Below are 72,089 nucleotides of genomic sequence, written 5' to 3'. Positions count from 1 at the left end.
GATTTATTTTGAGTCATTGATGTCATGTGCACCACTCTGTACCTAAGGCTATAATTCCTTCATGGGTTTTTGGTGCCGTATACATGTCAATGTCACCTTCAAACCAAGACAGCATTACAGCCTTAAATGTAAAAGTATGTATTGAGTAAGATACAGCACATAACTGGCTTAAATATGTCATGTTTCCCCTGTGTACAAGATCCAAACGGAAAAGCATGGCCTGCCCAGTTTTACTCAGAACCAGCAGCTCCCTGCGCAATTAGAGAGGAGAGGCAAGCACTGCACTTGAGGTACAAGGAGCAGTTCTTCTATCACAACAGGGAGAAACTCAATTGTCTAAACAACCAAAAATTCTGAATGTCAGCGATCCGTATCGTCAGTCATCGCTGTAAATACAAAAATAGACTTACCGCTTTGTACCTCAAGTGTAGTGCTTGTCTGTCCTCTCCTCTCTAATTGCACAGGGAGCTGCTGGTCCCCAGTAAAACTTCCATTGCCTTGTCCTTATTAAATCCCGGCCCTTTGGTTTGACAAGGATTTCAGAAAGCAAGTGTAAATGCATCTTTAAAGTTTGTGTTGAGCAGCAAGACGGGTTCAGGTACCTATTCATTCTAGTTGCGATTAGGACTACAGTGTAACTTATTACTTTTTAAATTCTAGTTGTGTTCTCTTTAACTGGTTTTAATTCTGTGTGCTACTAGGCGTATTGTGCCATTAAGGCTGGTCTGTTGATTGTACCGTTGTTTGCTTAGAAGCCCTTGAGGTTAATATGCTGTTAAAATAACATTCCTAAGCTAATTACTGCTAACTACTTTGATTAACTACTTTGATTCACAAAAGTGAAAGCAACTGCTCTTACATGGCTGTATGATCAAAAACCAACCCAGGCTCTTTCCCACCTATACTCTCTGCCTTTTCTGCCTTGACTTGAATCAAACAGTTAACTGGCCTAATTATCCTGCCCAACCTGGATCTTGTTAAACCCTTGGAATCTGGTGATTTATGTGCAAGATGTGGTGAGGGTGCTATAGGCATGCTATTGTGTGTGACTGTCCACAATCCGTGAATCTATGAGCTGGTACTTCGAGTATCGTGATGGTTGGTCCAATGTTCTCTACTTCCTTCTGGGTCTCTGGGAGACCAGCCACCCACAACACAGTTCGGTTATCCCATGAATCCACTTCACTGTGGCTGCCTGCAGAATCTTGAGTTTCGCTTCCAGATGACACAGATCCAGCAGCACCATTGACTTCCTCCCTAGAAGGCAGTGGCAAGAAGTTTACTGACATGATGGGGTTGTGGTGCACGGTTTTCAACACTCCTTACCTGGTGTTCCTGATTGTGAAAGTCTGAAGGTCATTGTTCTTCTCCATAGTTTTCTCTTCCCACGCTCTCCCTTGTTTGCAACACTACTCTGTCCCCAGTGTCAGTAGACCCACCCTTCTCCTTCCTATTGTGTGGCTACATAGGTGCAGCTACATAGGTGTTGAGATCCACAACAGTCTCATTAGTCAACACACTGTCAAACATATTGTCCACTGGCAAGCGTGGTACTCTACCAAACATTAACAGGAATGGTGGAAAACCTGTTGTCTCATGGACAGTATAGTTGTAGGCAAAAGTAAGTATTTTCAACATTCAGGGCCATTTTGTTTTAGCCCTTGGAGGTAAGGCTCGAATCATGTTCCCCAAGGTGCGATTAAAACATTCCGCTGCGCCATTGCCCATAGGATGGTATGGTGTGGTATGGGAGTGCATTAGTCAGCTTAGTAAAGTGATCCATGACGAACAACACATCAGTGGATTTGTCACCAATCTCTCAGACCAGAAATCGATACACACCATCTCTGATGACACTGACGTCACTATGTTGACCAAGGGTGCTCTTGCTTTTGGCTCTGATTTGCTCACTACACATCTCTTGCAATTGTGGACGTAGGTCTATTCCATTCAATGTTCCATTGAAGACCAGAAAAAGCGCTGCCTGGCCAGTCATATTGTTATGTTGTTGGCCCTGATGTCCTGCTTCATCAAGCAGTCCTCTTAGAACAGTGAGCTGTAGTTCTGATGGTACCATATACTGGAACACTTTCTTTTTCGTAGTCAGAGTCTTTGATACAGAATTTCAGCTTGCAGAACAAATTCCAGTCTCGCAATAGCCGCAGCACTTTCTTGAGGCGCTCTCGACGCGATTGTCTCCTTCTCCATTCAGTGTAGAAAAGGATTCGTCCCAGCACAGCATCCAGACATTGCTTCTCGCATAGCTCTTGGGTTGAAAACATATACTGCCACTGAGATGTCCAGAATTGTAGCTGTTGAACACAGGCTGTGGCTCTCACTTCACTGCATACATGCCAGTTCTGTTGGTGCCAGTTCTAGGTTTGAAACCCTGCAAAAACTTGTGACGCTAGCGTGGCGGCCCTCCAGTTGTTGGGTGGACCAATACAGAATCTGTTGAACAGTGTCATCCATCATGCATCTCGTTTCCTCCAGTAGGGCTCCATAGAGTCTTCTAGTGATGCAATGCAAGACACTTACGGTGACAAATGGCTCCCTGGAGAGTGCGTCAGCTACTACGTTCTTGCTCCCGGGAATATACTCAATGTCAAAATTAAATGGTGCTAATTTTGACACCCATTGTTGCTCACATGCATCAAGTTTGGGCTTCGTCAAAATGTACTTGAGTGGGTTATTGTCTGTTGAAACGGTGAATTGATGCCCTTTCAACCAGTGACTGAACTTGTCACATATGACCCATTTATTTGGCAAAAATTCCAAACGATGCACTGGGTACCTCGACTGAGCATATTTGATTGACTTGCTGGTAAAAGCAATTGGCTGTGCCATGTCACCATCTGTGGGCACCTGCGACAGCACAGCACCAAGACCATTCATGGAGCATTGTCACAAAGACGGCTGCAGTGGGAGATGACAGACCAGAAACAGGAACTGACTCAGAACACAGGTTTTGGAATGGTGAAGGCGCTGATGCGCAGTTTAATAATTAAACAGGCAGAAAATAAAAGGTTTGCAACAAAACAGCACATGGCACGTGAGGCCAAAATAAATAGACAAACAAAACTAATAGACGCTGACAAAACAGGGTGGACGAACGCTACACAAAACAATTGGTATTTATAATTACACTTTTCTCTCTCTCTCCCCCCGTTCTCCACTACCGAACACACAAAAACCCAGAGTGGGTGAAAACATGTAGCTTTTATGCAGCTGTACCGTTACTTGATTGCTAATCAATCGTTCAATTGGAGTCACGGTACAACTGCACGTGAATTAATAAAGTGCAATTCCCCGTGCTCAAATATTATTACGTGAAGTGCTGTGAAATCCTTGTGCCTAAATACAAATATACATTTTAAACACTCGTGTTACACAGACCCGTTTATATCCCGTGTACCAATGACTATACACCAACATTAACACACAACACAAAATACACACAGGGGCGGGCACCTTGCCACAAGCATTTATGGACAAGAATGGCCTGGAGAAATCAGGGTGAGCTAGTAAAGCACTGTCTAGCAGCCTCCTGGTGTCCCGTCATCCAGTCTTGAGGTGAAAGCTTCCTATGCTTTACTGGCCTTTTCACACCGTTGCCCGTCTTTGCTCTTGCCGTGAACTCAACTGCTGAAAATAAACCACCAACCCCAGGAAAGTGCACATTTTTCTTGGGGATGGAGTCAAACCATCAGACTCCATCATGTCAACTTCTGAGATGTCCACAATGGCCATCATCTTGTATGGATTGCTGGACATCCCCTCCGGAGAAGTGATATGGTCTAAAAACTTACCACTGCATGAAGTAGTACTTCTTCTGTGCTAGTTTCAAACACCACCTCAAAGCTCTCTAACCCTTCAGCTTCATCTTTAGCAATAACAAGTAGCAAAGAAGAGTGAGAAAGTGCTGGTCTCCAAAAACAGGCGTCATCATCCACATGAAGGTAGCTGGGCTGTTACAAAGACCTTGAGTGAGACGGTTGTATTCATGGAGGCCAACTGGAGTTATATGGCTGAATACTTCTTATCTTCTTCATGCAGTTCAACATTGTAATAACCCGAGGTGAGGTCCATTGTGCTGAAGAAAACATTTCCTTTGCAGCTAATGCATCAGCTTGGTGAGGCAAAGGATGAGCCTTTTTCACTGTGCGATCATTCAACCAGCTAAACTCAGTACAGATGCGCAAGTCCCCATTTTTCTTCCACACTAGCACTAGAGGAGACGCATACTTACTGCATGACTTCCATATGATTTCCCTCTCCTCCATCTCACTCAGGACTTCCTTTAGCCATTGATAATGGGCCAGAGGTAGTCTGCGATAGGGCAAGCGGAATGGTTTGTTGTCCGTCAGTCTGATGCAATGTTTAAATTTCTGCACTTAATCACATGATGTTGCCTGGAAAAGATGCTCTCAAACTGCACAATCAAATCTGTTAGCTTGGATTTCCAGAGAAGTGAGATCTCACATTCATCTAAGGGCAGTTCTTCTAACCCTATGTCCTTTAATCAGCTATACTCAGAATGTGTTGATGGTACCGAGTTAAAGGTGCTTTTGCAACTCTTAACATGTCTTACATTCTGATCGTATCTAGTGTGAGGTTTGGCTGAAAAGTTAGCATTGTCAGTCTCCAAGTCTTCCAATGCCACATGGAAACACATCAGCCAACTTTGCATTTCTTTCTATCCTGACTGGCTTTGTGGTTGGGTTAACTACTTTCACTGGGAGCCATCCATCACCCCACAGAAGATTCACTACTCGCCCCACAAGAACATTCCGTGGTACTGTATTGCATGATGAAGCTTTGATAACTACAGTGCTACCTATTGAAACTTCAAAATCCTGAAGCAACCTTATCTAGATGAGATGTTCCCTCATGGGCTGTAACGTCACAGCTTTCTTCAGTCTCACTGTGCCAATCTTGTCTGGAACAGTCTCTCCACGCTACCTGTCTAAACCAGAAAGTAAATGCAAAAGCTTTGTGTTGTGTCAATATCTGTCATGTCAGGCTTACTCACAATGTTCCAGAACTCTGCATTGCTACTAAGTGCCTTCATGAGAGGTTTGATGATGTTCGTTCAGAGAATTATGTCATCAGGCTGACCCTCCACGATTAACACTGGGACTGTATTCACAGCCATACACTTGGATAGACAGTTCACACACACCCTGTGGCTGTATACGTTTTCCTCCACATCCAACAAGAATAACTTCAGATGTTGGTAAAACATCACTGGAGATAATGCCTGCATCTCTAAACTTGGAAATTACAGCAGAACTCAATGTAGTTGCCATAGAACCGCTGTCCGTCATTGCTCTTAGCTTTACCAAGCCACCAATGAACACTTTGGTGTAAAAGAGACTGGCACTCACTGATGTTCTTTGCACATTCTGCAAAATTACTTCACTAGTTTGAGGTAGTGTGTCACGGTAATGTGTATACATTGATTCCAAATCATCAGAATACCTGAGCATCAGGGGAAACTAGAGGGATGCCATCCTCCTCCACTAAATGGCAGCCCTCTAGTTTCCCCCGATGCTCCGGTATTCTGGAACCAGCTGATCTCACAGCATTTACATTCTTCGGGGCATATTGATCGAGTGTGCCCAGGTAGGTGACACTTAAAACACAGCTTTTCTTTGTAACAATGTGCATGTGTGCTGTGATGTGTATCATGGCAAACTTTACACACTAATTTGTTAGCCACTGTGGCAAAGTGGTTGATAGTGTGCAGGTGCAGGTGATTAATGAACAGACAGACAATTGTAATCCAGGTGAAAAGGCGTGTTTTATTTATTTTTAAGTCCAGTGCTTCATGGCAAAACAAACAGTAAATAATAATGGAGGTAAGTAATACAGCGGTGTGTATTACTTAATTTATAATCCCTGTGTTGCCCCACAAATAATAATCCTGTTATTATTACACACCCACACAAAACACATACACAGTTAGTGTGTGAATTAGTGCTAGTGGTGCAAATACATTTTTATTCGTGCCAAAGGTGCAGTGTTGTCCGGTTTCATGCTGGCCCCTGACAGCTCCAGAACTGTGTTAACTGTTTGGTAACGTACAAGACAAAACGAGACAATTACAAACAAACAAAAACATAACACTCTCGATTTCTGGCAACAATACACTTTTACTGTCTTTCTGGTTTTTACTCACTACAAACCAAATGTGAAGGAAGAGATTACAATTCTCCATCCTCCTGATATGCTGTCACACATGACCCCTTGGTAAATGAATGCAGCTGCCGTTATAATCTGCGGCTGCTACATTGTTTCCCTTCCAGGTCAATACGTTCTTGCAACAGAGTCTCGCCTTTTTTTGAAACTGACCGACTTCCCGACCCGGGGAAAGAACTATCAAGCCAGCTAGTCCAAAGAACTCTGTCCTCGCTTAGTGCCCTCACAGGTCGGGAGGGAGATTTACAACCATGGTTCACTGTATTTAACAAATACATAATCTTTTTTGAAAGGAAATGGTAATTCTAGCTAATCTTAATAAGGCTACTGGTCTCCTTGAATATTTTGAAACTGATTTATTATGGAATAGAATATTTTTATTGAACAGGACACCCCTTATAATACAAGACTGTTGGGGTTTTACGCCTTACAATGCAGTACTACACTATCTCCCACATGCCACATTGACTAGATACCAGACTATACCTACAGCAGGAAGATGAGGTGCAAATACTTTTAAAATATATTTAACTTATATTCATCAAGAGATACGTTTTTCTGAGTACTCCTAATTCTCATTTATCAGATAAAGTGTGGGACCTTCTTATGCATATGATCAGTCATCCTTAACTGCCTTTATGTTTTGGTGGAGGACCAGCACTGCTGTTCACAACTTATTAGTCATTTGATATTAAATTATTTTGAATTAATATTTATAATGTTAGAGTACAGATGACTTCACTTCAGAGCACAGACCTTGTAGACAAAGAAATAGTTGAGGTGCCATCAACAAGTGTGCCTCACATAGAGCAAAGCCTTCATAATATACAACAGCCTTAGCTTCAGGTAATCAAAGAAACAGTTGACTAATATGTGTTTGTTGTTGCCCAGGATGGTTTGTGAATTTACATTATTTTAATGGCTTTGTGTATGTGTTGAGTAAAATCATACAATCTTTCTATTTATCAACTTGTATAATTATTTAGCAGGTGACCTTTTCAGGAGGGATTTGATAACACAGCAAGAAAATAAAAAGCCTCTGTATATCATAATAGATTCGAGAGAGGGTGTGGCGAGCCGCGAGAGAGCTATTTTGTCTTTCTACAAGATGTCTAAAGTTCGATAGGCTAGCCCTTTAACTTGCACACTGCAAGGTATTTCAAATGTGATAGTAAAATTCATATTTGTAAGTTTTCAAGGCACCTTTGTTCTGATAAGGGTGTCATATGTTAGTGTTGTGCATTTTATATGCATAGGCGATGCAGCTGTGATGGACGGTGTAAATAGTATGGATTTAATGCAAAAGGGAAGTCTTGGTTATGGGATTGTAATACCGCTGTTTGGTAAGGACAAACAATATCAATTGGAGAGTTCAAGTTGGCTAATAAATTGTGGGCAAAATAATTGGGGACATTACATTTAAAATAAGTATGTATGTTTAGTTGTCTTCAGAGTTTTAATTGTATCTCAATTTGCCAAGTCTCAAATATGATTTATTTTTTTATTCATTTGTTCATGATTCACTGGGAAAACTTTGAAGGAGAAACCAATCACCTAATTCTATCAACATCAAATTCCCTCTGGAGAGCGACTTGTTACAAGTTGTTTGGCCATTCTTTCATTCGTGGTGGTCCATGCACAGCTGGACTGAGTCCTGCAATCATACATGTTTTGCTTGGAGGTGCACCTGACACAGCCCCATCAAAATTAAAGATTAGTAAGTAAAGATTAGTAAGTAACAGTATTTTCATTTCAAGTATGTGTCCACATGTTTATACTAAAATTCCTACTGTTTCACTTCGTGTTGAAATGTCTTCATTATGGTGCTTTGTGATTCATTTTCAGCTACAATACCCACTGATGGTGTATTTGTGTTTATACATCTGTTTTCTCTGTGTTCAAACTTAGGGGAAACAAAGATCTCACGGAAGAAGATAACAATATCATTCTGCAACGTGCCGTTAGCTGGGATCTTCCGGGGGTGACCAAGGTAAATAGGCGCTGGCTGATGGAGAAACTTCTCCTTCACGCTGTAATAGCTTTTATTTTTATTTTGTACATTTCTATTCTAGGTTCACAATTTATTTTTGTAGAACTTAAAATTGGATTTTCTATAAACTTTTTTTTAATTGTGTCAATTCCTATGTGCACATGTTGAGTAATCCATTATTTACTTTTTGTTACTCATTTAAAAATGACATTGGTTTAATCGCTGAATTATTGTGGTAGGTTATTGACAGAAGCACAAGGCAGATGAAATAGTTGCGGAAGAGTCTTAAAGAGACAATTTGGCCTCTCCTAAAGGAAAGGGAAGACGTGGTTCTTTTACTACTTCCAAGGGCCTATCTATTTATAGCTCTGTTATGTTACATTTTTTCACTAATGAATTGGAATCTTAGATACGTTTTGAACATCTGGATGTGTTTTCTTAGTTTTATAAAGTTTTTATTTTAAAAAAGTAGGGTAACTCTGTAAAGCTTGTGTATTAGCAAGTATTTAAACCAATCATCTTGTACAGGACTATGAGATGAAGCGGAATTAAAGATAAGAACATAAGAAAGTTTACAAACGAGAGAAGGTCATTCAACCCATCTTGCTTGTTTGGTTGTTAGTTGCTTATTGATCCCAGAATCTCATCAAGCAGCTTCTTGAATGATCCCAGGGTGTCAGCTTCATCAACATTACTGGGGAGTTGGTTCCCTTCCAGGATGACAATGCCCCCATCCACAGAGCACGTGTGGTCGCCCAGTGGTTTGATGAGCATGACACTGATGTTATCCATACGGCATGGCCTTCTCAGTCTCCAGAGCTGAACCCAATCGAGCATTACTGGGATATTCTGTAATGACGTCTGAGACAGCATTTTCCACTTCCATCAACCAAGTGTGAGTTGATTGACTTTCTCGTGGAAGAATGGTGCCGCATCCCTCCTGCAGAATTCCAGAGGCTGGTAGACTCTATGCCATGGGGCATACAGGCCGTACTGGCAGCACGTGGTGGCCCAATGCCCTATTAAGTGACTTTACTTTGGCATTTCCATATTTTTGTCCACTACCTGTACCTGGACACTACTTGGAGTACCCTGCTTTTGAGAAAGATCTTCTTTGCTGTATAAATACTGTGGATACCGGATCTGAAAAAAAAAAAAAAAAAAAAAAAAAAAAAACCTGGTTGTACCAGAATACACAACTCTGGTACATTGACACCTACTATGTAATCTTACGGAAGCATATTGGTGCCACATAGAATAAAAAAAAAAATTGCCAGTGTTTCGACATAGTTAAAAAACAGAAGTAAAAGCTTCAGTTTTTATGAGATAATTATGTCATTATTTGAGACCCAGCAAGTATATCAAAATAACAACTTTATCTCATAAAAACTGAAGTCTTTAGAGTTTTGGGTCATTCTGTTTTTTTATTCAAATTCCATTTCCAATCCCAATTCCCTTTTAATTAATTTCAATGTCCTGCCAGTTTCAGTTGTAACACCGTCACATAATATAAGGTTTATTGGTGTAGCATAAAGAAACAACCCCAAACTAACTGGAAAAAAAAAAAAAAGTTTGGTCAAGAGAAAAAATGTCCTTCCTTTGAGAAACGGTAGTTTTCTCCTTACAGGCCTTTGCTGGTTCCAAGAGATTGACAGGAACTGTGATTGAGAGCAACTCTTTACTTGGAATGTCCCTGGAATGTTTTAAGTTTCCTACAAAGTTTTCTTGTTTGTAATAGATTTGAATGTGTTTTGTACTCGATTGCAATACAAACCATATTAAGCTTGAAGCATCTGCGACCGCGTCTCACGCCTTTTAATGTTGGGTATGCATTCATTCACATTACATAGCTAATAGAGATTTATGCCCAATAAATCATAACTTATTTGAACAAAGGATTTCTTTTACTCTGATGTTAATCGGTACAAGCCTAGACAAGTTTATAATCCTATATTTAAATTCTCTTTTGTTTCAAAAAAGCATTACAATTACAGTACAAAGCAAACAGGACCCTTTACTGCTTTTAAAAAATAATAATAATAATAATATAATAATAATAATAATAATAATAATAATAATAATAATAGCATTGTCCCAACCCAGACCCTTATACAGTAAAAGTTTACCACAGTATTTTTGTACTTTTCTCACGCTTCTCATGCCATGGTGATACTGTACTGTACATTTATTATAGTTTGCCATGTTTATCCCTTTTACAGTATGCTTCACCATACCTCTCTGGGCTTCACAATGCTTATCTGTACTTTACCATACCTCATTGTGCTTTACAATGCTTTTCTGTGCTTTACTATACCGCTCTGTGCTTTACAATGCTTACCTACGCTTTACCATGCTTTCACTTTGTGTGTGTGTGTGTGTGTGTGTGTGTGTGTTTTTGTTTTTATTTAAGCTCTGGAGGGGCAGTTGTATAAAACCTCTCCCCTGACTTTGTGAGAAGTGTAGTGTCATGCTCAAAATAACTTCCTTATTCTTAACCACAATGAAACAGAAGCTCAACATGCCTCTGAACTCTGGAATCCTAGGGTCCAGCCGATAGGTCTTTAACAATAAGCATTGCATAGTACAGGAGAAGACTTCTGCAATGTGCCAGGGTAGTTTTGCACCCCATTTCTGCCCGTCATGTGAGAATATAAATCTCTGAGGCAGTGCTTGTACAAAAGGATTGTTTGGGTATAAGTGGGGCTTCCCCATGCAATAAACCCATTTTAAAATGACACAAACGTTGCACTGGTTGAAAATGTATCAATACATCTTTTGCATGTAATAGAAAATCAGATAGCTGTGAGCTGAGCTGTGTAAAAATGGAACCTCCGTTTTTTGAAAAGACTAAATAACTGTGCTGTCAATCACAGCGACAAGGTTACAGCGTCTGTGTCAGTAACAATTCAGCTGCCTGCGGTTATTTCATTTCATATTGACCTAAAGACAGAGCAAAAGCACTTCATGAATTGTAACCAAACACTGTCTACAAAAAATCCATACTTAGAAACAGATGACATGAATGAAGCAATATTAAAAGAATATAGATTGCCTACCCTTAAGCTATATTATGAAAGTTTTCTGTGCCCCGCAATACTAATCAATTTTACATTGTTTACTGCATTCTTCCACAGCATTCAGTGCACTCTGCTTTTGAAACAGACAGTGTTTTCTTACAGCTTATAGCTTTTTGACCACAGTAAATAGCCATTCACCTACAACTACTTGCAGCAGCAGGGTGTATGCATGCCATATGTAAACTCTGGAGATCTTAAAGCAAAATAATTAAATATGTGCAAAATAAATGGGTCATCTTTCACCTCCTGTAAGAATTGAGCTTATTGTATAAGCCAGACTGCAACGTTTAATCAGATTTCTACACAGCGAGGTGGGAATGACCACAGAAGCTCAGCTGTATATTAGCCAGGAAGCAGGTTAAAAAATGTCACTGTGACTGTTAAACAACAAGCTTCCAACCAAGGAAAGTCCCTCACCAGACACCTCCACGCCCTGCCCTGACCAGACCAGACACCTCCACGCCCTGCCCTGATCGGACTCCTCCACGCCCTGCCCAGACCAGACACCTCCACACCCTGCCCAGACCAGACTCCTCCATGCCCTGCCCTGATCGGACTCCTCCACGCCCTGTCCAGACCAGACACCTCCACGGGCTGCCCAGACCAGACTCCTCCACGCCCTGCCCTGATCAGACTCCTCTACGTCCTGCCCTGATCAAACACCTCCACGCCCTGCCCAGACCAGACTCCTCTACGTCCTGCCCAGACCAGACACCTCCACGCCCTGCCCTCACCAGACTCCTCCACGTCCTGCCCAGACCAGACTCCTCCACGCCCTGCCCAGACCAGACTCCTCTACGTCCTGCCCAGACCAGACTCCTCCACGCCCTGCCCAGACCAGACTCCTCTACGTCCTGCCCAGACCAGACTCCTCCACGCCCTGCCCAGACCAGACTCCTCCACGCCCTGCCCAGACCAGACTCCTCTACGTCCTGCCCAGACCAGACTCCTCCACGCCCTGCCCAGACCAGACTCCTCTACGTCCTGCCCAGACCAGACACCTCCACACCCTGCCCTCACCAGACTCCTCTACGTCCTGCCCAGACCAGACTCCTCCACGCCCTGCCCAGACCAGACTCCTCTACGTCCTGCCCAGACCAGACTCCTCCACGCCCTGCCCAGACCAGACTCCTCTACGTCCTGCCCAGACCAGACTCCTCCACGACCTGCCCAGACCAGACTCCTCTACGTCCTGCCCAGACCAGACACCTCCACGCCCTGCCCTCACCAGACTCCTCTACGTCCTGCCCTGATCAGACTCCTCCATGTCCTGTCCTGACAAGACACCTCTACATCCTGCCCTGACCAGACTCCTCCACGCCCTGCCCTGACCAGACTCCTCCACGCCCTGCCCTGACCAGACTCCTCCACGCCCTGCCCTGACCAGACTCCTCTACGTCCTGCCCTGATCAGACTCCTCCATGTCCTGCCCTGACCAGACTCCTCCACGCCCTGCCCTGACCAGACTCCTCCACGCCCTGCCCTGACCAGACTCCTCCACGCCCTGCCCTGACCAGACTCCTCCACGCCCTGCCCTGATCAGACTCCTCTACGTCCTGCCCTGATCAGACTCCTCCACGTCCTGCCCAGACCAGACACCTCCACGCCCTGCCCTGATCAGACTCCTCCATGTCCTGCCCTGATCGGACTCCTCCACATCCTGCCCTGATCAGACTCCTCCATGTCCTGCCCTGATCAGACTCCTCCACGTTCTGCCCAGACCAGACTCCTCCATGTCCTGCCCTGACAAGACAACTCCACATCCTGCCCTGATCGGACTCCTCCACATCCTGCCCTGATCAGACTCCTCCACGTCCTGCCCTGACCAGACTCCTCCACGTCCTACCCTCACAAGACTTCTCCATGTCCTGCCCTGATCAGACTCCTATACATCCTGCCCTAATCAGACTCCTTTATATCCTGCCCTGACCAGACTCCTCCTTATCCTGCCCTGACCAGACTCCGCCACATCCTGCCCTGATCAAAACTCCTCTACATCCTGCCCAGACCAGACTCCTCTACGTCCTGCCCTGACCAGACTCCTCCACGCCCTGCCCTGACCAGACTCCTCCACGCCCTGCCCTGACCAGACTCCTCCATGTCCTGCCCTGATCAGACTCCTCCATGCCTTGCCTTGATCAGCAGCCAGGAGATACAGTGGCACCTGCAATTATTCACCTACTTTTTTTTTAATTAGGTTAAATTGTGTAAAATACCTTTAGGCAACTAACTTAAATTCCTATTTAGAAATACTAAAAGAAACTTAAAACATGACAATGACAACGACATTGAAAAAGAGTTTGTCAAAATGTTTGTCATTGAATTTATTAAGCTTATTTTAATATTTCTAAATTTAGAACTAGCATTGATTGTTTTGCTATTGTGAATATAACTTTAATTCCTTAGAAAAAATATAATAAAACGGTTCAACTAAAGTGATTGCATCTAGTGGTGTTGTTAAATATTCTGTGTTAAGCAAACTGAGTTGTAGCCAAGAAAGAAAACACACTGTAAAATATCTATATCTATATCTATATCTACAGTGCCTATAGAAAGTCTACACCCCCTTTCAACATTTTCACCGTTTGTTGCCTTACAGCCTGGAATTAAAATGCATTAAAATAGTTTTGTTTTTTCATTTATCTATACATCCTACCCCACAACTTCCAAGTGAAATATATTCTAGAAATTTGTAGAAAATGATTTAAAAATAAAAACTGAAATAGCTTGGTTGGAAGTGTCTACCCCCCTTGTAATAGCAATCCTAAATTAGCTCAGGTGTAACCAATCACCTTCAAAATCACACACCAAGTTAAGTGGCCTCCACCTGTGTTAAATTGTAGTAAATCACAGTGATTCAGGATAAATTCAGCAGTTCCTGTAGGTTCTCTCTGCTGGGTAGTGCATTTCAAAGCAAAGACACAACCATGAGCACCAAGGCGTTTTCAAAAGAACTCCGGGACAAAGTTGTTGAAAGGCACAGATCAGGGGATGGGTATAAAAAAATATCAAAGGCCTTGAATATCCCTTGGAGCATGGTCAAGACAATTATTAAGAAGTGGAAGGTGTATGGCACCACCAAGACCCTGCCTAGATCAGGCCGTCCCTCCAAACTGGATGACCAAGCAAGAAGGAGACTGATCAGAGAGGCCAATGGCAATTTTGCAAGAGATACAAGCTTTCATGGATAAGACTGGTCAAAATGTGCATGTGACAATAATATCCCAAGCACTCCACAAATCTGGCCTGTATGGTAGGATGGCAAGAAGGAAGCCATTACTCAAGAAAGCCCACCTTGAATCCCGTTTGAAGTATGCAAAACAACACTCAGGAGATTCTGTAGACATGTGGCAAAAAGTTTTGTGGTCTGACGAAACTAAAATGGAACTTTTTGGCCTAAATGCAAAGCATTGTTTAGTGCAAACCCAACACAACTCATCACCCAAAGAACACCATCCCTACTGTGAAGCATGGCGGTCTCAGCATCATGTTTTGGGGATGTTTCTCATTGGCAGGGACTAGGGCACTTGTTAGGATAGAAGGGAAAATTAATGGAGCAAGTCCTGATGTCACACCCCAGGTGCACAGCTCAGAAGATGAACCGCCCCTTTGTTGCATGATATTAAAAGGCTACTTTCTAATCATCCAGGCTACATTGTCCAACCGTGTCATGTGTTCCCATTTCAATACCTGTTATGTGTTTTCTGTATGATTATACATATTATTCTGCTTCCATCATTGTTTGCCATGCTTAATGATTGCATCGGCAAGGATATTGTTCTGAATTGATGTCCAGGCTTCAGTGAAAAAATATTCCCAAATGGCCTTTAGCGCACAGTGCAACACAGCCTTGAGGAGTCTTTTCAGAAGCAGTATGCGTGGGATTAGTTAATGTGTGTAATGGGATAGAGGCTGGGCATGAACTGGTGACCACGCACACTGCAAGTGAGCTTCTTAACCACTCTGCAAAAGAGCTGGAATCCGTGACGGAGTGCATCACACAAGACTGCCATTAATATAAACATGCTCAATAATGATCCAATCAGAGACAACAACAGAGAATCGCATGCAATAGGATATTATACAAGGGAGAAGCATTATGAGAGGATAGATGATGCAGCACCTCAACAGCATTAATGTGTTCAGTAGGTGTGTGCCGATGCTCGTATTTTCCAAGTAGTTCCCTTTTAGACATTTTAATTGTTAGGTATTAATTAAATGGAATAAAACGTGTTCATTACTCAACACAAAACAATGCAGCACCACAGTTTCCCTGGATTGCACAATTATTGAGTATCAACCAATAACAATCTGACAGGGTTGTTTAATATAGATCCTGTTGTAATCAAACTAACTAAAACTGTATTAATTGTGGGACTCAAGTCCCGGGCAAGGTGTTAAATCTCTGATTAAACTCCACAAAGAAATCCATTTCCCAGCATGCAGAGCGGTAGCTCGAGTTTAGGGAATGGGAAGGTGACATGTATGCATCGAATCAGTTGCATTTGCTAGTTTTGCAACATATTTCATCAGTTTACAGCCTCTGTAAAAATGTCAGTGCCCTGGATGAGAGGACATTTTCTTTCCAATTAGTTTTTAAAACACTCAATGAGGAAGGTAATTGCCATTGATTGGTAGTCAGTTGTAAAGGTGAGGGAAGGACAGCTTTTCTTGTTTTGAAATCTAAATGTTAATAAATAGGTATGTTATGATTTATTTAATACCTGCACTGTCCTAGTTTTTGGGATATACAGGATTCAATATTTCAAGCAATAGTGGTCAGAGGAGATGTCTTGCTCTGTTGTACTTGGAAATGAAAAGTTCAACTCCGCAATCATAATGGTACAACAAAAACCGCAATGAAGGAACTAAAAGGGTAGGACATTTTTGTAACCCTTTAGTTGCTACCCCTTTAAGGCTAGGACATAATATCAGCTGGACAAAGCTGCCTGAAGCAATCTTGAACAAGCTTATCTGGTTCCTTCACATTGAATGACCACATCAAAAGAAAAAAACTTGGCAAGTACTTCAGAGGTCCGAGACTCAGAAGACGTGCAATTAATCTGCTCTCTTCACAGCTGTGACTACAATAGTGCAATAGACATGTGCTTTAGTTAAGGAATTCGGAGTCTTGTGACTAACATAAAGAGCTCTATAGATTTCACTTGTAGAAGTGAAACCACCTTTTTTCTGCATGCTCTTCTTCTCTGACTACCTATATAATGTTATCAGTAGAAACAATCAATCTGGAAGCGACTGGAAGAGTTTGAACCTGTTGTCAGTGTAAACAAGCATGGGATTAAAATAATAGAGGTTGTTGAGGCTGATGTTGAAGCAGAAATACTGTACGAACGAGAGAGCAACTCAACTTAGAAATAAGCAGATCTTAATTTGTATGCAGCTATGGCCAAAGATTTTGCATCACCCTATAGAATTAACTAATTGTGCTTCATAAAGTTGAATGAAACGTGCTCAATAATGTTACGGTAACATATTGAATAACACACCACTTTGTAGTTTTCCATATTCTTACCAAAAAAACTAACAAAGTGAAAAACAAAGTGTAAAATACTATTATGGATTCCGGTAGACTTTTGCGATATCATTGTGTAGTTCCTTTGATCGTGTAATGTTAAATACAATATCTCAATTGTGGACAGGCAGGTGTGATGGCATCTGGCTTGTGATGGCATTACGCTTTTGGCTGGCCACAGGATCTTGCTTGGCTGGAGGTCCCCCTAACCCCCCCCCCCTCCTTAGTTCTTGTTGGATTGGAGACATATTGCTCTTTTTAAAACTTGAAAAAATGTAATTCACCCTGAGAGGATCAGTTGACCAATTTCACTCTAGATGTCAACCCTTTCTTTTGCACTTACTAGTACTGCCCTCTGATTAGGAGGTGTGGGCTGTCCCTGGGAGGACTGGGTGACACACGTTTTTTATTCACTTTTTCTCTGGCTCATGCTTTCCTGGTTTTGTTTCTATTAAATAATAAGACTGGGTATATAGAAGGTGACATGGGGAAGATTAGAGGAGGGGAGGAGAAAATTGAAAAAATGGAAAACCAAATAGTGATCATTTAGATTTTTGTATTACAGGTATGCCTACTTGAACATTTCTAGAATGTTTGTATTACAAGGTTATTATTGTTTAACCTATTTTTCACTTAAATGTTCATGTAGTTTTTTTATTTTAAATTATGTCTCAATCCTAAAATTCTAGGTGATGCAAAGCTTTTGGCCATAGCTGTAGAGTTTTAATCCGATTTCCTGATTAAGGCATTAAAACGGTAAACAATAACAGATTTGGTTTGAGGAAGGCACAGGGTTTACTAGCACAGCTAGTGACTAACATCACATGGCAGTACTTAAGAATTTCACAATATTGCACAATTTCCTGGTATATGGCATTAAGAAAATGCCCTTAGCTGAAATGTTTGAGAAACCGCATTTGCAGACTGCATGCAGCAGTAAATGTACGTCATCATATTAACTTCATTACAAACCACAATGAGGAATCTAAGTGATTAGATTCAACTATAAAACCAGAGCCACTTTGGCAGGAGTCTGAAAGGGCTAATCAAGTGGATCAAGGTGATTTATTCAGGAACTAAACAAACCAGCATTGCCTGAAGACATATTTGTTTGAACTTCTATTATTATTATTATTATTATTATTATTATTATTATTATTATGTATTTTTTTATTATTTTTTATTTTTATTATTATTATTATTATTATGATACTGTAAATACTTTGTGATCATTTGTATGAAAGACGCTATATAAATTGACATTCTATTTTATTGTATTGGCAATTTGATTTTACACAAACTTTTCTACCATTGTCCTTCAAATTTTCCATAATATGGCCTCTTCTATGCTCAGCTGCCCTTTATTAAGAGCATGGTTCTGCTTGCAGCAGTCAGTTTCTACAGGTAACAGACACAATATAAACTCAAAAAATGCTGTAATCACTAAAAAACAAGTTCAGGGGAAGGAAAACCCCTCATTATAGTGATTGACACATTATACAGCTGAGAAGAGTGAATAGAGAATACATGTAGGGAAGTGAGCTGGTGAGAACAGCATTGTCCTGCCATCTGCTGGTGGTAGTGGGGTACTACACCCTGCAGACAACTTTAGGTAACAACAGACATGTTGCTTTGTGTGTGTGTGCGAGCTTTCAAATTCCTGGGGGGGGGGGGGTTGGGCTAAGTTACTTCACCCTAACCCCCGCTAAGCACAGCTAAGCAGTTTTACTGCATCCTCAAATACTGACAGGTGAATGCCATGTTCTTTTGCAAAGTCAATAAGCATATCACAACGTAGTTGCAGTTGATCAGCGTCAAAGTCAGTCTTATAGAACTCTGCAATGTGATTGCTGTCGCATGCCCCAGTGACGAACTTTTCAATGCTTGTCATGTGTTCCCACACAGCAGACTTGAACCTGTTGCACAGTGCAGTTGTAACACAGTATATAACACTGTTGTAACTTTGTTGGTAGAGTTCTTCAGGAGACTGAAATGATTGCGAGACAGATCCATCATCAAACCAGCAAGGTACGTTTCTAAGTTTTGGAAGGGTGGGGCTATCCAAATCCAATAATTCTACCCCCGAATGGCTTTCTCCCAGAACTATTTCAATCCGTTGCAGAGCTGGCTTATACTACTTTTAAGCGAATTAACAGTTAGTTCTGCTTGATGGAACTTCATGTGACTACTCTGCAAGGCAATATCGACAGTTTCAACATGTGCAAAAATGTGCAAAAGCAACTAGAGAGTGAAGTATGTGCCAAACTTTCGGAGATGTGCAGAGAATCCACTTGCTTTCCCTCCAGCGTCACTTTTATTGTTAATTGATCTTCAAGAAACTCATTTCATTCACTATAGTTGGAGAGCACTGACTGCAGTGAAGATGCTCGGAGTGTCCATCTTGTTGGACAAAATGGGCGCAGACTCACTTTGTCTTGCTCCCCTGTCTGAAACCTTTCAAAGCAAGCAAGTCGTTTTGGAGAATTCTTCACAAAGATAATCAAGTCATTAATTACGGTCATCATATTTCAACAAATGTCAACATTTTGTAGTACGTCTTGCACCACCAAGTTCAGACTGTGTGTTAAACAGTGCACATATAAAACATGAGGCTCCTCTTGCTGTACTAGTGCCTGTAACCCACGATGCTTTCTGGCAACATTAGTGGCTCCATCATAACACTGTCCCCAACATTTTTCGATTGGACAATTTTATTGGAGAAGTACGTCTCTAAGCATGGCAGAAAGATTATCACCCCTAGTTGAAGATGTTGTGTACAGGCCAAAGAAAAGCTCATCCACTTCAAGATTCTCCTTAACTATTCGAAAGCAAAAAGACACCTGCTCTCTGACAGAGATGTCTGCTGTCTCGTCCACAATAACAGCATAAAATCCAGCTTCGTGTACCTCCTGTGTTAATGCATGAAGCATATTGTGTGCCATTACTTAAATCATTTTACTTGTAACGTCATGAGAAAGCCATTTAATCCAAAGCGATTCAACCAGGATTTTATTGCTGGGACGTCTTCTGTGAGTAGATTTAAAAGTTGCGTCAAATTTGACTGTTCATCCACTTTTCCTTATTGCAAGACCCTGACAAGTCAGATACCTCAATGATGACAGAATCAATGCAAACTTGATTTCTTGTGACTATTAAACCTTTCGAAAGCCTTTTTCCAATTTCTGAACCCCCCCACCCCCCCTGAAAGAAAGGCGTGTATGAATCTTTTTCTCGATATGTGGCTGGGATTGGGAGTTTCATTTTAGCCGCAGAACAGCAAAAGTCGCAAAAAACTGTCAATTTTCTGGTCGTCCGTAAGACAGCGAAAAGTACTCTTTCACCTTGACCGATATGATCTTCCTGTTTTTTGTGAGACGAGTCAGCACTAACCTGAGTCAGATTCTGTGGCATTTTTCCCCGCCCTGTTCCGTTTCCCCCTCGCTCTGGCTAGATATTTCTGGTTCAGTTGTGCTGGGCCCAGCAGCAACTGACAAAGCTGATTCAGTCCTGAGCCCAGTTCTTCCTTCAGAAACTGCAGAACCTCTGTTTGTCTTCTTAATTAGAAATTTATCACAATTTCAATAAATAGAATGAACAAACTGCTATTTTAACATTATATTCGACCCTTTCACTGCTTCACTTTATTTCTGTCACGCAACGTTACCATTATGTTTTACATCACCCTAACGGCTTTTGTCACATGACGGTGTTATGAAGCAGGAAACAGGTGGACTTTACTCAGACCAATGGTTAAGGGAGGGGGGTGGGGGTGGGGTTAGGGGGAGAAATTTGATAACTATTGATAACGTCAGTATTTTTGTTGGATTACCTTAATCCGAATCACAGGTTTTTTTTTTTGTTTGTTTGTTTGTTTTTTTTTTACTTCCTTGAATGATTAAGTAACTTATCAAAGTTCCAGGGTGGGACTGAGCCCCCCTTTTTACTATTCAGCAGGGGGGGGGGGCTGAAGCCCTGGAGGCCCCCCGTAGTCGGCGCCTTTGTAGTGTGTGTGTGTGTGTGTGTGTGTGTGTGTGTGTGTGTGACATTACATTACAGTAAAATCTATTTACTGTATTAATATATATTTTTATTTAGACAGTTTGTACTTTAAATTGCAAATAACATTCTACAATCCTATTTGATTTAAAAAAAAATAAAAAAAATCCTTGTCAGTTTCTTCCATTCTCACCTGAGTTAGCCCCACAGCCAGCGCTCCAAATAAGGTTTTGGATGGTTATGTAATTTGCTCTTCAATTTAGACACTATCAGCCTGATTTTCAAAAGGGGGCAGAGGGAAGAACAGGTCGCAAAACACCTTTTCGATTCCAGAGAAATTGCAAAATTTATTTCCAAAAGTCGTGTTAGTCAGTGGCGCAATGGAATTTTAGGCTTTGTGCTTTTTTGAAAATACACTCACGTTACAGCTTGTTAAGCAATTAGAAATTCATTATTGGTTCTATTTTGCAAATAATGCCTTATTTTCAAAAGGTGCAAAACACCAAAATACACTCGTTAATTAAGACATGCCCCCCTCTCGTGTCATAAACTGCAATCGATGACAGCCGACAGGGCTACTGAGCTGTAATCTACAAAGGAGAATATCGATGCGCTTTCAATTCTTCGACTGCAGCATGAGAGGGAAGGGATGAGGAAAAAACGACCCTACCCTAAACCCAGAATATTTCGTCCCCATCAGACATTTCTAGATCTAACTATAAAACAAGTTCTGCATAGATACAGATTGGATACAGATTTTATGCAACCACCTGGGGACAGATCCGACATCTGCCAATCTTCTATGTCAAAGATACTGGCTAATGTCACAGATGCACTTTTCCGTAGGGCAAGGGTATATACTATCTCCAATTGGGGATGTGGAACAAAATAGAACCAGCACAATATTATCAGTTGTCTGTCTTCCCAAATGTGCTAGGTATAATAGATTGCACACATTGCAATATCCCCAGTTAAAAGAATGAAAACATCATAATTCTTTAACTGTGCAAGTGTTATGTGATGCTCAGTGTATTATCACTGATGTAGTTGTATCACTAATGTAGTTGCTGAATACCTTGACTCACTTATCGTGCCTTGTTCCGAAAATTCGAACAGGGGCTTATAAGTGGAGGCTGGCTAATTTTAGAATATATCAAATACATAATTAACATATGACTATTCGAAAACATATGCAACAAACGCATATTCATGTTTAACATTTTTATTATGATTTTTCACAAACATACATAAACATTCAGATATTGCATGTAAAGAATATGAATATTGATATTGCATCAGAGAATAAACTGTGATATTGAAATCAATTAGTGATTGTTTTTTTTTTTTTCTATAGGCACGCTGTATTATTATTATTATTATTATTATTATTATTATTATTATTATTATTATTATTAAGTCATTTAGCAGATGCTTTTATCCAAAGCAACAGACAGAGACTAGGGACGCATCACAACTTTAGATCCCAGAATCTTTTTGGACTTCTTTATTTGACCTTTTTATGGAAGAGGTAGCATTCATTTTTTTTGGTCATATCCTTCCACATTTTAAATTTAGCAGCGATTCCGGACCTTTTGCTGAAAATAGTAATTTGATTTGCTAAAATCTCATCGAGAAAAGGCTCAACTTGGGTGGCTAAGAATTTATTTTTATTTTATTTTTTCCTTTATCCTTTTTTTTCTTTGTTACAACTACATGTGCGCTGCCTCGCTGTTTTAAAGTTAAATGGGAGTCCAGACTACTGAAATGTGACTAACCGGCTTGTTAATGAACCTGAAAATCAATTGTCATTTCAATTGAATCACTCATAAGCAGGTGTAGGAAGGGTGTTGCGAGTAGTAGAAATTAACCTGCCCCTGTTGAAAATCGTACAATAATTAGGTGGCAATGCAATAATTTCGACCAGTAGCTGCTCTGCCCAGTATTCTAACTTGCCAGGACAAACTACTCTGACTCTCAAAAGCAATAGTGTGTGTGCAAGCCTGGTCTGTGATTTCTTTGGAATACAGAGGACTCAAAAGGGGCCTCCAACTAGGATTATACAGGCACAGATAATGACTGGAACAGAAACAGAACTCAAAACTACTATAATGTTAAGTGAAAGTTGAAAAAAAGGCATTTAAAGCTACTTCAAAAGCTCAATAAACTGATTATTCCATTACTTGGACTGAGCTCTCCATAGAAATCAGGTCCTGACAATATGGCGAGGGTTGATTGGGATGATTTACCATTCAGAGTGAAACAACTGAAGACACAGCTGCTTCGATGTGTGATGCTTGCTGCTTTTCTTAGACTCTGTGGAGAAGAGCGATCCATACAAACCCAAGCAGCTGTTTATTCACTTGTTTTACTTGGAACGATAAATTGACCCAATCAACACTAATGACCCTACCTTGCAGACAGCTTGTTCCGGATAATCAAATAATCAGTTTCTGCAGCTCTACTAAACAGAACCCCTAACAGTAATTTAATTTGCCGTTTTTTAGCTAATACACAGGAGGACGTTGTTGAAGTTTGTGATGGTAAGTGGTGCGTTGCCTACAGGATGGTGCACTGCGACTCCTGCGATTTCGAGGCAGGTGGGGGCAGGGGTGGCTGTGGTTTAGGTGCAGGGGTAATGAATGCCCGCTGGTTCTGTGCACTCTGATTGCTTCCTAGCCTGTACTGTATGAGATACTCGGGGTACAGCTGGTGCTTCTCAAACACCACGAAGATGGAGGGGTCGTGGGGGGAGTCGACACAACTATCGTAGAAGCTGGAAGTGGTGCCGTCTCTGGAGGGAGGGCGCAGGTATTCGGGGTGTCCTTGTACAAAGTCACCCACAAGAACCCGGGTCACAAACATGGTTCTGGAAGAGGAGGAGCCGGTGTAGTTGTGAGAATACTTGGCGTCCCGTGCGAAGTAGCTGCCTGTGAGAAACAAAGACGTGTTTTAAAACTTCTGTTGAGTTCTGTTTCTCTAATAATTTCGATTTTTGTATTATTGTTCCTTCTTTGCTCAATCCCATTGTTGCCATCTGGCTCGCAAGCCTGTGAGGTTTTATTTAATGTTTTAGTGTCATGGAAGTCCTGTGATATCGTACATTCTGTACCAGCAGGAAGGCTCAGCAGAGCTGAAAGGTCACAATATCACATGATTTCTTTAGATGGGAAAACCACATAGGACTGGAAGGGAGATGTAATATACAGTAGATCTATTATATAGAGTAGTGTGCAAATGTATTGGATCACCCCATTGCTTCTGTTGTTTTGATTTGTTGTGCAGATGAAATCCTACCACTGGAACTGAGTCTTGGAAAATTGTCAAAACAGGCAATTAGTGATTGTCTAATGTAATTGATGACTTTAATAGGCCACACATGCAATTCATTTAAAAAAGGAAGGGACAAGGAACACAGAGCGAGTCATGATAAAATGCATGACGCTTTGTTTAGGTTGTTTAAGTGCCTAATTAAAGCACAAAGTGGTTTAGCACTTTCACATATTAGTCCCTTTTGTTTCTATATCCCTGATTACTGATTGAAAATTGAAATTCATGCAGGTAGGTATATAATATAAATGACAATCGTGGGGTGTTCTAATACATGTGCACGTTACTATCCAAACTGTCATTAAAACTGTCCTTTACTGTTTAGTTTCCCTTACCATTCCCATACAAAGTACCATGTACCCCGCAGATTCTCCAGTCAAAGTTCTCGTCGCAGATGGTGTCCACAATGGCCTTGTCTGTGCCGTGGAACAGGAAGCGCTCGTCCACGCTGCTCCCACCACTCCTCATCTTCATCTGCTCCTTCTGCCTGGAGCAAGAGAGATGCTTTTCAAGCAGCTAGCATGTTAGTGCACTGAACCAACCCACACCTCCATCACAACTGGAAACCCAAATCTACTATACATCCTGCATTATCCAGCACATTATATTATCTACTCTGGCTGTTTCTAATGTAAATCACTTTCTGCAACCACAAGAAGAATACTATAGTGCATATCCCATTAGAAGACATGCTTTAATGAAAATGTGTGGATGCTTAATACAGGTGTGGATGTATACATGAAAAGGAGACTCAGTTGTGTGGGTGTATTGGTTAGAAAGTGCCAGAACTGTCTAGTCATTCTTCATTTAGAGACTGCGTTGTCTATATCTGTTGTGTTGCAGCTGTGACGTACCACTGGAACACCTCCCACAGAGACGGGTTTTGAATCCTTTCGATTTTCTCAATGGTGACGCTAGGCAGGGTCCGCTGGAAGCTGCCTTGCACCTGCCTGAATTCTTCCTTATCAGGGGAAAGTGGAACCCTCTGGAGTGAAAGAGGGAAACAAAAACAGGGTTAGTGAGTCATCTTTCAGGGCATTGAAATGTCACTGGACCTTTTATGGGGGGGGGGGGGGGGGGGGGGGGTTTTTTGCTTTGTTTTTTTTTTGTTGTTTTTTTTATGCAAAATGTGGCCCACATAATCACGTGAAAATACTAATTTATTATTATTAGTTTATTGGGCAGAAACCTTTATCCAAGGCAACATACAGGTGTTACAGGGCAGTACATGGTTACAGTCCAAGAACAATATTCAAGTACAGTGTAGTTTACAGTAAGTGCAAACACTACTAGAATACAATATGAGCTAAGAAGTAACAATTTAGGATTAAGACAATTTGTATCTGCAATGACATCTTAGTAGTGCAACAGTGCATCTGCTCAACACTGTCCTTGATGTACACCAAGAAAATCCATGACTTTACATTCACTAGATACATTTACATAAATTAAAAAAAAAAAGTTTTAGTGTAACATGGGGTTGTCTGTGTAACATGGGGTTGTCTGTTTTCAATTTCAGTAGTGGTACAGGTTAACTACACCAGCTTTACATGGTTTGCACTCACAAACAATAGAAGCAGATGAGCTGCCCTTCCTACCCCAAGTATTACTCTCAATAGTTAACTGAAAAACTCAGCAATTACTAATATTCACTGATTTATTTCACCAGTTTTATTTATATAAAATAAAAACTGAAAATAAAGTGCTCTAAGCCTTTCCTCCACTCTGCAATTAACTCCTATTTTTTTAAAGGAAAAAGGAAGTCATGTTGGAGTTACAAAATAAAAAGAAAAAAAGAACTTTGAGAGTGCTGAAGACAACTGGAAATATACAACTTGGTTGTTTGGTTCTGGTTTTGTAAAATGGCCATGTGTTTTACCTCTTTCAAAAAAAAGGAGTTCATTAAAGACTGGAGGAAACGCTCTGGACCATGGTGTCAAAAAGACCATGTTTTTTGTTTGGATGTTTCTATGAAACTGTTGACTAAAAACAGCTACAAAAGTGGCTGACTAGCTATTAATAGATCAGAGAGCGGAATCCCTTGCCAGCACACAGCCAGTTTTTGTTTGTTATTGGCTTAGGCCTTTGTGCAAAACACACTGGGTGTAACACAAGCAGAGATTTGTAATACTGCCAAAGGAAATTTGAACACTGAATAATAAGGGATGTATTATCTATATAAAGGCACCTTGTGGTGTCTTTATCACCATTGTGCTGAGCGTGCAGTGCTTTCTATCTTTTGCTTTTACCCTTTGCATTCTAAAAGTTTTCCAAGTAAAGGCCTAGCAAAGTGTAATAAAGCACAGTGAAAGTATGGTAAAGCACAAGTAAGCATTGTAAAGCACAGAGAGGTATGGTAAAGCATATTAAATAACAAACCATGGTAAACTAACCCTTATAAAAGTTTCACACAGTAAAAGTATAGCAACATTTAATAAAGCAAATTGAAAGCATGGTAAAGCACAAGTAAGCATTATAAAGCTCACCGAGGTGTGGGAATGCATATCTAAAAAACACACTGTAAACTTGTGTTGCTAAGGACCCAGAAGTGGTTAATATAACTGAAGTGCTCTGTTGAGTTGGCTGAACATACTGCCTGACAGAACTTTGAACCTCTATTGGGAATGGAAACGGTCCTAATCACGCATTAATAAAGGCTGCTCATTAACTATTATGGATCCAAGTTTAGATCAACTGGCTTTTCTTTGACACACTTGCTGTCTATATCCCCGTCATGCACCTACTGCCTTCTGTGATGATATATCTAGTGAGCAGCTTGTCTCATTGTGATGCAACTTACAAAGGACCTATTATAGTACAAGTTATTACATATATCAAAATACAGGGTGTGTGTGTGTGTGTGTGTGTGTGTATATATATATATATATATATATATATATATATATATATATATATATATATATATATATATATATATCACACACACACACACACACTCACACACACAAGTGCAGACTTCAAAAGGGCATTGTTTAGCACAATTTATTGAGAGAATCAGAATGTGGGGGTATATGGAAGAACCTTTTCATCTACTGTACCTGGATGTGAAGTTTACAAATCTACATATATAGTGGATATAGGTGACAGGGATCTAGTCTAGCGAGATACTGATAGCTCTAATATTGTATTTACAGCCTTTGACTGCAGGGAAGGAAATAAGACTACCATTGCATAGCAGTTTGGCCATTCCGGCTTTTAATATGAGTTTAATAAGACACCACCTGAGTTTACCTATACACAGTGAAATTGTTTCCACCCTTCACTGGTTTCTTTTCTGTCACTAGCCAATCAGCTGCTTCCCCTATTGACTGACCTGCTTTCAGCCAATAACATGCTGTTACCTATAAGACACTTCTGCAGTGAAATGACCCAGGGAGTACAGGTGCAAACAGATAACTGAAGAATAAGGCATAGAAACTGGGCACTTCCTTTAACCTACAGTAGTACCAGATGTCATGTTTTAAATTAAAATACATGTGTGGTATGTGTTTATTTCAAAACGACACATTTGAGACATACATAGCTAATAGAACTGCAAAATGACTAAGATTTGGGGGATTATTTTGTTAGCTCCAATTACTTTAAAAGGGAAGATCCTGCTACAGTGCAGGCTTTGAAGTGAAGAGTTATACCTGGAATCCAATCGCAGGCAGAGCAGACTGGTCCCAGTGTCTCGGAGTCACTTTAGCCCCTGAGGACTCACTTTAATTCAGAAGCACAAAGAAAAGCCCATTAACAACCAGGCAGCTTTTACACATAATGTGTGTGTGTGTGTTTCAGGATTATTAATACAGTTTGTGTTGTTTTAGAATCATGGAAATACAGTGCCAGCTACCTGCATATGCAAGTTACAAAGACGTTGGTCGTGATTCTCAAGTTAAGAGATTTGGCGCAGCACTCTGTATACCGTCTTTGACTTTGATTTCAAAACTTTTTACATTATTAACTTTCTTTAAATTTCCATCTGAATATCAACTTTGATTTATTAGAAATTGACTTTAGAAGTAAACCTCTGAAATGGTACAAATGCATTTCATTTCCACTTGATTTATAAAAACTTTATACACCTTTTATTGTTGTGATTTTACTGTGTCTTACACTGGCATTGCCTGGGAGAACCTCGATGCACTGTACCCAAGTCAATGCTTGTGTGGAAACTGCATCATTAAAGAGGTCTCCAGCAGTCTGCCTGATCTATAACCACTGCAGTGCAGTCAAGCCTGTGAACTACTAACATGAAACACTGAACAGAAGGTTTCTGCAAGTCATACCTCTTTATCTTGCTCTCCATGTCTTGGGCAGAAACAAACCTAGGTCTCCTCCGCACCTCTCTCTGGGTTTGATACTTGCAGTTCTGCTGGCACATGTCTTAAAGACAGAAGCAATAAGGAAACACTGGTACTACGATGCCAATAAAATGTGAACTTACCCCTGAAATGAAGTGTAACGGGCATACTGTGTGATACATTGCTGTTACAGATTCTGTCCCATCGATGAGATGAGGTTAAAAGCTGGAAGTCTGTCTCTTTTGCATAGCGGTTAAAGCGCTCGCTTGCCATGGGGGTGGGTTTGGGAGGCTCCATCCCTGTTACACTTGGTAACAAATAGAAATCTAGTTCATAAAATCATTGCGACATTACATTTTATTTTTTTTTACAGCGACAGATACCTGTTGTAATGTAACTTGTTAAGAAGCAATGTGATGAGGTACCTTTAAAGTTCACGATGTACTGGTGTTGCTCTACGCTGAATGCTAGCACACCGCTGCCATCAGCCAGGAATGCCTTCTCCAGGGCCTCGGAGGAGATGCATGAGGCATTGAGAGTGCTCATCTATATACAACATAACGGCAGAGGAAATGATTCTTTTTATGCATTCTTTCTTTAATCAGGAATAAACCCTTTGAGACCGAGGCCTCATTTACAAGGGTGTCCTGGCAAGATGGCGAGCAACAGACAGCAGTAATTTCACATCATTAAAAACAACATCACTCTAAAAACAACATCATGCATTCAATCTGGGATCAGAAACATTTGCACTTCAATAGTTCTCGAAAATCTACTCATTAAAGTAAGTGTAATCTTAGTGATTGTTCTACGTTTAGCATATCCCAGATACACTAGTCCTGACTATTACATGCCATAGGGGGCGCTATGACTAAGTGCTGATCGGCCAACACAGGACCTTCTCCAAGGAATTTGATAAATAAGTTTAAGAGTAGACTGCAAACTACTTAGGTATATTAACCTCATCCATAACGCTCAAACTGTAAGGTTCTATGAAACTAAGGGAAATGTTTTGACTAGAGCCTTCTTCAACGGAAGTCTTCGGATGACCCTAACGGTGCCCAAGTCATGCTCTTTGGATCTGTTGCTAGATGGCAGGCACGGAAGAATCACCCTGTAAAATAGCTATTTAATAAACTAACACGGGTATGAAATACTATGTAGGATTTTATGATTGAAACAGAAAAATGAACAAAGTGAATCTAAAACAACAATAAGAATACATTTCCCATCATCCTCCTGCTCACTAGTAAATCCATCTCAGTTACATATGTGAGCAGAAGGATGACAGGAAATGTAGTTTTGAGAGCCCCATGTGAAGCCATCTTGAGGCAGGGAATGCGATTTTTAAAGTTTTAAAAAGTGGTCAAAATGTTAAAAAAAAATAGTAATAATAATTAAAACTATACACACACCTTACATAACAGTTGTAGTAACACATGGGAATGTGTAACACTATAAAATAAAAAGGTCCTTATGTACCCTTTAAGTAAGGGTGTCATTACAGGAGTTTAAAGCTAAAATGTTTAAATGTGTGCCAAGTGATGAACATTTAATGACTGACCATTTTCTGAACTGACTGAATGTTTATATACACATTTAAAGATTTGCAGTGAATTGTGGAATTGTATTCCTGGACGAGATGCAATCTATAATTGAACACGATAAAGAAATACATATCCTATTTTTCACAGTTGTAGCTCTTGAGTTACGTTTAAGGAAAGATCACATTTACGTAAAGAACCAGTTGCCTTTAATAGTTTTGCAACAGATTTTAATTGTCAGTTTACAGCTTTAGCACGGCAGTAAAAAACGTCAGTTCCCCAGATGAGAGGAATATTCCCTTCCAGTCGACTTTTAAAACACTCAGTGCCAAGGTTAGTTGCCATTGATCGGCGCTCAATTGTAAAGGTGAGGGAAGGTCAGCTTTTCTTGTTTTTAAATCAAGACATTAATAAATTGTGAAGCTAGAATTTTTCTAAAACAAAAGTACTGTTTTCTTTGCAGCTGGCATCAGTCTGTCCCAACTCACTTGATTGCCGTATTCAACCCATTTGCCGTGCTCATTCCTCCAGTACCAGGCCCACTCCGTGGTCAGGATGAAGTGAGTAGGTTTGGTGACGGAGGAGACAGTGGAAAGCCGGCGCACACTCACCGATCCGCACTGCATTGTCAGGAAATCTACCGCCAGAGATCCAGTGCTGCAACAGCAAGGACAAGTGCTCCATTCGGGTTTGCTTACATCCTATCAACTGAACATGCTTCCTGTTGCAGCCCCCTGTGGACTTGCTTAATGTTGCATTTTATTTTGTAAAAACACAATAGTCATGTCTCAAAACTCATGCTAGCCCTGCATCCACCTGACAACTACCTTCAGTGAAGTATATTGAAATCATCAGAAGCCAGGAGTTTGAAAAACTACAGACGTCTTTTATGGTTCGATGTTTTTACAGACCTTTGTGATGGCTTTGCCATGAAAGGCACTATATAAAAATAATTAGATTGATTTTAAACATATACTATTGCGCCCCAGCTATGTATAAAACACAGTTTCATTTTTTTTTAACCGATTAAAAAAAAAACTGCTGTTTATCCTAGAACCACAGACAAAAGTGAATTCCTGTTTGTGTTCATTTCCCTCTTGTGATTCTCATCTGCGCTGTTAGTTGTTTTTAGCAGTGTTCAGGGTGCCTCAACACACTGAAACTCCAGCGCAGTGCTGCTGGGCAATTCCAGAGAGATGCATCAATTCCAGGGTTCACAATTGAAATTAAATGTCATTATCAATCAATTAAATTGGATTCCAATTATTCAAACAATGACTCTAAAATATCAATTCCAAATCCTACTCCTTCGCAGGAATTGCAATTAGAATTGGGAATTGAATTTAGAAAGGAATTGGAAGTGAAAAACAGGAAACTATGGTAAAGCATAGTATAACCACGGAAAACTGCTAAATTAATAAGATATAGTGGTATAAGTCTGCCCTGAACTGGAGGGATCATCCTTTCTCTTAGAGGGTGAGGGAGCAGTTCAGTCTCCATGCCTCAAGCCTGCCCTGGACTGGAGGGAGCACCCTTTCTCTTGGGGGGGGGGGGGGGGGTGAGTGGTGGTTCAGTCTCCATGCCTCAATCCTGCCCTGGACTGGAGAGAGCACCCTTTCTCTTAGGGTGTGAGTGAGTGGTTCAGTCACTGGACTATACAGACTGCCCTTTCTCTTTAGGTTGGAGGGAGCAGTTCAGTCTCAATGCCTCAGCCCAGTCACGAGTCATGACCTACCTGGTTGTGTTTGCTGGGTTACAGAAAGCCTTTTCAATCTCCTCCATGTCTGGGAGGTCTGTCCAGGTTGTCCCATTCAACACCTCCCACTTGTATGGCAGATGGAAGTGAACTCGGAGACACTTGTCTGGAAGAAGTGCAGAACACACTGCGTAGAATTTGTACGTTTCCAGCAAACTAAAGGCAACATTTCTGGTAACCATGGAGATTGTCTTCTGCTTTACAGAATCCTGGAAGTTGAAAATTTACTATGATCTATAACCTCATATTTGAACACAAACCAATCAGCACAGTACAGTACAAAATGGAGTGACCCTGCTAAAGCACAGTACACATACAGGGTTAGAAACTCACAGTAGTCCTGCACCCACTCCTGGGTTTCAGAACTCCTCATTTTAGCAATCAGGCTCCTGTTAGCAGGGGAGCAATGTATTCAACAGGGGCCTAATCATTTCAATGATATACATTTCATAGTTCTGAAACCCAGGACTCAGAGCGGAACTATAAGTTCCTAACCTTGGCATCCCTTTTACACCAGAACTGATTTCTTGTATTATGGATCACACCCGTTACTCTGGACTGACCTTTAAACCCGCAGTTGTTTCTGAGGTGAAAGAGACAGATTTCCTTGGTGTCCATGTCACCGTTGGCGCTGGTGGAAGATTCTGCAACTCCTTCAGAAAGCAAAACCAAACAAGCTGAATCACTAACATTAATTTAATTCAGGCAACTGTACCAATATATTTACTTAATGTTTCCACTTCCATAAGAAACATAACTGTCAGACATGCAGTTTTTTAAAAAAAAAAAAAAAGTGTTTTAGCACACATGCATCATCAGTTTAAAATATGGTACTACTTTAGTTTAAAGAAAATTCTCAGTTTCTATGTTTTATTTTCATTATGTGTTACACTTGTAAAAGAGAGTAGTTTGTGGTTGGATGTACTTGAATGGAGTAACAGCTGAAAAACTAATTTATATTGATAATTAGTAAGATAACAGAAACAAACTGTAGTCATGTATTATTTGTTTATTTAGCAGAGGCCTTTATCCAAGATGACTAGGGTGTGTGAACTATGCATCAGCTGCAGAGTCACTTACAACAACAACAGAGCACAATGAGGTTTAGTGACTTGCTCAGGGTCACACAATGAGTCAGTGAGTGAGTCAGGATTTGAACCTGGTACCACCTGGTTAGAAGCACTTTTCCTTGTAACCAGGTGGTACCAGGAAAGGTGACACAGACAGAGAAGCCTTCAATACCTCCAGGATCTTCGTGGATAACACTATGTAACACAATTTTTGTTCCTGGGTAGTAAGTGTTATTTCCTAATTGCTTATGCCTCAAAAGTATAGAACATGGCTATTATTCCCCACAAACTTTGCTTTTGTGACCAGGACAGTGATATTTCAAAATATCACTATTTCCAATGGGAAAATGGGCAAATGTGTGTCTTTTCGTTCACATAAAGTCAGAAAAAAACAACATATGAATCCAAATTAACATGTATTTATACTAAAGTAATACAAAGATGACTACAAAAGATTTAGAAGTGAGTAGTTTTTTGAGATTTACAATTATACTGTATTTACTTGTTACACAGTGTAATCAGTGTATCAGTCTAAGAGCTCTGTCCAAGTAATCTAATCAATTCCCTGTCTCTGTAAATACTAGTGGCAAGTATTGTATCAAAACAATAACATTCAGTGTAGAATGTAATGTGGGTATTTGGAACTCGTGAATGGTAAACATTGTTCAAATTTGAAACATGGTCTGGCCTTATCCTTACAGCGTAACAAAGTAGTTAATTCCATATTTACCTTCATTCATAACCCTTACACAGTCTTCTGGGCCAAAGCATCTTACTGGTTGTAAGCATGCCAGTCAACAGGGGAAGTGTAGCACCATCTATCATGTTTTAAAATACAAATACACTACGATAACTAGAACTTTCAAAACTGGACACTTGAGACTTAAATAACGGAAGTGCACAATGGGAAACCTTTCTGGATTTATAAACTCGACACATAAATAACAATCTAATCTGTGATTGTTTGTGACGTTAGGGAGCTGTGTTCCTGTTCCCCATGTGGTTGCAGAATGCATTTAGAAATGTATACCCCACCCTGTGCAGCCTCTTCTCTGCAGCTGGCTCTGCAGTTGTTAATGTTGTTGCTGTTGATGTATATTGATGGCAGCTGGTAGATAAAGTCATCGCTAAGCCCCCGGCGCAGCAGGATCCCCTCGGCATGTGCAGTGATCTTGTGGGACCTCTTGCAGCTGCTCATGAATTTGCAGTCCCCTTGCAGGAAGTGCTGGCACATGTGGAGTTTCTTGCAGCTTGTTTTGAAGGTGCAGCTCCCATACTCTCCACTGCCCTTATTGTAATGGGCACACACCGGGAACTAAAAAGAGAAGTATTCAGTAGGTGTGTGCCGCTACTTGCACTGTCTGAGTAATTACCTTTAAGAAACTAAATGGACTAAAACGTATTCATTACTCAACACAAAACAATGCGGCCCCTCAGTTTCCCTGGCTTGCACAATTATTGAGTACACCGTGTAACAATTTTTATTATTTTTTTTTTGTTCCTGGGTAGTAAGTGTTATTTCCTAACTGCTTATGCCTCAAAAGTATAGAAAATGGCTATTATTCCCCACAAACTTTGCTTTTGTGACCAGGACAGTGATATTTTAAAATATCACTATTTCCAATGAGAAAACAGGCAAATGTGTGTCTTTTCGTTCACATAAAGTCAGAAAAAAACAACATATGAATCCAAATTAACATGTATTTATACTAAAGTAATACTGTATTTACAGTATAATCGTAAATCTCGAAAAATTATTCACTTCTAAATCTTTTGTAGTCATTTTTGTATTACTTTAGTATAAATACATATTAATGGATTCATATGTTGTTTTTTTCTGACTTTATGTGAACGAAAAGACACACATTTGCCCAGGAACAAAAATTGTGTTACATAGTGCCCAATAGCAATCTTACAGGGTTGTTTAAATCAACCAATAACAATCTGACAGGGTTGTTTAATATAGATCCAATCGTGATCAAACTAACTGAAATTCACCTTCCACAGAAATGATCTCTGCAGTGAATTGTGGGATTGTAGTCCTGGACATGGTGTTATCTCTGATTAAACACCACAAAGAAATACATATCCCAGTATCCATAGCTGTAGCTCTTTAGGTTTAAGGAAAGGTCACGTTTACACGACGAATCAGTTGCATTTGATAGTTTTGCAATAGATTTTCATTGTCAGTTTACAGCCTCGGTACAGCAGTAAAAATGTCAGCGCCCCGGATGTAGGAATATTCCCTTCCGATCATTTTTGTTCTCAGTAATAATGTTCCATGTTTAATACACCACCATTTGTTTTTTGCATTTTGCACCACAATGTACAGATTCTCCAGCATTCACCTTTTAATCAAAATAGACATATTGTGGCACTCAGTAAGATAGCTCTAGAGCACTGGTACTCTTCTTGGACCACATCCCCTTTCTCTTGTCTGTAGTACTTGACACTCCCCCTCCACACACATGTACATATACAGTACCAGTAAAAAAAATGCCACTGGCTTCTCTGTACAGCTATGCATAGGTGAAAGTAACTTTAATTTCTTACAGGTACTGTATTATTGTTGAGAGCAAACTTAACGCTGCAAATAACCCATTGTGACCAACGCTTACTAATGTGCACACCATGTAGTGAGCCAATAAACAATGTACATCCTCAGATAGCAGTGGACTTCATCCAATAATATGCAAGCTTAAATAAAAGTGGCACCAGTCAGATGCACAGCGCCATCTAGAAACTTGGACATGCCTGGAGGTGTCAGCAGTAACATTTGATTTAGGTTGATAGGTTAAGATGTGCACTTTAATTAAAAAAAATAAAAAAAACATAAAATTCCTTAACCTTCTTACACCTGTAAGAAATTAAATTTACTTTTATTGTGCACAGTTTCCTAGTAACTGTACTTGTGTAATAGAAAATACAAAATGACTCGTCATGAATATCTCAAGAGTCACAGAGCCCAAATGTTCAAGTCCGAGTCACACGAGGTCGAGTCCGAGTCATGAAAAATGCGACTCGAGTCCTACAAGTCTGAAGCCAGTGAATTTACAAAGGCTGCCAAAAACAAATAATAAATGTGAAAGCTGGATTGATCAGTAGATGGGTTCTCACCTCGGGCAGAAGGGAGGGGTCATTCTGAGTCAGTAACAGGAATAGCTCCGCCTTCTCCAGACCCAGAAGCTGATTGGCTTTCAGCACCTGATTGTTGTGACCTGAGCGAAGGTCATGTGAATATCCGCATCTGCTAGATATAAAATACAGGTAAAATATTGCTTGTTGATTTAAGAGTCTGCAGTAAATGAGTTATTTCATTTACTGAATCAATCAATCAACCTTTTTTTTTAATACAGCGCCTATCACAAAAGCAATGCTTCAAAGCGCTTTACATGGCTAAAACAGAAAATAAGTAAATGAAAATACACGAGCAAGGGAGTAAATTCATAAATAAATAGATAAAACAGAAGTAAATAAAAACAAGATCAATAAAACAATAAGAAAGCAATGCAATTAAATGCATACATAAGTAGATAAAATAAGATAAAACATTATAAAAATCTGTCTTCAGTCTTATTTTAAAAGCTGCAACCTTCTTGAAATTGACAATGAAAAAATAGGCATTTTATTTTCCTTTCAGTATTTCACACTGTGAATTCGTATTTTTATAAGCAGCGTGCATTTGGTTACTATGGCAATGCGGTCAAACAAATACCGACTTTATGATTGGTGTTCGAGTCATACTACTGTACAACGACCTAGAGAGGCAGTGATATGTATGATAAAAAATGTATTAATAATTTTAATGTCTCTGTGGTTTTAAAACATTATAATTATTTCTACGTAGTAAAGCAATACAAAAACATGTGTTTTGTCTTTAAGGTTTGCCGTTAACTTTTCTCCCGTGTATGATTTATGGAAATTGCTTCATTAGCGTGTCAACATAATTTTAAAAGGTTTACAAAACTTGAAAAATGTTGCTGAATTTGTCACTCAGAGGTTGTTTTAAAAAATCAGTTTTGTGTCTGCTTGTTACGTTTTTTGCAGCCAAGGCAATATCTTTGTTTAGCGGTACCTGAGAAAATGCAGTGATAACGAAAGCAGCCGGAAACAAAGGTATTCTCAGTACAGCTAAGATTTTAGTTTTGGTTTGAAGGCAGCAGGAGCATAGCGTGATTTTTAATTTTTGCTTGACAGACGCCCTTATGCAGGGCGAGTTACAGATGTAACAAGTTATTACAATATAGCTAAAAGATCACAATACACCTAAGAAAAAAAAAAACAATAGTTTTTTGTTTGGGGATTTTTTTAGTTTCTGTTTGCATTTTTTTTGTTTTTGTGCACGGTGTGTTTTGTTTCTGTAGATTGTATGCACTGTGCTTTGTAGTTGTAGTGTATACGTGCAACTACTGTTATAAACAGCTCTAAATGTCTGTCTTGCTTCACTCGTCACCGTACATTCTCGGTCTTGGCTACTTTGCTCTGCTCAAACCCTGGGGAGATATTTGATGTATTCAGAGTTTTAATTGATTTAAACCATCTTTGTAATGTAAACTCTGTCTTGTGACGTCAGACCTTAGGTACTTGCCCGTCCACACGAAGTTGGGGCCCATCCAAATTTCCATTCCTAGCTACACCTCTGCTTTAAAGTAGGATTAAACTATTGTAATTATTTATACACAAATAAACTTACGTGACTTGAAAAATGCATTAAGCAAATTCCTACTTGGTTTGCTTTAATGAGTGGTACACAACAAGCTTCAATATGAAAGATGAACATTAATCAACAAGAACGACAAGTTTTTAATAAAAAAATTAAAATATCTAAAGTAAAAACGGGATTCTGTTATTTTGCAATACCACGGCTTCAGGTTATTAGAGTGCTTAATAGCTGTAACATTTTATTTATAATTGTTAAACTTAAACCCGTTCATGGCCCCGCAGCAAGAAACAAACTAACGTCCTTGTTTAATAAATACATAAATAATCGTCTGAATATAACTGAATTAACAGAGAATAAAACAAACTAAACTATTTAATTACACCATGTAACAATTATTATTATTTTTTTTTTTGGTTCCTGGGTAGTGTTATTTCTTAATTGCTTATGTCTCAAAAGTATAGAAAATGGCTATTATTCCCCACAAACTTTGCTTTTGTGGCCAGGACAGTGATATTTTGAAATGTACCTATTTTCCAGAACATTCCAGATAGATTCAGTGCTGAGTAAACTTGGCGTAACTTCTAGAACTTTCTAGAACTTTCAAGTACTATAAATACTAGTATAAATACAAGGGCCTTAAGCCCACCAGTTCAGTTTAGTTCCAGCTGCCTAAGTGAATACATATCTGCATTTTTCTGAGATGGCATCAAGAGGCTGCAATGGTGGCATTCCTGACGGGTCTCCAAGGCGGTTTTACCAAGTTTCCCCGCTATCTTTGCCTTTGGGACAGCAGGGGCACCAAGGCGCACTACCACAGGCGGGACTGGCCACAGCGGACCGAGTTCTCTGTGGGGAGGAACAACGTCAAGTGGGAGCCACTGGTGGAACCCCGGAAGGTGCTGATGCCACCACTGCACATCAAATTGGTTCTTATGAAACAATTTGTCAGAGCTCTAGATAAGGAGTCGGCAGCCTTCGAGTACCTTCAAGACTTCTTCCCTAAGCTGTCTGAGGCAAAGTTCAAAGCCGGTGTCTTCGTCGGACCACAGATAAAGAAGATCCTGGAGTGCAATTAATTCCCCAAGAAGCTCGCTAGTAAGGAGAAAGCGGCTTGGAACAGCTTTGTCGCAGTGGTTCGGGGCTTCCTGGGCAATCACAAGACCGAAAACTATGTGGAGCTGGTTGAGACTCTGGTGAAGAACTACGGCACAATGGGCTGTAGGATGTCCCTCAAAGTCCATATCCTTGATGCTCATCTTGATAAATTCAAGGAGAACATGGGAGCGTACTCGGAGGAGCAAGGTGAGCGCTTCCACCAGGATATACTGGACTTTGAACGTCGCTCCCAAGGGCAGTATAACGAGAACATGATGGGAGACTACATTTGGGGGCTGAATTGTGAAAGTGATTTACAGTATAATCGTAAATCCCAAAAAACTGCTCACTTCTAAATCTTTTGTAGTCATTTTTGTATTACTTTAGTATAAATACATGTTAATTTGGATTCATATGTTGTTTTTTTCTGATTTTATGTGAACGAAAAGACCGTTTTCTCATTGGAAATAGGTAAATTTCAAAATATCACTGTCCTGGTCACAAAAGCAAAGTTTATGGGGAATAGCCATTTTCTATACTTTTGAGGCATAAGCAATTAGGAAATAACACTTACTACCCAGGAACAAAAATTGTGTTACATAGTGTTATTCATGTTTTGTAGTATCCAACTAACCAGCGTCTTCTGTTGCAGTCACACTGCTGCTAAGGTGTTAGCTGTTATAAAAAGTGCAAAGGAGACTGGTGGGTCAAACCAATGTTCGTGCAGGGGTCATTTTATTGTGGGGTTTTATTTACTTATTTTTAATTTTGGGCTTATGGGGTCTTATGACTTTTTATTTATTTTTATTTATTTGTTTTTTTAAACAGTTTATAGGCAAAACCATAACAAAGCATAGAACAATAGTGTGTTTACACAGAACAAAGAAAGTAGCCTGGCAAAATATAGGCTACCGTTTGCCTCCCCTGTGCTCTAGGGCAATTACCGGGGGTACAAGTACCCCTGGGGGTACTTCAAGGGTGGTACGCAGAACGACTCAGAAATGCAAATAAAAATGAGTTTCAAAAATGATATTGAATTGATTTTTTTTAGGTATTGTATATTATCTCTAAACCACTGCGCATAAATATTTCACTTTTGTTTCGCTGCAAGCGCTGATGAAAAAACAAGCAAAAAAAAAAAAAAAAAAAAACAGTCTATCCCGGCCCAACGTTCCACTTACGCATAAGTAATTTCGACTGAGCGGATTTCCACTCTGATATATGGGTCTGATTCTGTCTATGGAGAGCGCTCTGTGCTGCTCATTAACCCGTTTTCTTAAATACGAAATCAGTGAAGCCCGATATTTCAGCCTTTTTTAGAAGTATAAATGCTCCGGTAAACACACATAACAATCACAATACTCCTCATACTTTAACGGTTTTTGTTTTATTAGGTGCCGCTGCATTTTTAGAAACAGCAATAGCGGTTGGTTGAAATTGATACATTTCAAGCGTACAGAAAGTGCAAAGCGACAGAAAGTTAGAATGGATCATTTTTGTTTATGTTGGCTTCAATACAAAAAAAAGTTTATCAATGTTGTTATTCTAGTTGTGTCTTAGTTAATATTTATTCTTATATTTATTCTTATGTAAATATTTTAAATGGCACAATTATGCTGTAAGTAAATGTGATCAACGTTTACAGTGCATATTGTTTGGTATGACTTATAGTAACTTTGCTGAATAAAGTGAGTGTTGCCAAAAAGATTCACAAATACTGTATTTTAATTATGTGCGTCCAAAGACAAATTAAAAGTTAAGAATTAAGCCTACTGTTTGGTATTCTGTTCTAAACAAGCAGTCCCCAACTGTTGTGACATAAATTATATATTAAATAAAACAGGGAAAAAAAAAATGTGTTTAATCAGAATATTCTGCCTTTTTATTGCAACTGTGGGACCATTCAGTCAAGTGAAAATTGTAGGGTACTTGAGCTGCAAACTGCAGACAGTAGGGGTACAGTTTCAAAAAAAGGTTGAAAGCGCCTGCTCTGTGGATTAGGTGCCTATGGTCTCAGTCAAGTTACAACAGGAGAAAAATATACTAAAAGGTCACAAGTCATGAAGTACACGCATAACATTACAGCTTTCCTCCACCCCCAGATTGTTTTGGCATTTCTACATGAATCATAAGAATGGACCTGGGACAGGCCATTTGGACGGAATTCCGTCTACAGATGGAGTACTTTCACCCATGAGTTTATTATGGTACTTTTGCAGTTTTCTTATGCTTTTCCCATGGTTATGCTATGCGTGTATCATAGTATACCATGGTTTGCCACGCTTTTAATTCGCTTAACCATACCTCTCGCTCAATGTTTTTTTTTTTTTTTTTTTTTTTTTTTTTACCATGCTTTCACCATGCGTAATTACACTTTGCTGTGCTTTGTTAAACTTTTTATAAGGGTAATAATATACATATATATATATATATATATATATATATATATATATATATATATATATATATATATATATATATATATATATTACTTTAATGAAACTGGATTTTGATTTACAGGAATGTCACGGAGAAAATTAGACAGATATCGAACAATTATAGAGCCTGCACTGTTCCACACACCAGAATCGATGGAAAACGAAATTAGCCCTTACCTTTTCTTGCAGATGCCCTGAACAAAATCCTTACAGAGATGAAGCCCCTCACAGTCACCACAGTCTTTGGGGTAGACCTTGCAAAGCCGCACGGAGGTTTTAGCTATCACTGTGCTGTCGGGGCTGACCCCACACCCGGGGATCTTATCCTCGCTACCCTGAACTATAACAAACCTGCTGCAGTTCTTCAAGATCTCACAGAAAAACTTGTCTGGAATGTTGAGACGTCTGAAAATGTTTTGAAGTTGTTTGTACTGCAAAGACCCTCCATTGGAGCAAATTTCCCTGGTGGTGAAGAAGGTAATGTTGTCTTCAGACATGGTGTCAGTGCTACTCTTGCGTCGCTCTGTTTGTATGAGTGATTCACCAGCCAGCTGTACTTCGGAGGAAACGAAACTAAAACTGGATAACTTGACAAAAGTCTGGCTTTTTCCGTTCCTCGAAGCAACCTTAAAGTCTAACCGACTAAGTTACCATAGCAACACATCCTTAATCTTAAACCTGCTCCAGCGCAGGCTAATTTAGTTAGCCGGATCTGTGTATAAAAACTCGTACTTCTACCCAAATGAAAACACTCGACACACCCCTCTAAAATGGCAACGCCTATAGATCCCATAGATCAAGGAGCAATTTTGATTAGATTAACTTTTCGTAGGGAAAAAGTATTGAGAGATCGCCAAGATCTTTTGTATCATTCAGATGTTTTTGTATTTGAGCGCTATAGATTCGGTCGCAAGGTATCATTTACCTAATAAATCTACTTGAGCCGTACATACCCATGCCATCCGGCGCAGCCGTGCGTTGACAGTAACACAGACTATATGCATAGGGCTGCGCTTTTTTGCTAGTGGCGCATTTCTATGCTCGGTTGGCGATACTGAAAATATTGGCAAAGCCGCCGCATTCCGTGCAGTCCGCATTGTCTACCTCGCCCTAAAGAGATTTCTTAAGTGTTCATCACATTTTCCGGGACATAAAAGGGAAACGCCATTAAAGAGGGCTTATATGCAGTCGCAGGTAATTTACTAGTTTATATGCTATTTAATGAATAGGGAATCCCATCATTATCGTTTATTAAGTAGGCTACATTATTATGCAGAGTTCCTCAACGTCATTGGGACTGTGGACTGCAGTCAGATCCCCTTCAAGGCACCCTCAGGACCAAATGAGATGGATTTTGTGAACAGGAAATTTCACAGCATTAATGTACAAGTACTTATGACGTTATCACTTACATGAAATTAAAAATGAGCTACAATTCAGTAACTGATGCAAATAATCCAACATTTTAATGACAATTACACAATGCCAGTGCTAGACAGTAGGTGTCAGACTTTGGATAATACTGTACATCATCCATGACTTGACCTCAATTATTCTCAGGTGACCTGTGACAGATCCTGCGACATCATTGTCGCATGTCGGGTGCTCCACAAATTTAAAAAAAAAAAAAAAAAATGTACGCATTTAGCTTATCTGCAATTTTTTCCATGCTTCCTCTCTGGACTTGGCGGCAGTGTTGCATTAAGTTGTGCTAATGCTTTTATATTCCTCAAAACTTTCCATTATAAGCTCATGCTCAGTCAGGCTGAAAAACAGTTGCTCTCTGTTTCAACGTCATCGTTCGTGAGGATCATTGTTTCAGTGCTCTGCGATTCTCCCTTTGAGGTAGCCCGAGCACGCGCAATTACCCAGATTTCTTAAACCGGAATCGAGTTAACTAGACACTTTTAGCCTGTATTTGCCGTCGAGGAACGAAGATAGCCTGACTTCAATTATCGGGTTAATCGAATCTGGCTAACCTTTGATAAGCCTGAATTAGTTAAACCAGGTACGAGGAACAGGGCTATTCGCTTTCCCTTCTTGTTATTGTCTATACAAGTCGTTGTTCACTTTCCTTACCTCACCTGATAAGGTCTACGCGACCCAGCACCATCAAGCTTTAGGTAAACCCTTCTCTATAGAACACCGAAGTGCTGTGATCACGCTGTAGTTAACTGCATTTTTTTCTTAAGAATGTAACTACGTTCTTTTTTCAAATAAAATGCAAGCTGTTATCACATTCAGTTTCAGTTGCAAGTTATTGAAAATGTAATCAGATTACAGTAGTGTGTTACACCCCAATACTGGGGGTAGAAAATCTTAATCAATGCTTAAGGATGCATTATTAACCTGTTAAAGGAACGCTATCCAAGACATCAATGGTAATGAATGTGCTGTGGACCTCCCATGCGTTCATATACAGTAGACGTATTGCAGAGAATTACCATTTTACAACGTTTATAGAATCAGAGCCAACTAGTGGAAGCCAAGTGCAGATCACCCCGTGAGGTGGGAAGGTTGTGCAACGGTGTGGAGATGTTTGGGGTGCACATGGATTTATCAGTGATCACCTGACTCCACACAACCTCCATAGCCTGGCAGCAAAGTAGGGAGTGCTGATCACCTGTTCTCTGCATATCTGAAAAAACATTGACAAAGGGCTGGTTGACCTGTAGAGTGACTGAATAGTAAAGTCCAACATTCAAAAGTTTACTTAACTCCAATAAATGACTCCTGCAACATGATGATTCTGGATAATCTTCACATATCTTTATTACTGAGTATTGTTTTTAAATAGTTTTACAGAAAAGTCAATGAAAGGGCACACAGGTTTAATACAGTAAATATGAGCAGTGTTAGAAAATGCTGCCACCTTGCAACAAACAGCTAGATTGTCAGATGCTTTGCAATTTTATTTAGCACCCTAAAGTAAGGCTCACAGCTTCTGAAAATGATTCATTTGTTCCTGAGGTCACTGGAGTTAAAAGGTACTGGTAAGCTGCAATGTAAATGTAGCCTTTCATGAACACGCCACATGTACTGTGTCAAATATGCGAAGTGCCGCACATGGATAGAGAAATTTATTCAACAATAAATCAAAAGCTAACTTTTAATTGGCTGTTTTTGTTGTATATTTAATAGTATTATTAAAACACAAAGAGCAATACACATAATATCTAATCTCTCTAATATCTGAAAATGAAATATGTTAAGTGTGAACCTGTTTTTGTCATTTGTGATCACGTGTTAATTTGACTTAAATTAATGCCCAACTTCACAGTAGCTGTATAACAAGATATACCATTTTTGCCCTAAATGCGTATAGGCACATGATACAATTCATAAGTGTTTTTTCACAAAATGATATGATGGGCCATCCAGCATTGAACTACCAATGATCTCTCGTCACTGCAATTCTCATCCTATCAGCACGTCACGCAGTCCTAGCCCAATTCATTAATACCCCAGCAAATGTCAATACTTGCAAATCCCTTTTAGAATAGTTAACTGTACAATAATTGTACTGTAAAATAAAATACACAATGGACTGGAACATGAAGAGCAGACGATTACCAAATCAAGTATGCGTTCTTAGTGAAATACACCCCTGGATTACAAAGTATTTTTCTAAATACGTTATCTGGGAATTATTGATTAAAACAATCCTTAAAACATTTTACAGAGAAGTATGATAAAGCTAGACTTTACAAAAACAAGAACAGGTCATGTACTGTTACATGCACACAGGTGATAGGAGGTTTTCATATGGGTAGGTGAATTATAACTAGCGTAATTAAAATGAACACACTTATCTTTTATTATTTTTTTTATATAGCACCTTTCATAGTGGACCATCATCACAAAGCGCTTTACAAGATATGAGACTAGGGTGTGTGAACAATGCATCAGTTGCAGAGTCACTTACAAGAACATCTCACCCAAAAGACGGAGCACAAGGAGGTTAAGTGACTTGCTTTGGGTCACACAATGAGTCAGTGGCTGAGCTGGGATTTGAATCGGGTACCTCCTGTTTACAAGCCCGTTATATACTTGTGCTGTCTGTGTATTGTACAACTGTACTGCAACCCCTATTTCCTTCATATTAGCACATTACGTTGTTGGCAAAAGGCTAAAAAACCTTCAACTGAAAGGTTCATGTAAGCTGAGGCCATGTTGATGCAGGGTTCTCCAAAACCTTTTCCCATCAAGGGTCCAGGACTCTACTGTGGAACCTTCAGTGTTTTTATTGAATTGTGGGGCTGTCCCAGTGAAAATGTTGGGGTGTTCCAATAAAGTACAAAGTCTTAATATAATGGTACACACATTTTTTTTTTCCCCTTTCTTAATTCATTAAAGTTTTGACAATTTTTTTAAATAATAAAGAAACAAAACACTAAAAGCCACAAACTTTTTTTTTTTTTCTAAAAGAACAAAGAACAAACCAGCAATAGAATCCACAAAAGCAAAATTCCAACCTGCTCTTCAATATCGCATGTCCACAAGACACAAAAACTCTAGAAAAGTGGAAAGTGAAGTCCTGCTTTCATTACAGTTCTTAAAACTGCATCAACATAATTAATATCAAACTTAAAATCAAGGGCAACTCTTTTTTTTGTGAACATTTACTTGTATTGATTTTCTTTTTTTTCCCAACCCTTTGGGAACAGCGAATAGGGAGAGTCAGTAGAAAGGGGAGGTTTTTTATGTGTTTTTTTTTTTTTTTTTTTTAGTGATGGTATTGAAAAATAAACTGCCAGTACCCAACATCAACTAACATAATTATGCCAAGAATTTAAATCAACCAGTAGACCCTTAAACTTAGCAGTATTACTACAGCACAGGTGCAATACAGTGGAATTACATCATCCACACTCTTGCAACGTGAGCCTTTTCTCACGCGTCTGCAACCGGAAATCGCATAGAGTCGGATAATGTTGAAAAATGTCAACATTTGCTGCACTTGCTGTCGGAGTGAAGCTACACAGCTTTTATAACGGTCTGCGCCTGACGCATGGCATTCATCTGTGACAGGAGTATGAACCAATCCTTACAAAGCTTGCACCTCACACAACGCAGCTGTATTACCTGCGTGATTTAAAAAATAAATTAAAAAACTACAGACGCAGACAACTGCAAACCTGAGTCCCGACAAATGATGCCTGTGTAAAGGACATGGGTGCTGGTGGCCCGAGAGCCTTGTGTTGATGGATGTGATCAAATCACCAATTAACTACACTGCATACATTGACTCTAATTACTATCCTACTAATTGTGTAATTCTCTTTTTCTTAGCATTTACAAGGCTCACTATTTTTTCAACCTTGAGGGCCTGCTTCTGAAAACACTCCTAAAAGCTGGACTTCTGCCGTAAGGTGGTTTAAATTAGTTACACAGGAGAATAAAAGCACAGCTGTACACCCCACTAGAGATGTTTGCATCAAAGCAGCTCAATTCACAAATCCAGCTTTTAAAAAGGAGACACAGTGGTCAAATAACTTTTTTTTGCTGGATTAGTTAGTCAGCTGGTAAATAATTCTTGATGCAGAAACACGATGAGGAACACAAAATAGGAAACATATCAGGGATACAACGAAGATCCTGATGATACAAAGCTCTCCAAAAAGGTTTGTTTCTTTCTTTAATTCATATAGGGAAAAATGACTAAGAGATGGTGCATGAATCTTTTGGTTTTGGAGGTGGGGGAGGAGGTTGCAAATAGCGGTATGTAGTTGGCTTAGACGTAAATGAAGTCGTGGCCGGAGGAACTGACACTCTTGGGGTGTTCACGTATGTATAGACTGGCTGAGGCTGTGGAGCTGGCGTTGGCTGCATGACATAACTAGGTGTTGCAGCCTGTACCGGACTGACTTCCTGGTACTGTATAACATACTCTGGGTACACCTGCTGTTTCTCAAACACCACGTAAATGGAAGGGTTGAGGGGATCGTCTACGCAGCTATCGTAGAAGTTAGTGTCTCCGCCGTCTTTGGAGGGAGGGCGAAGGTATGCAGAGTTTCCCTTGATTGACTCGCCCACCAGAACCCGGGTCACAAACATGGTTCTGGAAGAAGAAGAGCCGGTGTAGTTGTGAGAATACTTGGCGTCCCGTGCAAAGTAGCTCCCTGTGAAAACAGAATTATTAATATAGACCATACACAGCATAATTTGAAGGTTATGTGACATCACAGCTAATGCTTTATAAAATGTAAAGTAAAATGGAGATGTGCATCGTTGATGACTTTAAAAACAAATCTGGCATTGCAAAGTCGTCTGTTTCTTCTCATCGCGCTGCGGCAGACCATGCTGGGCAAGCGCCTCTTGAGCTCAAGCAGACATCTACAGGGCTGGCCTTTGTCCTCCAGAGGTCGGTAACTCACATCCGCCCGAGTTCCTGGGTGTAAGTGAGGGAGCTGGCCCTGCCCTCAGTATGGCATGGCAGCCTCATTACCTTTTCCATAGGCGGTTCCGTGTGTCCCACAGATCCTCCAGTCAAAGTTCTGCTTGCAGATAGCGTCGACGTAAGCAGAGTCTGTGCCGTGGAACAGCAGTTTCTCATTGACATTCCTCCCTCTATTGTGCTTTTTCATCTGCTCCGCTTGCCTGGAACAAAAAAAAAGTTTTGCAGAACTTCTTATTTAAAACTAGACTTTTTAGGTTTGTTTTTTCTTGTGTGAAGTGAAACATCCCGTATGGCACAACATACTGTACCAAGATCAAGCAACCTCGTCCTTAGAAACCACTGTGTAGGAACTGATGAATGGATGCAGAGTGACTGGGGTAAGCTCTTCACTTGATCAAAACAAAAAGCAGAAAAGGGAAGCTTATTTTCTTGGGGGGCATTATGTTTTAATCTTTCCAAATACAAATGACCATGTAAAAAATGTGACATGATTTTTTTAATATTTATACTAGAACTCCACATTTTCATTACTGATAGTAAGCAAGTTTGTAGATTTCACCTAAACAGTCCAGCACCGTCATTTACAGATTCCTCATGAGGGGCAGTAATTGATTGACCTAGAGGGTGCATAGCCACTCTGTACATCTGCATTGTCTGTCCTCATGACTTATCACTGTGGAAACAGAATGTGCAGAGCCTCAACGTACCATTGAAAGATTTCCCAGAGAGACTTGTTTTGGATTCTTTCAATTTTCTTAATGGTGAATCCGAACATGGTCTTCTTGAAGAGATTCTTCACCTTGTTATGTTCTTCTGTAGACTCCAGCACCTCAATGCTCTGTAAAAACATTACACTGTACATCATACTTTCAATCCAGGGCCTCGGAATGGTGGAGTAAAGCATCACGTCAACAACAGATAAAACAGTCCCAGAAACACTCAGGTTTCAGGTTTCTCCACACCACAAGGGAACCAATAATAACAAGTACAAATAACAAGTATTCACAAGTACGGCAGTGACAGACATCCCCCGTCACATCGCATTGTATCTGCATGTTATTTTAACATAGGCAAAATATCTGCATGGCCTGTGCTTAGCTGTTTTAATCATTTAGGCACCCACATGTGCCAATACCACAAAAAATCAACTGTTACCATTTCATGTACCTATATGACCTTAAACAGTGTTAGGTCTGAATACCGCTTTCGTGCAATTTATAAGCCAGACTGACAAACCTCATTTTAGTGTATTTCTTTTTTATAGTGCTGGGACAAACATGTTTTTTGATGTTTGAATATTCCTTCAAAATTTAAACAGATATTTGAATACTCTTTTGTTTTTAAATAGTTGGAATGCTGAAGTATAATTTGTACTACAAAAAAGTCTGATCGGGAGTAAAATAAAGCCAGTGGCAACCCATCACCTGATAAAGAAAGCAGGGTAAACACTTGTTTGTACAGTATAATGTGTGTTATTTATTTCATTATTTTTGCAGGGTATCTTAGAATTGCTGTTATATAAATGAATGCAGTATGAACAGGGTTTGCCTCAATTCATTTTAAGGAGGGTTTTGTTAGAATACTAGGATATTGTCCCAGCACTATTTATTGTATGTAGTTAATGTTACTTTCTCTATACCCAAATGGTGTAAAAATTAGACAGTGGATCTTTTAATACTGACATCATACAATCTATAAACCTGATTCACTGGATTTTTATTTTATGTAAAGTGTGTCTATACACCAGCCCACAAGAAGGACCACAGCTTGATTCATTTCAGGTTCAGAAAAGGAGACTCCAGCATGTGGAACAGAACCTCATGACCAGTTTATCAGCAGGCAGCAGACACGTGGCTCCCAAGACAAAAGGCTGTTTATTGAAGAGTTCAAATCCTTTACCTTGTATCCTGTCTCAGGCAACTGAGATTTATCCCAGTAGGTCGGAACAGCTTTGAAATTGGGAGTAAACGACCTATTGGGTCCATTTTTGCTAGAAATAATAATAAAAAAAGATAATGTCAGTAAAATATATATATATCCTTCTCCATAGCTGAGTATACTAAACCAGAGGAATTTCAGGAATGACCTACATCCTCCCCATATGCACAGGGTAGTGTACTAATTAATTGTTACACCCCTACTACATATACAATAGTGTTCAAAAGTTTGGAAACTAGTGCCCAGTTTTCCTCACTCAGACCCCTTAGTAAATAGCCTGGTATCTCAGAAGAGATAATCTCCTATTTAAAAATCGCAGAATATTTTAATGATTTATCCGGCTAAGGACTGCCAAGGACAACACTACATTGAATATTGAACCAGTCTTGGAAGTCACCACTCTGGAAAATCATGTTTTGGGTAAACAGAGAACAAATGCTCCACCCAGTCATTCAGCATTGTTACTAAATGAATCATACTGAATTTGAGGAGAAGTGCTCATTAAAATTCTTAGCATATTTTGAAAGAGGAGTCACTGATCTATTCCAGGTTATTTAGCAAGTAAGGGGTCCGAGGCAGGAAAAATTGGCAAAACAATCTTCACCCCTAGTCTTGCTGTAAATCAACTGGTGTTTGTAAAACTCTATAGCGTGACCATATTGACTGGCCCATTAGTGAATGGCCTCAATAGCTACTAGAGGTAGCACAGAATTGTCGACTAGTCAAATAGCAAAGTAACAGTCGACCTCAGACACTGGTAGTTGACTAATCGCTTGGCACGTCACGTCATGTAATTGTAAAATGCAGATCGATGGAGAACAGTTGAGGTTGAAAACCACTAAACAAAGAAGTTACATTTTAGAACATTAATAAACAGGTTTAAAAAGTTCCAAACAGTTTTAAAGTTTATCACACAAACAGTAAAATGTTACGAAACAGTACATTCATAAATAGAGCACCAGGCATTAAAAAAAAAAAAAGTAATAAATCATGTAGTGGATAAAGTGGCCATCACTTGACCTGTTCAACTATTTATACGTTGACTATTCAATGAGCTGGTTGCACAGCACCCATTATCACACCCCTTGGGAAGTCACTGAGATCATTCTGCTTTCCTCTTGTTGTTGCTGAATAGTTGCACACAGTGACCACATGAATTTGTACACATGGCAGATACTCTATCTGCTCTAGGTTTCTTTTGATGCTCGGTATATAATTATTGCTCATAAGACAAATTGACAAACTGCCCACGCAATGAACACATTGGAAATCAATAATATTCTCAATGTACTCTAAATAAGTTTTGCTGTTCCTCGTTACCATTTCTTTCTAGCCTCTGCATCGCTTTTGGAGACAAACACTGGTCGCCTTCGGACATGTTTCACGGTCTTATACCGTTTGTTCACCTGGATCATGTCTGAAAAACAACATAAATGCTGTTAAAAATAAATAAAATAAAAAAAACACTACTGCACCTCTGATAGCCCTCAAACAGACTACAGCCGATATAAAAAACACTGTAGTCTGAATACCGACACATGCCAATGTGACACATCAGGTCATTCCATTGGTAGATCAGCTAACCCAAACCCATGTCTGGGTCACACCATGATCAGGGCTTGTCAACTAAACACAAATCACAGTTTCCTTGATGCGTTATTTTCAGGGCTATTGGCCAAACACCACAGTGTTTTTCAACTGTGTCATGGAGGTAATCATTACAAATCGAGTGGTGTACAGTGGCTGTTCATTCACTTTCAGGCACAATTACATTTCTCCCTTGTACTGCAGGGGTTAGAATGCTTTACAGAGTTGTTAAATTACCTTTAAAATAGATCACATACTCCTGATGGCCTGCTGTGAACTGAAGCACTGAGCTGCTGTCTTCCAGGTATTTCTTCTCCAGGTCTTCACTTGTGACGGATGAAGCATGGTGAACGTCACTCTATCGATTGAAAAGCAAACTTGAATTATGCTCCCAGTCAGATGCATTGCTTTATTTTTAAAGGGAGCGGAATACTTGTATAGAAGTTAATACAAAGTGAAAGCATGGGTAAGATTTGTAAACACCAGCAAAGTGTAGTAAAGTATATTAATAAACATGGCAAACCAATGTAAACTAGGGCAAATGCATAGTATAACCATGGGAAAAAACAAAGAATATCATGCAAAAATGCAGGGGAAAGCTTTTATAAGGATTGTGGGGAAATCATATATGGCTACATGGTACAGCAATGGACAACCAGCATACATCAGTTCAGATTCGTTAAAACATTGCATTAGCATGTGTTACTCGACCGTGATATAGGGGATGCCTCTGTGCTTCCGATGCCACAAAAGTAGGCACCTGTTCCAGAATGTTCATGTTTGGAACTTACTGAGGCTGCGTATTCCATCCACTGTGCAAACTCATCCTGCCAGTACCAGGTCCAGGTTGTGGTCAGGATGAAGTCAGGTCTGGTGACGGAGGAGATAGTGGAGAGGCGCCGCACTTTAGCTGTTCCCTGGGTCATTGTCAGGAAGTCTACAGGCGGTTTGCCGCTGCTGCAGTATCAATAGAGAGTTTACTGTACTGGTCTGATTAGACACCAGGCTTGGAATATTCCCTGCATTACAAAACTTGTCAAGGTCGAATAATCTTATGCAAGGATGAGAAGAAAGACACATAAGAAAAGTTTGGGAATGGGAAAAGGCCATTCTAGGGTGATTTTAATTTAATAAGACAGAATCTAAATGTTCCCAATGTTTTAGATCCTACTATGTCACCTGGAAGGCTATTCCATGCATCTGTGTAAAAAAAAAGTGCTTCCTCCCTTCCGTTCTAAAAGTACTTTTACTCCGCTTCCACTTATGCCCTCTTGTTCTCTCTGTGCTAAACCTGAAGTAGTGTCTTAGGTTAACATTATCTAGACTGTGGCAGGGCAAAAGCCTTAAATGTAAATTGTGTATGTGTATGTGCTGGAAATATAGGGTTGACAGGGAGGGGGTTAAAATCTTCCCTGCCATAAATACATGTGAGAATGTGGCTGGAGCCTTAATTGAATGATTAATGGTTAATTAGGCACCAGCCACAAATCCTTTGTTTGAGATTGGTGTGTAGGAGAGTGGAACCTGTGTTAAACAGTGCTGGGCTGTGGATACTCTAATCGGTCAGTGAAGATGACTGCCCAGCATTTATTTTGGCCTCCATGCCTTTATTTGTTTGTTCCAGTATTTTGCTTGCTTAATAAACTAGCACTTTAAATTGTAGCTTTCTTGGCTCAATCTCATTATTGACACTATCCTGTTACATTGACAGTTTAGGGTTTCATAGACTTTAGTCAAGTCCCCTTGTTTCCTTCCATTTTCAGAGATTTAATTATTTCAACATTTCCTCAGAGTCCTGAGATTACCTTGGATGCCCTTATCTATACCTTCTCAAGTGCAATAACGTCTTTGTTTGCAGTGAGGTGACCAAAACTGGACACAGTATTCCAGGTGTGGGTCTAAATACTGTTACTCTTAGCATATCTTGTGCAAGTAGATTTAAATGATTTCGATCCTGCACAAAGCAAGAGAGAAATACAATACTAGAAATTCAGCCCCCAGCACTGGTGCACTGATGCTGGGGTCTCCCAGAACATACCTGCATGTGTTGGCTGGGTCACAGAACTCCTTTTCAATCTCTTCATTGTTGGGCAGAGCTGACCAGCTCAGCCCCGTCCACACCTCCCACTTGTAGGGCATGTTGAAATGGGCCTTGAAACACCGGCCTACAAAGAGAGGCCAAATGACATGTCAAACGTTATAAACCAATTGCAACAGCTACACTAAACTGTATAAACCAATTGAAACAGCTACACACAATTGTATAAACCAATTGCATCAGCTACACTAAACTGTATAAACCAATTGCAAGGGTTAAACTAAACTGTATAAAACCAACTGTAATGGGTTAAATTAAACTCTATAAAACAACTGTAAGGACTAAACCATTGTAAGAGCTAAACAAAGCAGTTTAAATTCAATACTTATAACAGGAAATTCCAGAAAAAGCGTACACACTTTAACACATGAAGAAATTGAATCTAAAAGCATCTAAGCTAGACATAGAAGGTTGTAATTGTTTTTATTTTACATTATCCATAACCTCTCAGACTCTGAGTCTTAAGGTAAAAGCAGGAAAACTAAGCCAGGTAAACATGTGTTTCGCCAGGTGCCTCCTTCAGTGTAACACTTAATAACTGGGATAGTTAAATCAACACACTGAACAACCTTGACCCCCATAAAGAAGGACAAACATTGAGTGAAATAGCTTGCATCTTTCGATTTTCAAGGTGTGGTATCCGAAGCATAATCAACAAGTACAGAGAAACATCATCTGAAATTGACAAAAAACAGGACTGGAAGACCCACAAAGCTGTCTAACAAGGGTGAGCAATACTTGAAGATAATATCCTTAAGGAATAGAAAGATGACAAGGGTTGAATTGACAACAGAACTGGCAGAAGGCACAGCTGTCGTCTGTCTGTGTCTGTGTCTGTACGAAGCACTTGTTCAGTTGAGATAAAACCTTGTCTGAACATACTTCAGCACAAGCTACAGTATGAAGGCATCTGTTCCAGTCTGTCTGTATTGACAGACAGACAGATGGATGGATGGACAACAACAGCTGTGCCTTCTACCAGTTCTGTTGTCAACTCAACCCTTGTCATCTTTTTATTCCTTAAGGATCTTATCTTCAAGTATTGCTCATCCCTGTTAGACAGCTTTGTGGGTCTTCCCATCCTGGGTTTCTCAATTACAGATGATGTTTCTATGTAGTTGTTGGTTGTGCTTTGGATACCACACCTTGATAATAAAGTGATGCAAGCTATTTCACTCAATGTTTTTCCTTCTTTATACAAGTCAAGGTTGTTATAATAGTAGAAAACACTAGTGGATGCTTTGAGTAAATTGTTGATGCTCATAATGCATCAGAGTAGAAAAATGCAACATGTCTAAGACTTTTGCACAGCACTGTATTGCGTGTGTGTGTATATATATATATATATATATATATATATATATATATATATACCACACACACACACACACACACACACACACACACACACACATACATACAGTATATATATATATATATAAACACTTTTTTACACAATGTCTAAGTGTATGTGCTGAAACCACCTCACTGAAAATAAGAGATCTAGTTTTTATGAACATTTGTCCTGTTAAGCTTGTTATGTAAACATTATTTAAAAGAAGGCATTAAGTTTGTATTAAGTGGTGAACATACTTCTTACCTCCATGTTTGCAGTCTTTCTTGACAAAGTAGATGCATATCTCAGTTTTATCTGTAGAAAAAAAAAGATATACATTCCTTTATTTATAAAGCATCATTCTCCAGGCAGGTATGCTAATACAGCCCTCCTTCATTGCATTGGCAAGTACGTCATGTGAAAGGTGCCCACAGTGGTGCTTTAGCAAGGGTAGCACTATAACTAGGTTCATTAAAGTAATACTACAGAAACTGCACATTAGCTAAGAAAATGACAATTTCTCTGGATGAAAACCAATACAATGACCAATTTTTCAAGGTCTTTGTCCCAAAGGGAAATTAGCAACACTGCATGCTATAAGAACAAAACTAACAGCACAGAGGGTCAATTTAAAAGCATTACCAAATTGTTTTTATTCAATTTTTCTTTATTGGGCCTGTAACAGGGAAAGCGTCCCATCACTGGCTTCCCAGACCTCCCCCCCTATGCTGAGCACAGTACGAAAGGCAGCTTTGTTCCAGAAACATCTTGGCAACTCTTAGATGAGTGAAAACAAGTGACCACCGCATGTGTGACCTGGGCAACCCGCTCATACAGCAGTGTAGTATTTAGCTAGCAGATTTCACACCTCACAAAAGAGGGTGTTTGGTTCCTAAAGCAGGACCTCACTTTACAGTGGGAGCACTTTTATATGGTAGCTCTGTTTTCCCCACTGTGTTTTATTTAGTATTTGTTATTATTTTGTTACTATTGATAGTATCATAATGGCAGCAACCTATTTTTGTAACTGTAAATATTTGTAAATAAATCATGTGTTCCTGAGTGGCATTTCAAAGTTCCTGTGTCTCTCATGTTTGTCAGACGATACCCACAATCCCCCTTGACAGGTCCAAATTCAAGGGGCTTTAACTTATATAAACCATTTTAAAATGTTTTTTCTCACCTTGTTTTAAATAATCAAATGTTTTACTTTTTAAAAAGAAACCAAAGACAGTCCATAACAGCTTGCTAACTTCATATAGTTCATAAAAAAAGTATTTAAATAACTCCCAAGTTAGGTTTGTTTATAGGGCCGAATAGGAATGGACTGGTGCGAATGGCCTTGCTGAATGAACCCTTCAAGCACAGTGCAGATCTGTGTCTCTTCCTTCTCACCCTGGTGATCACTGGCAGCCGAGCTGGTGTTCTTCAAGTTGAGGATGTTCAGATAGACCGACGACAGAGTGCTGATCAGCTCTTCGGTTAGCCCCCGGTCCATCAGGATTCTCAGCATGGCGGGGTCATGGAAGCTGTGGGACCTGCTGCACAAGGCCCCCTGTCTGCAATGCCCCCTGATGAACTGTTCACAGACATGCAGCCGGGTGCAGCTTGCCTGGTCGGGACAGGAGCCATACTGACCACTGCCTCTGTTGAACGAAAAACACACCTGCAGGAGAATGGGAGTCAAAACTGGACCTGGTTCACCCTTGCATAGTAATGTGTAATAGATAAACTAAAACAATAAATAATCTTTATAAAATAAATAATATCTACCAATGGCCTGCTCTAAGCAGATTCTGGGAGGAGTATACCTTCCACTTCTTAATGATCAACTTGACTGTGCTCCAAGGGATATTCAATGCCTTTGAAACCTTTTTATACCCCTCCCCTGATCTGTGCCTTTCCACAAATTTATCCCAGAGTTGTTTTGAAAGCTTCTTGGTCTTCACGGTAGTATCTTTGCTTTGAATGTAATAAGACACACCTAAGCAGGTTACCTATCCACTGTGCTTAATCAAACTTTTATTATGCATCCCAGGGATGGAAATAAGACTCCCATTGCATAATAATACAAACCTGAGCCTATATAAAACTTGGAATAGATGAAACTGTTGTGTATGGTATTAATTTGATACAAGAAAGTAGGGCCGAACTTTGCTGGTCCCTGTACTGGTTTCACTGGACTGGTAGTCTTATAGTTTGGGAAGACGTTACCGGTGGCAACAGCGTTTGGTCGTTCTGAAGCAGGAGCAGGCAGAGTTCCTTCCTGTCCAGATCCTGGAGGTCGTGGTCTCTCAGGACTTGAGCATTGTGCTGCGTGGTCAAGTCATGGCAGAAGCGGCATCTTCGTCTGCAATCAGGAAAAAACTCTGTTTCAGTTTTGTATGAAATGTTGCCCTGAGCGGGTTTATCATGTTAAAGTAATACTTCAAAAAAAAAACAAAAAAAAAACACATTTTTAAATATTCTTTTACGTATTAATTATACCATTGTAAATAATCAACCCTGCACCCTATCAAAAACAGAGAAGCACTCTTCTGTGCTGTAGAATGTGCGTTATTTTTTTGGGATGTCATGTGCGCAGTGGTTTTTTCTACACAGTATCTCTTTGTTCCTAAAACAGAATTTATAAATGACTGTATCAAACACAAAGATGGTCAGTTTCCCCCTCTCCATTCCAAGCTGGGCTTGTCCAGCATGTCTGTTCCAGTACTCATTTGGAATGGTTCCACATAATGCCATGCTTCCATCTGCCGGACATTTTAAAGGGAACATTACTACATACCTGCAGTACCTGGACACACCTAGTCTTCTACTCAGGTTATTATACTTTCACCCAAGGACATGAACCAACACAAAGAATGCATCTTTGCAAATGTTTACTGTGCCATGTAGTGTACTGCACCTTTTGGTGTGTAATATTGTAGTTTTTTTAATTCCATGATAAATGGAAGTGGCAAACAGCTATATGAAACCTCCAGACAACCACTGCTAAATAATGCATAATTTCACAAATCTGCAGAAAAGGTTAAGTATTAGGGCATGTTTTTGTTTGTTTTGTGGTCAAATAAGCAGTTTACATGTCAAATACTATGTGGTTTATATCATAAGCTAGGTTTAAAGTTAATTGAAAACTAAACAAACTCTAACATACAAACCTTGGCCAAGAGCATAGGCTTTCTATTAATGCATTACCATGCACTATTAAAATGACTTTCAAGACCACCCAAGCTACCATAAAAGGGACTGAAATCTTACAAGATACAGCCTTGGACAGCTCAGCCAATCGGGTGTCTATACCAGGCTCTGACTCGCTGCTGACTAATTTTCCATAATAAAAGCACAGCAAAGTGTAATACAGCATAGTCAAAGCATGGTAAAGCATAGGTAAGAATTGTAAAGCACAGAGAGGTATGTTAAAGCATATTAAAAACAAATTATGCTAAACTAATGCTTATAAACTTTTGCAATAGTAAAAGCACATCAAAGTGTAATAAAGCACAATGAAAGCATGGTAAAGCATAGGTAAGCATTGCAAAGCACAGAGAGGTATAGTAAAGCGTATTAATAAACATGGCAAACCAGGCTAAACTATGGTATATGCAGAGTGTAACCATGTGGAAAAGCATGGCTACAGTGCAAACATATAATGCAAACATACTGTGGTAAACTTTTACAAGGGTCTTTTAAAAGGCACTCTGATTTAAAAAGGCAGGGTCGTCATTATTTTAGTTGTCCCAAATGTTCTGTTTGGTTTTTTTTTTATGTTTTTTTTTCCTTTACTACATCCTAGATTTAAAACAAAACACAAGGACGTGACCATGCTAAAATGTTGGGTAACATAACTTGAAAGCTTTGTTAGTTTAATAAAAGTTACTTTTACATTACTAAAAAAAGTAAAGTGTTGCACAACACAATTCAACAGGGAATAAATAAACAAATAAAAAGCTTTGTACCCCATTATATCTCAATGTCATAGGGACTTGACTAATGACTAAAACTAAACAATAATAAAGTATTTTTTTTTACAGCACATGGATCTTGGTCTAGCAATACAAGGTTGAGAGATATTCCCTCTGGGTAATATCCGCATGCTTCCTTCATCTAGTGTACACAATCCTAACTGTATGCTGGTCAGCTTGTCAGCACTGGGCAGGGCTGCTCGGAGCTGGTCTCTGGTCAGGGCTGTGCAGAGCTGGTTAAGACCTTGAAGAGCTGCTCAGAGCTGTGCGGAGCTGCTCAGGACTGCACAGTGCTGGACAGAGCTGTGCAGAGCTGGTTAGGACCTTGAAGAGCTGCTCAGAGCTGTGCAGAGCTGCTCAGAGCTGCGCAGAGCTGGACAGAGCTGGTCAGGACCTTGAAGAGCTGCTCAGAGCTGTGCAGAGATGCTCAGGGCTGCACAGTGCTGAACAGAGCTGTGCAGAGCTGGTCAGGGCTGTGCAGAGCTGGTCAGGGCTGTGCAGAGCTGGTCAGGGCTGTGCAGAGCTGGTCAGGGCTGTGCAGCGCTGGTCAGGGCTGTGCAGCGCTGGTCAGGGCTGGGCAGAGCTGGTCAGGGCTGCACAGAGCTGGAGAGGGCTGTGCAGAGCTGGTCAGGGCTGTGCAGAGCTAGTCAGGGCTGTGCAGCGCTAGTCAGGGCTGTGCAGCGCTGGTCAGGGCTGTGCAGAGCTGGTCAGGGCTGTGCAGCGCTGGTCAGGGCTGTGCAGCGCTGGTCAGGGCTGTGCAGAGCTGGTCAGGGCTGTGCAGAGCTGGTCAGGGCTGTGCAGAGCTGGTCAGAGCTGTGCAGAGCTGGTCAGGGCTGTGCAGAGCTGGTCAGGGCTGTGCAGAGCTGGTCAGGGCTGTGCAGCGCTGGTCAGGGCTGTGCAGCGCTGGTCAGGGCTGTGCAGCGCTGGTCAGGGCTGTGCAGCGCTGGTCAGGGCTGTGCAGCGCTGGTCAGGGCTGTGCAGAGCTGGTCAGGGCTGTGCAGAGCTGGTCAGGGCTAGGCAAAGCTGGTCAGGGCTGGGCAGGGTTAGTCCAAGCAGGTCAGGGCTGGGCAAAGTTGATCAGGGTTGCTCAGAGCTGGGCAGAGATGGGCTGGGTTGGACAGAGCTAGTCAGAGCTGCTCAGGGATGGTGAGGGCTAGTCAATGTTGGCCAGCGCTGGTCAGAGCTGGCCGTGCTGGTTCAGGAGACTTGATGCTGGGTAAGAGAGATGGTTAACCTAGTCCATTGAAAGATTAAATAAGAATCCCTTTCAGGTAATATTCTACAGTCAACTCTTTGTTGCTTGCAGCTATGGCCAAAAGCATTGCATCACCTATAAACTTAACTATTTTTGCTTCATAAAGTCCAATGAAACCTACTGAATAATATTACATTAACATATTGAATTACATACAGTGTTGTAGTTTTCCTTATACAAAAATAGAAAACTGTAACATTTCAAAATCTAACATGAGATACTGTACTACTATTACGGCTTTCAATAGACTTTTACAATATCATTTTGCGGTTTATTTGATTACATGATGGCAAATAAAATATCTAACTTACGGTCATATAGATTTTGTTGTTGTTGTTTTTTTGTTTTACAAAAAAGAAACACAAGACGTCTCAATCCTAAAGTTCTTGACGGTGCAAAACTTTTAGTCATAGCTGCACACTCTTAAATTAATATATTTGCTGTAAATGTTGCTTGGGGTTTTTCCTAACAGATTGTTACCAGCCCCCAGCAGTTGCTGGAATTTCCAACAAGGTATTGCTATTCTTTCTGAATGCACTGTAATCTCTGTGAGAAGGGCTTAATCAGCTGCCTGCTTGTCTGGATAACACAGTGGCTGACACGCAAGCTGGGTTCAAAGGAGCAGGAAGTGACACAGTTAAAATTATCTCCACCAAATGCAAACAAAGTGGCCTACTTTCTGACTAATAATTACACAGAGTTCTAAAGGAAGACTGGTTAATATGTATAAGTAAAGAAAACACAATTAATGTATTTATGACTATTAAATTAAGAAGCTTTGTAAATAGAGCCTGAGCTTTTTATTTACCTTATGTGGCTAATCAAGCTGGCAGTAAAACCTGGAATGGATGAGACTGCCATGCAATAGGAGTCTTATTACCATTCCTGTGGTCTCTTCTTGGGCCTGGGCACCCAGCATGTAAAATCACAGACACAATTTACAGCTGATAAATTAATTTAGGACAGCTGACTTGAGAACTTTACTGTTAAAAACATTTTTTGTAACTCGGCTAAATGAAGTTCTATTGAAACATTTTAGAATAGGGTAGCGTTTTGTTCCACTGTCAAATTTGAAGCTATTTATTAAAAAAAAAAAAAAAAAAAAAAAAAAAAAAAAAAAAAAAAAAAAACGAAATATCATGATCACTGACCTTTAAATGCATCCAAACGGGTGCATTTAAAATTACACACAAAAAACCCAATCCAAGCTCTTTAGATATTTATTATTTACTATGCATGGCGATATATTGTATCCATTTTGGGTCATGCTGGTAAACAAAATGTCACCTACCTGCCCCTGTTATATTGGCACTCCCCAAACAGATAGAATTTGCACAGATGCAGATTATTACAGTTCTCGCATTCCTTTGCTTTACAAAGCCTGACAGAGGTTTTAGCAATGACTTTGTTGGTACCGTTGACTTGAACAACTGCGAACTTCTGCCGGTCTTGCAAAGTTTGTTCCAAAACACTGTTTGAACCAAAGATACCACCAGACCCGATATTGGCGACTAATTCGTTGTATTCCAGAGCCCCGTTATTGGAACACAGAATTTTCGTAACAGTGGATGCAGACATTTTTAGGCAAACCTGTTAAAGGGTACGTTCGAAACAATGTGATTGCTAGCAGTACCGCCCTTGGTCACCCTGCTCTTATTGAGTAAACACGAACCTTTTTTCTGATGAAACGAAACTGAAACTTACGCACTGTCTCAAATGTCATGCGGAATTGCCTCCCTCAGCTGTGTGGCTCACTCGATAGATACATCATTCACTCGTGGTGCGGGCTTTTTATCCAACTGCGTTATGCGAGAATCAAATCGGGGTAAATAAGACGATAGAAAATACTATTAACCCAGCAGTGTAGTGTGTCGTTTCGAAATCTGTACAAGTTGTTTTTTTTTTATTTTATTAGGCTGCAACAGTAATTTACAATTCAGTAAATATATAATGGTTCAAGGTTTGCTAAGTTTTGTATGTGTTATGTCTTCATACTTTGCGTGCTGCGCTTGCCCAGACACCTCGACCTCGAAGTATGACTCAGACTCGGTTTTTTGGAGAAGGGTTTTCCTGCAAGACGTATTGGGGTTTTTGGGATGGAACCGCATAACAGTTTCGCGTCTTTGATTGGTCCTTGTCTGTCAGAGGAATATGACGTCACACGAGTGGGAACGCTTGGAGGCATTTAACACTGTGATCGGAGAGAGAGAGAGAGCTGCTTTCCAGAACCTTTCAACTAAAATATAATTTAGTAGAAGACGGAATTCAACTTATTCTATTCACCTATCACACGCAAAAAAAACCCCCAAAAAACAATAAAGGCCTATGTCAGCTCCTTCTCTTATGGGTTTTAAGAGTCCAGTGCCCTTCCACAACTCAACAGTTGGACTATGCAAGTATAATAATAATAATACATTATAAAATACTAATGATTACATCTAGTGAGAGATAACAGACAGTGTTGTGCAAAGTACAAGTAATTAATGTGTAAAAATGTGCCCCTCAGCTATTGACTGTATAGTTGTTCTCACTTGGAAACATTTACACTGGCCATAAAAGGGTTAACTTCAAGAGCGATAGAATGACATAAGTTAATTGTATCAACCTGTTTGGCCTACTTAATGCCTAGATATACTTCTAACAACCCATAGGCAGTCCTGATAGAATGCCACAGGTTAAATGTATAATTTTTTTCTCAGTTTTTGACGTATATTCCAAACAAAATTATGACATTATCTCATCAAAAGCTAACACCCAAGTCCTTGGATGTGGAAGTACGTTAAATTTTATTCTGCATGTAACAAATTCATTTTATACAAATACAGATAGCTGCTGTTAATGAACGTAAAAGTGTACTACAGAGGTACATTTCTTTAAATGAAAAAAGCAAAAGAGAAAAATTTATTGTTATAGTGACTGCAAATATTTTACATTGAAGCATAGCATTTTCTCAAAACTATTAAGTAACCTCAAGCACACCTTTGTAAAACTGTTTACTTTGTATTAATATTATGAGAGAGAGAGAGAGAGAGAGAGAGAGAGAGAGAGAGAGAGAGAGACTGGACCCATCAAATTCTGATACCTTCAATACAGAGAATTGCCAAGGTATGACATATTCACAGCCCACAAGCAGCCATCGCATTTTGCTACCTTTGTACATAGAACTGTGAAGGTATGAAAATAAAATAAAACATCTGTGATATATGGGGGTAAAATGAGAAGGAAAACAGTACTAATAAAAAAAGGTTACCCTCCAACACTTACTGGGACAGAAGGCATGTAGAGTGAGTGTAGATGGGGCATTTGTTCCCCACTCTTGGTGTACTATTGAAGCACATTCAAACCATTTGCTTACTTAATATCCCTGCATATTGAGATTTGTTATGTTGACTTATGTTGAGCGAATCTATGTTATAAGTAAATTACATATTGTGCGTATTTAAGAACAACACTTAACTGAGCCAAACAAAAACAAAGCAGATGTATTCTTCTGAAAATGGTACTTAAAAACCCACCACTGAGTGTCTAATAGTGATGGATCACAATTCTTTATGCAAGTATGATAAAAGATAAAGAACACAAAACATGTATATTTCCTGCAGCCATTTGCTTCTTAGTTCAAATCTTGCAAATGTCTTGTGTAATCTGTGCATCACTAGCATTACTTAACGGTCTCTGCATATTCATATATAATGCATTAAATCCATCCTTATTCTTGCATCACTCTTACATAGTTCTTACTTTATGGTCTTATTAGGCTTCCAAGACAGAATGGCTGGAAAGGCCTATTGTTTTGTTATTGTTTGGATTATTTTTTTCTTCTTCTTCTTCTTCTTCTTCTTCTTCTTCTTCTTCTTCTTCTTCTTCTTCTTCTTCTTCAAACTTCTCCTGTTCGCACACAGTGTAACCAATCAACATGAAATTTGGTAGGTATCATGCCGTGTAGATTACAGTTCAGATGCAAAAGGAAATTGCTCCTGCTTCAATCAAAATGGCGGCCTGATGCATTTTGTGCAAAAACCTTTCACAATCTTCTTCTTGGGAAGCGGGGAAACTTTGCATATTCCATCAGCAACCACACCCGCTTCAAGTTTGCAAAACAGAAGTTGCTGCGATAAATTTTACTATCAAAATGACTGCCACCTAATTCGTCAAAACACTCTCTGAACATCAAACTGCTTCTGTCTGTAAACCATTTAATCAACTAGGGAAATGCAATGGGAAATGCAATGTTACAATGTAAAACAATATTTAAATACAGTATTGTTTACAGTAAGTTCAAATTACACTACTAAAATACAGTTTAAGATGCAAGAAGTTAAGATTAAAACAATATAGGAGGAGTTGATCGAGGTCTACAAGTGCAGTCTGAGCAGATGAGTCTTGAGGAGGCGGTGGAAGGCAATGAGAGATGGTTTTGCATTTCTGACTTGATCTTAGCATGATTGTTGCATTTGTATTGGTCTGGGGATCTGTCCCCCAAGTGTATGTAGTGGTATTTTCAATACTTTCTGAGGTAGAAAGAGGAATCAAATGTTATCATGTTAATGAGGGTGGGAAACATTTTTTGAAGCCCGGGTTATGTCACCTTTTTGTGTTATTGGAGTTTTGTCCACATTAAATGTAATTGAAAAAGTTTTCACTAGGGGGCAGTGTTGAATCATTTATTTGGATTGTGTACCTTCCTGTGATGAGTCAAAGGGGTTTCGGTCTGTGATTCAGCCTCCCGACAGTAGATGGCATCAAACCAACTCGGGACTTCCCTTACCAAGATCTCGTGACCATGGCAAAAGTCATCTTTTGAGGGGCGGCACCTTGGTGAGGGGCGGAAGTACGAGTATGTAACTTCCAGCCACTGGAGTCAAGTGAAGGAGAAGGACACGTGTCGGTTGGGGATTGGTGTTCCACTGACTACAGAGGCGGGACATTACACACTAAAGGGAACGTACTACTGTGTTCGGGGTTGGTCCGAAAGTAAAGTAGGAGGAGTAACGGGTGAAGGGAGAGACTGGTTTTGTGCAGCGGGATTTTTTGAAATACTAACATTTCTTTTGTCTTTTTTTTGTTTATGTATGGTCACCACGAAGACAAATTAAAGACGAGTCATCACAGTTTGTTTTGGATTCCACCCCTGCACTCCTTCCCTCACACCATTTTGTTTTTCGTTTGTTATTTAATCCTTTTGTTGTGTATAGAAAATAAAAATAAATTATTTTATTTCTGTACACATAAATTACTGTCTGGACATTCCATTTAATACACTCTCGCCTCACACTTCCCTGTACACAACAATGCAATTATTAAATGTGCAATATGACTGTGAAATGGTTGCACTGTGCGTAAGGCTGGTTGCCAGCAGGAAGTAGACCCAGAGATAGTAAGCTGCAGTTTATCACTGATGCACACTTTTATTCACAAAACAAACCAACACAAATTAAAAAACAACTCCAACTTTCTCCCACAGTTCAGACTGGGCATTCGCCTTCACTGAGCATCAAATATTCAATCAAGACCCAGCCGCATTCCCCACAAGCTCCACAATGACATATAGCAAAATTCCTCCAGAGTGTCAGAGTTTCTGACAACTGGAGGCGGGGAATCCCAGAGGGAGGGAGCACAAGTAGAAAAACGACTTCCCAGAGTGACACACCTAAATTAGAAAATAGACAGCAACTTAAAACTTGAAGAGTGTAGTTGACGTCTAAGGATATAGGGATGCAGTAATTCAGAGAAATATTCCCCGAACATCCTTATCAGTCAAGAGTAAGATCTAAAATATAATATGAAACTATGAAGCAGCCAGTGCAAATTTTCCAAAACGTGTAATATGCTCAGTCCTTTTTGTACCAGTCAATATTCATGCAGCTGCATTTTGATAAATGAAGAGTGGCTTTCAGACAGACTCCATACATTCCCAGCTGTAATGCAGCATGCAGACAGCTCGCACCCAAATTAAATGAAACACTAACGTAAACCTTAATGTTACAAAAATAATGCTTACTCAAATCAATCTGTTGGTTTTGCAGAACTTCAGATTTTGACTTCAGAGATGCTGGTGTGCCAAAAAGAAAATGCAGTGGAGCTCGATAGCGATGATTTACAATGATTTACGATACTGGAATGACAAAAGGCCAATCTAACAAGAAAATCTTGTGGGCCACGTTTTTAAAGTGGCATAATATAAATATAGACAGGGTTTCTCATTGGAATGTAATGTAAAAAGGGGACTTCTAGGGTGCAATATATAGTAAATATATAATAACTATGGACTGGAGAGGAGGCTAATAGTGGAAAACTATGGCCCCCAAGAGAAGAACTATAGTTACCAACAGGGGACTATAATGCCCGAAGCCACGGGCTGAGGGCATTGTCTCCTGGAGGTAACTATAGTTCTTCCCGAGGGCCCTTTAGTTTTCCACTATGAGCCAAGGTCTACAGCCATATTTGTTTTATGAATCAGTCAACAAAACCATGTTTTTGAAGTCCATAGTGCATAGTTATTAAAGATTTTTTGACACAGAACTGTCTGTCTGACTTTCTCACTGCGACATAGAATTCTCGGAGGAGTCAGCTGAGTTTGTATGATGATTTTAGTGTTTGCAGCATCTGTTTTTTATATTTTGTAATAAATTTTCAGTTACAAAATCACTGTCCAGGTGGTCTGGATTTGTCTGCCATTTTTTGCTTTGTTGTGTGAAGAGAGTTCAGGAGGCTCAGCTTAGGACTGTGCTTCATACACTTTTCTTTTGTTATGAGTAAGAGCTAGTTTACCAGGGTTTGTTTTTTTAATATGCTTTAGCATACCTCTCTGTGCTGTACAGTGCCTACCTGTGCTTTATCATGCTTTCACTGTGTTTAATTACACTTTGACATGCTTTTACTATGGGAGACTTTTATAAAAGAACCAAAAGCAGACAACAGCATTACCAGAAATGGCAACACAATAGCTTTGGTAGAAATATTGCACTGTGGTCTTGAAATTGTAATACATGGCATGGTTTGCTATCGTGGCATTGCCATAATCACAAGTATCACCCAAATTGTATATGAAAAGATGAAACATTTGTAATATAATAGCTTGAACAAGAGAATGCATCAAGCATATTCTTGGTATTATTATAATGCTTTTAACGTCATCACACAACCTGCCAAAAAAAATAATAATAATTTGTGTCACCACCTGTGTTTTTCCCATAGAGGAGCCTGTATTTTCCATTTTTCTACGGAGAAAAATAATTTCTTCCTTTTTAGGATTACCAGACGTCCCTGGTCACAGCATCACCAAGCACGATTGTTTGCCCAGACTCTTGTTTTGCTCCCCCTGGTGAACCAAACATCGCTGCACTGTTGCAGAGGTTCTCACCTCTGCCGACTGCTGCAGCTGCTCAGTTATAGCCTGTGCCCTGGGTCCCCTGTCGCCATTTCTCAGTCACATTGAGACGGCGCCTGAGGCAACAGCGACTGACCCTATCACTCAACCCCAAACAGAAGAGGAACCAGCCGAGGAATATTGAATGTATGTATTGAATGTCATACTTCAGACCGACATCATTTCTGGTCGGTCGAGGGTCTCTGACCCTGTGCGACAGTCAAAATTACATCATCCACACTCTTACGATGTCCGTTTTTTTTGGAAAGTCATTCAGCATTTTCTCATGCTTTTGCGATGTCAAATCGCACAGGGTCAGATAATTTTGAAAAACAACATTTGCTGCATGGTTGGAGTGAAGCTGCAAAGCTTTTCTAGCGGTCTGCAACTGATGTAGAGCATTCATCTGCGACAGAAGTACGAACCAGCCCTTACAGACCCGAGCCTGACCTGAAAATGACATTTTCTGACCCGCACCCAAACCTCAACCAGTGTTAATTTCGCTGATGAAATTAGTGAAGAAAATATTCGTCAACAAGGTGTTTTATTTATTTTTGTCACCGATTATATGAGTGGACAAAAACCATCAAGGATGACGAGGACTATGATTACCCGTCAAAATGCTAAGTATGACTGACGAAATTAACTGAAGGACTAAGGCCCAGGCTAAGGGTGGGTGCACATAGAAAGCAAACGGAGCGAGAAAAAAAAAAAAAAACTATTGATTTGATTGACTAATACACACAGCAGGTAAACTTCATGCCCCATATGTAACACAGTCTGAGAGACTGGCTGTGTGACCCACACAGTAGTTTGGAGGAAGACCAGAAATGGTAATCAGTTTAAAAAATATTTACTGAGTTTCGCTGATTGGCTGAACTAATTTGGAGGGGACTACACAGGACTGCGTGCCCATCACATTCAAGCTTTCTGACTGATGTGCACAACAAGACCAAATCAAATCATGAAGCATCATACTAATAAGTGGGAGAAGAACAACTGAAGTTTAGCAGTACTCCTCTGATGATGCTAAAACAAAACAAACACTTTGTAAAATAAAGGTTGACAAACAAAAGAATGAGGAATGCGACTAAAACAGTGACTCATACAAACCTGTGTTAGCTGACTAGACTAAGAGAATGATTAACTGAAAACTTTAGTCTAGACTAGTCTGAAAGTCCACAGGTTATCGTCGACTAAACTAAGACTGTGACTAAAATAAAAAATGCTGGCTAAATTAACACTGATTCCGACCCGAACCCGACCCAATGCAGGACTGGTTTTGCTATTTCCTATTCACAAAACTGTCGCAATGTGCTCAGCAAGTTGACAGCACTTGTCATTTATTATAAACAAATAAAATAAAGAAACTTTTATGGATTACTTATTGAATACTTGAGTGTAATAATTGATATTCTGTTTAACTTCCTGGACCATGGCTATTTATTTATTTATTTATTTATTATCTTGGAAGTGCCACCAGCCAAGCCCATATTTCGGTCTGCAACCCGCATTTGCATTTTTAATGTGTATTTGCCTGAATGTGGCAAATTGCTTTTTTTTATCGACCAATAGCCTGCACTCAGAATGGAAGCGCTACTGGGATATACAGTAATCTTTGATTTGTAGCAGATATTTTTTTTTTTTTTTCAATGCAGCACAGTAGCAATTTTATGGTATATATTAAAACATATTGACATTTTGACTTACTTTATGGTGTGTAACCCCCACCCACAATCACATTATTCTTGTAAAAACATGGAGTTATAAATATTTATTTTCGAAATGGATACTTCACTCAGATTGCAAATGACAATCGGGTTGTACACAATGACTGACATTCACAAGACAAACTCACGACTGACCACCTAATAGTACTGCTGCTCTCCTTAGGTAAGTGTGGCAGTGTGCCCCGCCCCTGTGCATATTTTTGTGTTATATGTTGTGTGTATGGTGTTAATGTTGGTGTATTGTAGTTGATACACAGGAAATAATGTGGGTTACGAGCACGAGTGTTAAAAATTTATATTTGTATTTAGGCACGAAGATTGCACAGCACTTCACGTACAGGTAAAATGTAATAATATGCGAGCACGGGGAATTGAACTAAATAAATTCATGTGCAGTTTTACCGAGACTCCAATTGAATGATTGATTAGCAATCGAGTCTCAGTACAGCTGCATAAAAGCAGCATGTTGTCACTCACTCAGGTTTGTGTGTTCGGGTAGTGGAGAACGGGTGAGAGAGAGAGGATACTATATTTAAAAAGAAACCAATTGCTCCAAGTGCTGGAGGGCCAGCACTCTACTTGTGTGTTTAGCGTTAGTCCACTTGTTTTGTCAGTGTCAGTATGTTTTGTTTGTCTATTTATTTTGGCTGCAAGTGCCGTGTCCTGTTTTTGTGTGCTGTGTTTATACAAACCTTTTCTTTACTGGTTGTTTAATTATTAAACTGCGCATCAGCGCCATCATCATTTCACCCATCCTGTCTATGTTTTCATTTCTTGGTCCGTGACATCACCACGCACCTGCGCACTGGGACCATCCTGTCACAGCAAGACACAGCATTAAATAACGTTAAATACATTACACATGTTACGTATAAATGAGAAGAATTTGTTTAACCTGCATGAATACCGTCTTAGTTTACAAATACAATTGTTAAACTATTCTAAGTGTGGTTTGCATTCATACGTATGTAAAGGGCGGCCCTGCTCTTCGATTGCAGCCACAATGAAACGGTGGCCTAAATCTGGGCTGGCCCTGGGCTGCCTTTTTTTTTTTTTTTTTTTTTTTTGGAGCGTTAACACATGAGAGGGCGAATGGGGTCCAAGTTAGCCTTTTAATTTAGTCCCTATTGTGTTTTGACTAACACAACCATTTTCATTATTGATTTAAAATATATACTTATATACACCCAATGTTTAACAATCATGTTAATATTGTAGCATGCACAGGGATAAGGATCAGGGCTGGTAGGTGATGCAATATAAAAAGACATTAGCCAGCTCTTTTGTACAGTGGTATCGACTTTATGCTACAGAGCGGGAGGTCCTGGGTTCGCGTCCCACCTCCGTCTATCAGAAGCCCCTGCCTGAGGGAACCGAGGCTCACCACAAACATACTTAATTTAATTGGTTCAGGACTTTCTACAGGTTCAACTAATTGAAAAAGAAATTCCAGTTTTCACTCTGGAAATCTTGTGACCCTAGATAAGGATCAAGGTATGTCAATAATAATAATTAAAGGTTTTTAACTCCAGTTGAATAGAACAGAGACTGTCTGCCCTGGTTAATCCACACCCAGACTGAAATACTGGCTGTTTAAGCTCATGTAGCCTGGTATCCTACTACATAGGCTGTATCCCACTGTACCCTACTACATAAATTAATTTCATGGATTGTGTGTTTATTCATTCTGAATATGTTTAGTAATTAATATTCTGTTTAACTTCCTGGACCATGGCTAGTTAAAAAAAAAAAAAAAAAAAAAAAAAAAAAACTTGCAAGGGCCACCTTGCCTATTGACATCCATTCCATTCCAACCGGGTCAGTTCAATGTGGTGGTAATAAGGGTGACAGGTCTGGCTGCAGATCCTGCAAGATGATCTTAAGCTAATGTAAGAAAAGCAGGTGCCAAAGTTTCAGGAAAAGCGGGGAAGACATAGAAAGACACACAACTAGAAAAAATACAGCTGCGAAAAAGGGGGAGGATTGAGGTTGGACAGAAAGTGGAAGTGCTTCAGTGAGGGAAAGGATCTGTGTGATGCTGGCAGCAATTTCACTTCCGGTTGTTGCTACTAACTTCCTGAATAGCGAAAAAAAGCAGAGGATCTGTGTAAAATAAAAGTGCCGTTTGACACATGCTTTTGACAATCAATATCAGGTAATATACATGACAATTATTTTAAAATAAAATATGCATCTTATTAATATTTCTTAATTGGTATCTATATCCACACACATTCATTCGTAACTTTAAACCAAGCTATTACAATATACATTTACTAAATATATTTAAATTACAGATATCTGTGCTAAAGAATTTGAAATATAGCTTTTTACCAATTTTTCCATTTTAAAGTGCACATTTGAGTCTTTCTACCCACGTACTTTCATATAAAAGTATTTTTGTTCTTCCTGTAGATCTTATAATGTGTGTATGTGCAGTATATATATATATATATATATATATATATATATATATATATATATATATATATATATATATATATATATATATAGTGTACTTATAGTATTATAAATTTTACGAGGGCGGAAATCTACAAGTAAGTTCCTCAAGGAGATTTTCAAGTATGAAAAAACATAATGTTCCAGTGCTTCAACGTGTTACATTTTTTTTTGTATATGCATTATATTAGTGCTTGAAATGTACATAATAAATTATAAAATAAGTCGAGTCTTGGCTGCTTAATTGTAATCTGTCACATTCCCTCATACAATTCATTAATTTATCCAAACACCTTTACACTGCCAACGTTATTATCCTATTTAAAGAATATTATCTTAACATATTGTTGACAGATTTTAGAGTGTGAGTGGTGGCAGTGTTTACCACATCCCTGAGTCAACAGCCCTGTTACCCTGAGGAACACAGAGCAGTTCAGAAAGAGAGGGAAGAGTCAAGAACATAAATAAGAGAGGAGATAAAGGCTGACAGAAGAAAGGAAAAAGCTAATAAGTCAGTCATTATGATAGACAGAGAATGAATCCTAGTCAACAATCTCCCTCCCGACCTATGAGGGTGCTGTGTAACAGGAACAGTGTGCCCCAGACTGGATGGTTTGACAGTTCATTCCAGGGTCAGTGGAAGTCAGCCATCCAGGCCATCCTGAGAGCAGGTACAGCGGAGGAGGAAGAACTGAGAGCAGTTACAGTGACAGGGGAGGAGGAAGGACTGAGAGCAGGTACAGTGACAGGGGAGGAGGAAGGACTGAGAGCAGGTACAGTGACAGGGGAGGAGGAAGGACTGAGAGCAGGTATAGGGATGGGAGGAGGAGGAAGGACTGAGTGCAGGTACAGTGACAGGGGAAGAGGAAGGGCAGAGAGCAGGTACAGTGACAAGGGAAATGTTCAGGAAAGACACTCTAAAACCAGCGACTTTCTCGATTTGTAAAACATTGAGGG

At 39.8% G+C, this 72,089-nt stretch overlaps 2 protein-coding genes across 4 annotated transcripts; both read right to left on the bottom strand.

Moving 5' to 3' along the window:
- Nucleotides 1-22,209: 22,209 nt before the first annotated feature.
- LOC121318563 (protein mono-ADP-ribosyltransferase PARP12-like) lies at nucleotides 22,210-41,940 on the bottom strand. 3 transcript variants are annotated; one of them, XM_041255364.1, is made up of 12 exons: nucleotides 41,175-41,939; nucleotides 35,919-36,051; nucleotides 33,837-34,116; nucleotides 32,295-32,384; nucleotides 31,711-31,837; nucleotides 30,464-30,632; nucleotides 28,857-28,977; nucleotides 28,417-28,513; nucleotides 27,778-27,847; nucleotides 24,979-25,109; nucleotides 24,460-24,611; nucleotides 22,210-23,724 (listed from the first exon to the last, which is right to left on the bottom strand). In XM_041255364.1, exons 1-12 carry the CDS (start codon nucleotides 41,492-41,494, stop codon nucleotides 23,354-23,356), a joined length of 2,061 nt encoding a protein of 686 aa, XP_041111298.1. In that variant the 5' UTR covers nucleotides 41,495-41,939; the 3' UTR covers nucleotides 22,210-23,353. The 3 variants fall into 3 exon arrangements, with proteins under 3 accessions (XP_041111298.1, XP_041111299.1, XP_041111301.1); XM_041255365.1 differs by having other exon boundaries at nucleotides 35,919-36,048; XM_041255367.1 differs by lacking the exon at nucleotides 33,837-34,116 and having other exon boundaries at nucleotides 31,711-31,940; nucleotides 41,175-41,940.
- A 4,096-nt stretch (nucleotides 41,941-46,036) lies between these two features.
- On the bottom strand, nucleotides 46,037-61,623 carry si:ch73-252i11.1 (uncharacterized protein LOC553517 homolog). The gene is made up of 12 exons (XM_041255363.1): nucleotides 60,865-61,623; nucleotides 56,571-56,706; nucleotides 55,752-56,022; nucleotides 54,621-54,671; nucleotides 52,961-53,087; nucleotides 51,714-51,879; nucleotides 51,160-51,280; nucleotides 50,656-50,752; nucleotides 49,297-49,387; nucleotides 48,105-48,235; nucleotides 47,446-47,597; nucleotides 46,037-47,119 (listed from the first exon to the last, which is right to left on the bottom strand). The coding sequence occupies exons 1-12, from the start codon at nucleotides 61,149-61,151 to the stop codon at nucleotides 46,659-46,661; spliced, it is 2,091 nt and encodes a 696-aa protein (XP_041111297.1). The 5' UTR covers nucleotides 61,152-61,623; the 3' UTR covers nucleotides 46,037-46,658.
- Between the last annotated feature and the right edge of the window lie 10,466 nt (nucleotides 61,624-72,089).

This window comes from Polyodon spathula, chromosome 7, assembly GCF_017654505.1.
Source record: "Polyodon spathula isolate WHYD16114869_AA chromosome 7, ASM1765450v1, whole genome shotgun sequence".
Lineage (NCBI taxonomy): Eukaryota > Metazoa > Chordata > Actinopteri > Acipenseriformes > Polyodontidae > Polyodon > Polyodon spathula.
Note: the sequence above shows the minus strand (reverse complement) of the source record. Positions and strands in the feature narration are given on the sequence as shown.

What these genes read in the sequence shown, in the direction of transcription:
- si:ch73-252i11.1 (XM_041255363.1), bottom strand. Translation starts at nt 61,151, where the DNA reads ATGTCTGCATCCACTGTTACGAAAATTCTGTGTTCCAATAACGGGGCT. An exon ending in TGCCAATATAACAGGGGCAG is followed by an intron (nt 56,707 to 60,864) that starts GTAGGTGACATT and finishes TCCTGATTGCAG; the next exon opens with ACGAAGATGCCGCTTCTGCC. An exon ending in GAAAGACTGCAAACATGGAG is followed by an intron (nt 53,088 to 54,620) that starts GTAAGAAGTATG and finishes CTCTCTTTGTAG; the next exon opens with GCCGGTGTTTCAAGGCCCAT.
- LOC121318563 (XM_041255364.1), bottom strand. Translation starts at nt 41,494, where the DNA reads ATGTCTGAAGACAACATTACCTTCTTCACCACCAGGGAAATTTGCTCC. An exon ending in GTACATCGTGAACTTTAAAG is followed by an intron (nt 28,514 to 28,856) that starts GTACCTCATCAC and finishes TCTGTCTTTAAG; the next exon opens with ACATGTGCCAGCAGAACTGC. An exon ending in CTGTGGGAGGTGTTCCAGTG is followed by an intron (nt 24,612 to 24,978) that starts GTACGTCACAGC and finishes CTCTTGCTCCAG; the next exon opens with GCAGAAGGAGCAGATGAAGA.